Source organism: Tenrec ecaudatus, chromosome 1 (genome assembly GCF_050624435.1).
Source record: "Tenrec ecaudatus isolate mTenEca1 chromosome 1, mTenEca1.hap1, whole genome shotgun sequence".
Taxonomy (NCBI): Eukaryota; Metazoa; Chordata; class Mammalia; order Afrosoricida; family Tenrecidae; genus Tenrec; species Tenrec ecaudatus.
Window position 1 is genome coordinate 50,124,474 of NC_134530.1, and position 70,403 is coordinate 50,194,876.

A 70,403-nucleotide genomic window follows, 5' to 3' on the forward strand; every position below is an offset into this window, starting at 1 on the left:
GGCAAAGAATGTACAGATGTGCTTTACACAATTGATGTATGTCTGGAATGTGATAAGAGTTGTATGAATCCCTAATAAAATGTTTTTTAAAAAGTGAAGGGGTGGAGTTTAGCCTGTCAATCAGGTTGCAGCATGATGACCTCATTTGGGGATGCTTTGGAGATAAATAGCTCACTGGAGGCCGGATACACTGACTCCCTGCAATACATTCCTGCTGACACATGGCATTACGCTAGGGTCCTGGAGCTGGAGGAGCCACGTGGAGATCCCTGCCAATGTTGAGATGCTTCCACTGCCACTGGATCAACAAGACTTTCCTCCCACTAGCCTGTGATCTTCCTGCATCTGGCACCATTACATGTGTTGCATGAGTCTCAAGAAGAATTCATGGGTACTGAAACCCATATGAAGGCTGACCATGATAGTGGGACAAAGGGAAAGTAAAAGGAAATAGAGGAAAGAGCTAGGAGGCAATGGGCATTTATAGAAGTCTAAATACAGGCATGTACATATGTAAGTATATTTACATATGACGATGAAGAAATAGATCTTTGTGCATATATTTATAGGTTTAGTATTAAGGTAGCAGATGGACATTGGGCCTCTACTCAAATACTGCTGAAGACAAAGTGGGTGCATAAGCAAATGTGGTGAATGTGGTGAAGAAAGCTGATGGTGTCCAGCTATCAAAAGATACAGCATCTGGGGTCTTAAAGGCTTGAAGGTAATAAGCAGCCATCTAGCTCAGAAGCAACAAAGCCCACATGGAAGAAGCACACCAGCCTGTGTGATCACAAGGTGTCTATAGGATCAATTATCATGCATCAAAGAACAAAAAAAATCATATTTGTGAAAGAAGGGGAGTGTGGAGTGGAGATCCAAAGCCCATCTGTAGGGAACTGGACATCCCCTTACAGAAGGGTCTCGGGGAGGAGAGAGCCAGTCAGGGTGCAGTATAGCATCAATGAAACATACAACTTTCCTCTAGTTCTTTAATGCCTCCCCTCCCCAACTATCATGACCCCAGTTCTACCTTACAAACCCAGCTAGACCAGAGCATGTACACAAGTACAGACAAGAACTGGAAACACAGGAAATCCAGGACAGATGAACTCCTCAGGACCAATAATGAGAATAGCAATACCAGGAGGGTAAGGGGAAGGTGGGGGGAGAACCAATCACAATGATCTACATATAACCCCCTCCCTGGGGATGGACAACAGAAAAGTGGGTGAACAGAGACATCAGTCAGTGTAAGACATGAAAAAGAAAATCTATAAACTATCAAGGGTTCATGAGGGAGAAGGGGAGAGGGGGGAGGGGAAAATGAGCTGATACCAAGGGTTCAAGTGGAAAGAAAATGTTTTGAAAATGATGATGGCAACAAATGTACAAATGTACTTGACACAATGGATGGATGGATGTATTGTGATAAGAGCTTTATGAGCCCCCAATAAAATGATTTATTTTTAAAAAGAGGAATTAATGGGCAAATATCGCACTTACAGGCTAATATTGAACTCATGGACTTGATCTGGATTGGGCGGAGATGTTTTATTGATGCATAATTGCTTCTTGATAGAAGGCACTCTCTTATACACATACGAGTGTCTATGAATTTGTTTCTCTAGTCAACCCAGACTAACACACCATGAGAGCGTTAAAGAAGAAATCATTGTGAAATTTGGATCAGGTTCCCACTTCCCTGATTGGGTAGCTGAACACAACATAGCTAAGTGACATTATCAACATTTTGGGGGGTGGGGTGGGAGAATGTGATTAAAGCAGTTAATGTAGCAAATCGTTAACCAAACAACAAAGAACCCAGATCATCAAAAAAGTGGAAAAGTGACTCTTAATTTGGATAAATCAGAAAAACTTGACGACGCTAGCTTATGTGAGACCGTGGGCGGCGAGGAGGCCGCAAGCCTCCCCAGTGACTTAATGAAAAGGTTGCAAGCACGTGCCAGAAGTGTTCCAGGCCACCGTGGCTGGTCTGAAAAATCCCGAGACCAGGCATCCACCATACAGAGAGGCACAGGGGAAGGACGAGTGTAAAGAAAGACGAAGCCAATACATTCATTGCTGAATTTGTGAAATTTGTGCACACTGAGGGATTCACTCCCCACCCAAAGTGTTCCGCTGTAACCAAACCAGACATTTCTGGGGGGAAATGCTCTGCAAAGCCTTCATTGCTAAAGAGGCAAAGACATTGCCTGGCCACAAGCCTATGGAACATACACACCCTGTTGGTGTGTGGGCATGCTAGTGGGGCCTTTCAGGGGAAGCCCAGGTGGATGGGATGTGGGAGACCCAGGCTCTATGTCTCTAAGCCCCCTTGACGCTGTGCCCCCAAACCAGACGCGTGATGCCTTAGCATCTTGCTGCCAATCCTGATGAGTACAAACCCTTCTCAGGGTGAATGCAGGGGGTCCTGCTGATGCTACATTCATGGGTCTTGGAAGCATCTCAGGGCCTGACTACCGGTGAAACGTCTCCAGTGTGGAGAGGCTCTGTTCGCCACCAGCTGCTCAAGGCTATAAGGTGCAGCAATGATCTGGAGCCCCAGCCATGAGACAGGAAGCTTCTGGAAACTGCTCTGCCCCAGTCTTGAGGTCAGAGGTCAGGGAGGAAGGCAAGTTCTGACTCCAAACCTCTTTGAGAGAATAGAGAAAGAACAAGCTACCTTTAACCAGGCGGCTATTATCTCAGTCTGTCTAAATAAAGCTCCTTTATTCCCTGAAAAATAAAATAAAACAATAAAAGAAAAGAAAGTGAAGCCATGTGAAGCACAGGTTTTTAAACAACAAAACATAATGAAAAACAAGCTAATTTGATTTCCTGCATTGTGTTCTGGTATGAACATACTGTTCAGATGTTCTAGGAAGTATTTCCACAACCAAGGGTTGTTAACTTTGTGTTGCACTCCTGAGAAAAATCAATTTAGAAGTCTAGTTCTGGGCCCTCAGTACCACTTATTTGGTTTTCCACGATCTCTTGTGGGAAAAATAGGTTCTGTTCACGAACTTTTCGGTGCTGGAACCCAAGTGTGGAATGAAGGGAGTTCGGCAGCTGAGGTACCGCTGCAGGTGGTTAGGCGCTGTTGAGTCGGTTCACCCTCCGCCACCCTACGTACAAGAGCACGCAACCCTGCCAGGCTCATGCCATCATCACAAGTGGTCTAAGTTTGAGCCCAGTGTTGAACCTGCTGTGTCAACTCATCTCCTCCAGGGTCTTCTTTTTTGTTGACCTTCGACTTTACCAAACATGATGTCTTTTTCCAAGGACCCATCTATCCTGATAACATGTCCAAAGTAAGTGAGAGAAAGTCTCACCATACTCGCTTTAAAAAATTTTTTTTTACTTTAATTTTTCTTCTTCTTCTTTTAAACATTTTATTAAGGATTCATACAACTCTTATCACAAGCCATACACACATCAATTGTGTAAAGCACGTCTGTACATTCTTCGCCCTCATCATTTTCAAAGCATTTGCTCTCCACTTAAGCCCTTTGCATCAGGTCCTCTTTTTTTCCCCTCCCTCCCCACTCCTCCCTCCCTCATGAGCCCTTGATAATTTATAAATTATTATTTTGTCATATCTTGCCCTGTCTGATGTCTCCCTTCACCCCCTTTTCTGTTGTCCTTCCCCCAGGGAGGAGGTCACATGTAGATCCTTGTAATCGGGTCCCTCTTTCCAACTCACTCACCCTCCACTCTCCCAGCACCGCCCCTCACACCCCTGGTCCTGAGGGCATCTTCTACCCTGGATTCCCTGTGCCTCCAGCTCCCATCTGCACCAGTGTTCACCCTCTGCTCTATCCAGACTTGCAAGGTAGAATTCGGATCATGATAGTGGGGGGAGGAAGCATTTAGGAACTGGAGGAAAGCTGTATTCTTCATCGGTGCTACATCGCACCCTGACTGACTCATCTCCTCCCCACCATACTTGCTTCTAAGGAGCATTCTGGCTGTACTTCTTCTGAGGCAGATTTGCCTCTTGTTCTGGCAGTCACAATATGTTCCATATCCTTCGCCAACAGCGTACTTCACATGCCTCAATTCTTTCTTACTCTTTGCCCAACTTTCATATGCCGATGAAGACTCCCACAGCTTGGGTCAGGTGCGCCTGGGTCTTCATGACATCCTCGCTCTTCACCTGCCTGGTTTAGATGTCCTGTGCAATGCGTCGTTTGCGTTCTTACCTGCAGCTTCCATGAGAGCTCACTGTAGAGTCAAGCGACATTAACTTCTCGACAACTTCACTCTTTTCTACGTTTACTGTAATGTTGTCTGTCAGGTCAGCTGCGAGGAGCTTGGTTTTCTTTACACTGGGTTGTAATCCGTACTGGAGGCTGCACTCCTTCATCTTCATCAGCAAGAACTTCAAGTCCTTGGCGCTGTCTGCAAGCAAGGTGTGTCATCTGCACGTTGAAGGCTGCTAATAAGCCTTCTTCCAAGTCTGATGCTACGTTCTTCTTCACGCAGTCCAATTTCTTGAATTACTTGTTCAGCACACAAGTTGACTAAGTATAGCAGAAGGATACAGCCCTGACACACATGACCGATTTTAAGCCATTCTCTGGTCTATTTGTAGAGCAGAGGTCGCCTCTTGGGGTATGTACAGGTTCCGAGTAAGACAAGGAAGTGTTCTGGAATTCCCGTTCTCCTCAAGCCTGTCCACAGTTGGTTACGATCCACACCGTCAAACACCTTTGCACGGTCCATGAAACCCAAGCCAACATCTTCCTGGCGTTCTGTGCCTTCAGGCCTGGCACCTCCAAGTGAAGTCCTCTTCCGAGGACAGCGTGGCTCTGTGGCAGCTCGGGGTCAACGTGCTGCTGCGACCATTCTTGAATTAGCTCCATCAGAAAATTTCTTGGATAAACTAGTGAGCGCTTGAGCTTGTTGAAACCTTCCACGGTCCATGCTCTGTTCATTCCCGGAGCCTTGTTTGTTACCAGTGCCCTCAGTGCAGCTTGGACCTCTTCCTTCAGTGCCATTGTCCTTGATCATCTGCTGTGTGGAAATGACTGGATGTTGACCAGTTCTGTTGGTACAGTGCTCTGTGTGTGCTTCCTTTTTTTGTCCATGCTTCCTGCATCGTAAAGTATTTTGCCATAGATTCCTTCAATACGGGAGGCTTTCTTTTTTCTATAGGTTGAGCATATGTTTCCTTTTTGGCTTTCTAATTATACATTTTTGCACACTCCATGATACATTGTCTTCTTTTTTTTGATACATTGTCTTCTTAAGCTACCTTTTGAAAATTTCTGTTCAACTCCTTTATTGTTTCTTCCGTTTGCTTCAGTTACTTTATGTTCAAAAGCAAGTTTCAGGGTCTCTTCTGACATCCATTTTGATCTTTTTATCCCTTGTCTTTTGGTAACTGTTTACTTTTTTTTTGCATTCCTCTTGGCATTGCTATCTTCTATTTTTTAAAAAAACAACACAGTTTTATTGACCTTCTGCCACATATCGTACAATTCAATGATTCGACCATATCAGGAAGTGTTCTACAATGACCACCACAATCCAGAGACTGCCTCCCTGCTGGAGTTGCTGGCTGAGGCTCCAAACTCAACAGCACCTACCAATGACTTCTATCTTTGCTGCCCCCACCCCACCCGCATGGCACAGATTTGGGGAAGCTGGACGGCCAGATGACACCAAGTGCCCCTGGCTTGAGGCATCCCATCAGGTGTCTGTTCTACTTGAGGGCTGCGACACGCCCCGGCTGCGACCTTGGCTCCAGGGTGTTCATTCTCGCTCTGGTCTCCAAAGCAGCACCAGCCTGGAAGGAAGGATTGACAAATGGCCCTAGACATGGTTAGTTTGCCCAGCGATCTACAATATGCACCTGAGACAACATTGAATTCTTCAAATTTTTTCATCACTAGCTTGGTTGGTGCATAAATTGAATGATAATATTAATTGGACTTTCTAATAGGTATATAGATATTATCCTGTCACAGACAGCATTGCACTTCAAGGTCGACCTTGAAATGTTTTTGACAATGGATGTGATACCCTTCCTCTTGGATTGTCATTCCCGACACAGGACACAGTAAATCATGACTGACTGATTCAAAATGGCCAATACCAGTCTACTTCAGCTCACTCATGTCTAGAATATTGAGCTTTATGTATTTCATTTCATTTCTAACATTTTCCAATTTTCCTAGATTCATAGTTTATACATTCTAGCTGGCCGTTTGTTTATCTTCAAGCCTTTAAGACCCTAGGTGCTTTTGATAGCTGAGCACCATCAGCTTTCCTCACCATATTTGCTTATGCACCCATTTTGTCTTCAGCAATCCTGCTGGGAAGGTGAGCATCACAGAGTGCCAGGTTGTTAGAACAAAGTGTTCTTGCATTGAGGGAGGGCCCAAAGTCCATCGTCCACTGCCTCAATGTGTTGCCATATAAATATGTGCACATAGGCCAATACTTCTAGTTTTATGAATTAATATATGTACATATGTACACACCTATGTTTATACCTCTATCCATAGCTTTGCTTCCTAGATCTTTCCTCTGTTTCCTTCTATCTTCCTCCTGCCCCACCATCACGCTCGCTTTTCTTCTGCCTCTTAGTAATTCCTCTCAGCTAGATTGCTGTTGCTTCAGAACCCCCAGGATCTCTACATCCTCCTTGTTGTTGATTTTAATTCCCCAGTTGTTCCCGTCTATGGCATTGTTTGCTCACTGCTCCCTTCTTCCGTCTTCACCTCCCCGCAAGTCCCTCCAGAACTGTAGTTCCCGTTGCTTCCCGTGCCTATCTTATTTAGGTAGGCAAACCAACAACAACAAAGACAAAACAAAAATAAAACAAAAGATTGAATAAAATGGGGGGGGGAGTAATTACTAGCAAAACAATGAAAACACATACATAATTCCAGGTCTGTTCACTGACCTTTACAACTATCTCCCCACTGGTCCTGGGGGATTCTGGGAACTGTCCTTCCTAGCCTGAAGTCTATTTTAGTGGCTCCTCAGGACTTTGTGGCTTGGCATTGCTCCTGTTGCTGATCAGTTATGTTCCCTTCTTGGTTTGCCCCACTCTGGGGGATTCAGACCAGAATCCCTCCTCACCATGTGTTCCCAGTATTGTCCTGTGTGTCCTTTGTCCGTGTATCCACAGTATTGTCCCCTCGCTGTCATGGTATGCTCCAGCGAGGGGATATCATGTCTCGAGCTGCTGTCGGCCCTACAGTCCTCTCTGTGCCTTAGCAGCTCTGTGCAGGGATGTTGTCCTCAGGGCTTGGTGTGCCAATATGGGGTCTAGTCCCTCACTCTCTCTTCTTCCTTCTTGGTTTGCTTCAGTGTGGGCATGGCAGGCTGGTCCCTCCCCCCAACCTGTAAGTTTAGTGTGTCCTGTGTCGCACATACTTCTAGGGAGGGGGTCAGTTTGGGTTGTGTGAGGGGAATCAGCCCCTAACCCATGATTATTTAATCACGGTTTTGGTAGGTGCAATTGTACAGTCATAATATATAAAGATTATATATAGCAAAGTCATGGAAGATAGGAGCGAGAGTAAAATAAAGGAGTCAGACACATTTTATGGTAGCATGCTCACCTCCAGGACGGCCATGATCTCAGCAGCCAGGTCCATGCACAGAGATCGGGACGACAGAGAGGGAGGAGCGAGTGTCTTTATTATTTGGGGGCTTTTATAGGTAGCTATTAGTCATGCATATTCAGGAGTTACATACGTCACAAGGTGGGTGCTAATCACAGTCAAGTCCCTGAGCGCACAGGTGAGGAAAACCAATACCTGCATTGGGAGAAGGCCTGGGGGTGGGGATGGGTTACTAGGTGGGAGGAGATAATCAAAGACTGTCTGCTTCTGCAGGGAGACAGAATCAACCATGTGCTCTGTGGGAATACCTTTAAAGCAGGATAATGTGCTTGGACTTTATCTCTAATTTACCTTTTCAGATTCCCTGTTATGTTAGGGAATATAGTCCTGGCCCTATTTCCCTCAGTGTGAGTTTCCCACAGGGTCTGACTGGGCCGCCCTGTGGTCCTCTCTGTTCAGGAGTTGCCCCATGTGGTTACGTTGCATTCAAGGTTTGGCGCGGTGGTAGGGTCAGCGCTCCCACTCCCATTTCTGTGGAGACATAACCAATCCCCTCCCCCTGGGTGGGATAATACCCTGCTCCCCCAGTGCCATTGGCTCCCTTTCTACCCCACTCCTCTTTCTCTCCCTGCACCGTCTTTCCCTTCATTGTGTTGGAATGGCATACACACCCTTAGGTTTGGCCTGTCCCCCACCCGGCTGCCTGTACCTCAACCAATATAGTGTGAGATAAATGGCTTTTCTTCCATTACCTGTGCTGATTATACTTACCTCAGTGGATTCATGTTGTACTTGCCTTTTGTGCTTGGCTAACTTCTCTTATGAGATGATGGTGCTTCATATGATCTTCAGTTCTTTTTAGGGATGTGTAGGACTCCATTGTGTGTGTGTACCAGAATTTACCAACCCACTCATCTCTCGATGGAAATTTAGGTTGTTTCCAATTCTTTGCGATTGTGAATTGTGCCTCCATAAACATTGGAGCGCAGACAACTGGTCATGGTCTATTTCTTACCTCTTCTGGATATATGGTCAGTAGAGAGATAGCTGGGTCATAAAGTAACTCAATTTCTATTTGCTTTAAATATCCCCAGATCGCTTTCTACAGAGGCTGTGGTATCTACATGACCACCAGCAGTGGAGGAGAGTTCCTGTCTCACCACATCACTTCCAGCATTTGTTGCTATCTGATTTTCTGGTTTGGGCTAGCCTCAGAGGTGTTAGATGGTATCTCATGGCTTTATTTATTTATTTATTTATCTATTTATTCTCATGGTTGTTTTAATTTGCATTTCTCTGATGGCTAACGACCAGTAGCTTTTTCTCATGTTTATTGGTCATTCAGGTCTCCTCCCTAGTGAAACTTTTCAGGTCTTTTGACCCCTTCCTCAGGAGGTTCTGTTTTCCTCTTTTTGCAGGCTAGGAGGGTATTGTGGATTTTAGGAATAAGCCCTTTGTCTGTTGTGTCATTGCTAAAAATCCTCTCCCAGTCTGTGGGTTCCCTGGTTACTCTCTTGAAGTCTTTTGACAAACACCGGTGTTATATCCTCAGTACAGCCCTCTTGTTGAGTTCAGGTTCACCCGTGTGTGCCCTTTCCTATTGCAGTTAGCCTCTGTATTCCCTGCACCCAGGTTCTTAGATTTGTCCTAATTCCTTCATTGATGGTTCCGATAGTTTGGGGTTTACTTCTAGGTCTGTGATCCACCTTGAGTTTGTTCTTGTGCATAGGGTTAAGTAAGGATCTTGTTTCATTTTTCTACAGGTAGAGATCCATTATTCCCAGCACCACTTGTTAAAGAGGGCATCCACCTCCCACTTGGTGCTTTTTGGGCCCTTGTTGAAGATCAGTGGTCTATTTGTTGACGGTTTTATTTCTGGGGTTTCTGTTCTTTTGTACTGGTCTCACTTTGTATCCAATGCCTTAAGAACAACTTGATTAGAGTCGCTAAATTGAGATGGAAGATAGGGAGGTGAAGAAGCAAGCACAGCAAACTTTTCAAAGTTGCAATTAATTAGAGCTAAAATGTAGGGTGGTAACCTTGCTCGCTAAAAGTGAGGAGGATTTGAGGCCTTGGCTGATAAAGAATTATAGATATCAGTATGCAATGCAACTCAATGTAAACAAGACCAAAATCCTCATAACTGGACCAAAGACAAGATAATAACAATCGGAGAGCAAATTGATGTTGTCAAGAATCTCAGCATGCTTAGATCCACAACCAGTGCTCATGGAGATAGCAATCTAGAAATCAAATGGTGTATTACATTGGGGAAATCTGTTGCACAATTTAAAATTACGGATGAGCAAAGATGTCGCTCTGAGGACTAAGGTGTGCCATGGTATTTTCAACTACCTCTTATGCATGTGAAAGTTGGACGTTGAATGAGGAGGACTGAAGAATTGATACACTTGGATTACTGTGTTGGTGAAGGATATTGAAAGGACCTGGGCACCAGAAGAACAAACATATCTGCCTAGGAAGAAGTACAGCCAGGATGCTTCTTAGAAGTGAGGATGGTGAGAATTTGGACAGGTTATCAGGAAAAAGATATCATGCTTGGTCAAGTAGAGGGTAAGCCCCCCCACCCCCCACCCCCGGCAGATCCTCGAGGAGATAGACACATTTGCTGGAACAATGAGCTCAAACATAATCACAATTGTGGATGGTCCAAGCCCAGGGAGTATTTCATTTGGTTGTATAAAGGGTTAGACCTAGCTTGTCAGTACTTAGTAACATGATCAGAAAGTAAGGTCTTGTAAACATTCTAAAGTGTTTAGAAACTTGATGGAAATCATCCAGACGGAAGATTTGAGATGCAGGAGGTGAGGAGGGGATGGTTGCTGGGTTAGGATCCCTACGAAGATTCTGGTTCTTTGGTGCCATCGCATGGGTTCTGGCCCATGGGGACCCGATGCACAACAGAAGGAAACCCCGCACGGCTTTGCTCCATCCTCACGTCCCTGTGCTCGCGTCCTCCGTGGCAGTCACTGTGTCCAGCCATCTCGTTGGGGGCCTTCCTCTTTTTTGCCTTCCCGCCACTTTACCAAGCATGGTGATGCCCTTCTCCAGTGACTGGTCTTTCCTGTCATGGCCAAAGTATGTAAGATAAAGTCTCACTATCCTGGTCTTTAAGGAGCACTCTGCCCAGACTTCTTTGAAGATGGATTTGTTTGTGCTTTTGGCAGTCTGTAGTACTTTCAATACTCAGTACTCACAAGTCAATGTATAGACTCCTTGTTGGTCCTCCTTATTAATGCCCAGCTTTCACATACATTAGAAGGCAACTGAAAAGACCATGGCTTGGGTCAAGTGAACTTCTCAAAGTAACATCTCTGCTTTTCAATATCCTACAGAAGTCTTCGGCTGCAGCTTTACCCAATGCAAGGCATCTTTTGATCTTTCGATTGCTGTTTCCATGAGCATGGGTTGTGGATCCAAGCAAGACGAAATCCTTGAAACCGTCAACCTTGTCTCCATTTATCTCGATGCTACTTATTAGCCTGGTTGTGAGGATTTTTGGTCTTGCTTACATTGGGTTGTAATCCACATGAAGGCTGCAATCTTTGAGCTCCATGAGCAATTATTTCAATGTCTCCTCACTTTCAGCAAGCAAACTTGTGCCATTAGCACACTGCAGATTTTTAGCAAGTCTTCCTCCAAACCTGATGCCATAAATTTCTTTATAGAATCCAGCAGCTTCTCTGAGTCAAAGATTAAGATGGTGAAAGTCATCAAACTAGTGAAAGAAAACCCAGTGTACCATGGCATGGTATTTTTGATCAGCTCATATGCGGGTGAACATTGGACAATGAACAAAGAAGATCGATGCATTTGATATATGGTATTGAATACTGTTGAAAATACCACGGACTGTCAGAGAAACAAACAAATCTGTCTTGGGGGAAATACAGCCAGAATGCTGCTTAGAAGCGAGGAAGGCAAGATTTTGTCTCACCACGTCTTGTTTGGACATGCGTCAGGAGACCCTAGAAAAGGACCTCATGCTCAGTAAAGTATAAGGTCAGTAAGGAAAAAAGGAAGGCCCTCAAGGAGGTGGATTGACACAGTGGCTGCAACAATGAGCTCAAACACAGTAAGGATTGTGAGGATGGGCAGGGCCATATCGTGTTTCTTTCCCTTGTACACTGCGGGGCTAGGAGTGGGGAGATTGAGTCCTGTCCCTCATGTTAGCAGGAGTTAAGATAAACTACAGATAGACTACATAACTTTCGAGATCCAGTAACAAATGAAAATAAAGAACCGCTAACACAAAAATTATCAAGAATGTCAGGTCTGTCTAAATAAGATAGGCTGGATGAACAATTTGGAGGAGAAAACAATGGGACCGACAGTTCTGGGGTGGACATGGGAGAGGGGGAGGTGGGGGAAATGGAAGTGGTGTTAACAAACCCAGGGACAAGGGAATAACAAGTGAGGAGGGTGTAGGAGGCTTGGTAGGGTGTGATTAAGGGTAATGTAACTGAGAGGAATTACTGAAACCCAAATGAAGGCTGAGCATTGGTAGTGGGAGAAGAGGAAAGGATATAAAGGAAATAAGTAGGAGGCAAAAGGGATTTATAGAGGTCTACATAAAGGCCTGTACATATGTAAATATATTTATATATGAGGATGGGGAAATAGATCTATGTGCATATAGTTATGGGTTAATATTAAGGTAGCAGGTGGACATTGGGCCTCCACTCAAGTACTCCCTCAATGCAAGAATACTTTGTTCTATTAACCTGGCATTCCATGATGCTCACCTTCCTGACAAAATTGCTGAAGACAAAGCAGGTGCATAAGCAAATGTGGTGAAGAAAGCTGATGGAGCCCGGCTATCAAAAGATATAGTGTCCAGGGTCTTAAAGACTTGGAAGTAAACAAGCAGTCATCTAGCTCAGAAGCAACAAAGCCCACATGGAAGAAGCACACCAGCCTGTGTGATCAGGAGGTGTCGATGGGATCAGGTATCAGACATCAAAGAACAAAAAAAATCAAAACATTGTGAATGAGGGGGAGTGCAGATTGGGGACCCAAGACCCATCTGTAAGCAACTAGACATCCCCTTACAGAAAGGTCGCAGGGAGGAGATGAGCCAGTCAGGGTGAAGTGTAGCAAAGATGAAACATACAAGTTCCCTCTAGTTCCTAAATGCTTCCTTCCCCCCGCCCCCACCCCCCACCCCACTATCATGATCCCAATTCTACCTTACAAATCTGCTAGACCAGAGGATGCACACTGGTACAGATAGGAACTGGAAACAGAGGAAATCCAGGACAGATGATTCCTTCAGGACCAGTGCTGAGAGTGCTAATACCGGGAAGGTGGGGTGGAAAGAGGGAACCAATTACAAGGATCTACATATAACCCTCTCCCTGGGGGACAGACAACAGAAGAGTGGGTGAAAGAAGACGTGGGACAGTGTAAGACATGAAAAAATAATAATTTATAAATTATCAAGGGTTCATGAGGGACGGGAGAGCAGGGAGGGAGGTGAAAAATGAGATGCTGATCCCAAGGGCTCAAGTAGAAACCAAATGTTTTGAGAATGATGATGCCAACAAATGTGCTTGACCCAATGGATGTATTGTGATAAAACTTGTGAGCCCCCAATAAAGTGATTTAAAAAAAAACAAACCCTTAAAATTATCGAGAATTTCAAGACTATCCCGACGAAGGCTTTTAGGCTTCGTACCCTGTGTGACCGCAGTTTGGATGCTCACGCAGCCGGCCCTGGTTCAGTGCGATCGCGGCTATCCTGGGCAAGTTCTTTCTTTCTGGGTCCCAGCTGCCTTATGGAAGGGTAAAAAAAAACCGATAAGGGATTTCTGTTGCATCGTTCTACAGACTGGGAACGAGGCAGAGGAACGCGTCTGTCCTTTTTGAATTTCCAACCCCCACCATCTTTGAGCCCTGGGCTTTCTGGAAAGCTCCAAAGCATCGGGTGACCATGGCAACTCACGCCAAGCTCGGGCGCCTTCGTCTGCGCCCGCCCCCTTCCTAGAAGCACTTGTTGATTGGTTCGCAAAGCAGACCAATGGCCGGGGAAGCGGGCCGTTTGCCGCGCGGTGAGTGGCCGCGGGCCCGCAGGAGGGCGGGAGCGGAAGGGGAGGAGGCGGGCCCGGCCGGCGCGGCGCGGGCGTATTTCCTGCTCCGCTGCGGAAGCCGGAGCACGGGAGCCGTTGGGCCTGACGCGGCCTGAAGCAGCCGGCGGCGCCGGGCGCGAGTGCGGTCCGCGGGTTCCCGAGCGTGGCGAGCGGCCGGCGCGATGGGCGGGGAGCAGGAGGAGGAGCGGTTCGACGGCATGCTGCTGGCCATGGCGCAGCAGCACGAGGGGGGCGTGCAGGAGGTAAGCGCCCGCGCGGCGTCGGCCCGGCCCGGCCCCCCTGGACCCGCGCGCAGCCCTGCTTGCCCTGGGAGGCCCGAGAGCCCCTCGCGGGCTGCCGGGATGCCCCCACCTTCCCACGCCTGCTCGGCTTCCGGCCGGCCCGCCCGCCCCTCTCGAGTCTCTCCTTGCCCGTGGGTGACTTCGAACTCGACCGCCGGGGCATCCCAGAACAACACCCTGGAGGTCCATCCCTGGAGTCCCCGGGTCCCCGTCGGCCTCACACACGCTTCCAGCTACCCCCCCCCCCCCACCACCACCACCAGGTGGTCGTTCCTGGAGAGGTCTCTTCTGCAAACCATGCCGGACGTGGCGATTTTCCTCCTCCCAGGCTGGAGCGAGCCGACGAGCGAGCTTGCGCGTGGAGGATGATGTTAGCACGTGGTCTTTGTGGGCTGGCCACGGGGGAGCCAGAGGCCGGTGCTCAACCCCCTGGGGAGCTTGGGACCTTCCCACCTCTCTCTCCAAGCCTGTTTGCTCGGCATTTGCAACAGAACGAATTACATATGCTCATTTTCCCGAATTACAGGAGAGTGAAAACTTGCGTGTTCATTCGCTCAGTATTTGTTGCGTGCCAGACTTTCCCTGGGGTGGGGCCCAGGGATGCAGAGGTGAGCAGAAAGCTGCCCCTGCCCTGACGGAGCATCTGTTTACAGGAGGGCAGTCCATGTTGATGACCACACCTTTTTTTGGTGAATGGTGAGGACCATTCTGGCTTTAAAAAAAATTATTTCACGTAGAAAAATGGAAAGTAAGATTAGGGTTATATACAACAGACATTTTTAATTGCCAAAGGGTGCTGAGTGATTTTTTTTCTTTTCCGGAAAAGGACATGTTAGGCTAGAAAACCTAGGTTCTAGATAATACATGCATATCACAGCCCATCATCCAGGGTATAATGTGGGTATCTGCTTTTGCAGCATCTCTTGAATCATTCCTGTGCCCCCCCTCCCTCCTAGGGGGGCCAGCCTTGCCCACTTTGAGCAGCTCTAGTCTAGAACAAGTTGTTTCCTCCTGGTGGGAGTGGCCAAGGGTACTAGGAGGAGGGAGATGGCTCCTTTGAGAGGCTTCAGGGGGAGAATGCCAAGTTACCTCTTAGACTACAAAAGGTGGCTTCTAGGGAGGAAGGGGAAGCTCAGCAATGATGAGTGTATGACCCCAGGTGAATGGATACATTAGATGGTGTAATATATGGCAAAATAATATTTAATAATGGTTCAAGAAGAAAGCGTTTTGAAATTGGTGGCAGCAATTGGACAATTATACTAATTTAATTGAATTATGGGTTGTAATAGCAATAAGAGCTCCCAATAAAATTAATTTAAAAAACTAAATTGAAAACAAGTTGGCTTCTAGGCGCATGAGGGCCTCCCTGCATGGCGTCTCCATAGCGCCATCTTGTCTTGTCTTTCAGCTTGTGAACACCTTCTTTAGCTTTCTTCGCCGCAAAACTGACTTTTTCATTGGAGGAGAAGAGGGGATGGCAGAGAAGGTAAGTGTTGGGGTCTCTGGGCTGAACAACACACCCAGTCCTCCTTTGGTGTAGCAGTGACCTTCAGCAGAAGTAAAATGCCAAGGACCAGGATTGGGGAGAGATGTAAACTGCCGTTTACGGGAGTACCGCTATAGGTTAGTGCTTTTTCTGCCCTGTTCCGCATGACCCTTTAGTACAGCGGTTCTCAACCCGTGGGTCGCCTGGTTCATCACAGTAGCAAAGTTACAGTTATGAGTAGCAAGGAAAATAATTTTATAGTTGGGGGTCACCACCACATAAGGAACCGTGTGAAAGGTTTCACGGCCCTGCTTTAGTAGTTATGCAGGAGTGGGGGCTGGTGGTCTTGGTGCATTTTTGTATGTGAGGAAAGTGGTTCAGGAGCTCGCACCACAGAAAAATGGGCATCAGTTCAAGATGAAGAGGAACGTGACAGGGCCGTGGGAGGGAGGACACTTTCAGACATGGCTGCTAAAGGTGAGTTTTTCAAAGGTTTTTATTACCGAATATTTCAAAGTTAACCAGAGCTTTCAGAAGGGATGGTGAGGGAAGAAGGGGTTGGAGATCAGCCGAGTCCACCCTGGCCATCAGTGGGTTGGCAGAATTCGCAGCCCAGTCACTCTCACTTCCAAGAGTATTGCCATCTCAATGCTAATTTTCTAGCCTTTGAACTTAACATTTATTTGTCTTCATTTCCTTCCACAATGTTTTATTAGTTCTTATCATAAAAGTTTGATGTTTTTTGTTAAATTTACCCCACAATATTTTTTCCTCTTGATGCTCTTGTTACTGAACTTCATTTTCAGCCTCACTGCTGCCGCAGCGCTTGCTTACCGTGTGTCTTAGGCAGGTTCCAAACAAGGGCTGCACATCGGCTGGTTGGTAGGGGTGACCTGTGGATTAAGAGACCTGTTGTCTTGCAGCTTATTTGTTGAGAAACCTGGTCTCTGTCGTGGTAAATTTCTCATGATCTGGATTTTGTTTATTGCATCTCCATGATGGCCTGCAATTGGCTTATCTGATGTTTTTATTTCCTTTTTTTATGTTTTTATTTCTTGTATGTTTGCTTCTTAGAGCTGGTTCAGCTGTGGGGTTTTTTGTTCCCCAGACTCCCTCCTTGAAGGTCTTGTGTGCCTCCAGCAGGAAGCACTCACTGTCGGGTTGCCTGAGTCCAAAGTCCTGTCTTTCTGCCTTGGAGCTGCTGGTGGTTTGCTGCCCTTAAGGATGGCGACACAACTCACAGCTGGTGGCCGCTGCGCCACCGGGGCTCCTCCCCTCTCATTAGTATGCATTTTTAAAATGCCGGTATTCTGTCAGTTCCCTCTTTCATTAGCTGCCATGCTTCTACAGAAACTGCTCTTGTTAACATTTTGGTTGCCTGAGCACATACTGTGTAGTGGGTGCTGGTTCCTGGAGTGTCCCACAGGTGACGGTGAGGTGGCGGTTTCCTGGTGTCATCGTAAATGTCTGGGTACTTACATAGACTTAGCACCTTATTCCATCACAGTTATTCTTCCTGGTGCAGTGGTGTGCCACCGTGGTCCCTCATGAGGCAGTGAGGTGGCTACTCATACTGGCATGGGGTGCCGCACCAGTATCCGCGCCACCAGTGCAAAGCCCTTGTGCAAGTCAACTTTCACAAAGCCCTCTGCACCGGGAGTGAGGTGTTTGGCCGTATATCACTGCACTTGCCAGATCCCTTCTCCCTGCCTTTAGGTCGATCTGCATTTGCGTTTTTTTCTTCTTCTTTCTGTCTCATGGCCCTCAGTAGCAGATGCTTGTGGCCACTTTGCTCATGTGACATGGGAATGCAGAAGCAGATATTGATGTGTTGAGATTTCTTACTTTGTACAGGTAGAGTTCCCTAGCGGATTCTCATTTTCATAAATGTTGTCCCCCAGCCCTTTGCCTCCAAGAATGTTTGAGATACTTAGTTGTGTAGAAAGATAAATCAAGGAAGTATCAGTCTTCAAGGCCCCAGAGAATGATAACTTCAGGAAGTACTCGTAAGATTGATCAGCATAAGATCTGTGGGAATTCACAGGAAGGAGAGCTTTGGGAGAGGATGTAGCATTGGACCTGGCCTTGAGACATGAGGCTTTAGACAGGTGAAGATGAACAGGAGGTGTTTTTATGTGTAAGGAACCTCTTGGGGTGGGGTGGCGTGGCATGTAGTGCATGGTAGCAATAGGGTACAGGTGAAGAGCCTAAGCCTACCTGGGCGAGGATGGCTGTGACCTGCACAGAACTGGAGGGCAGCTTGAGAGCCACAGGAGCACTCCCAGGAGACGAGGGCAGTCTGGGCAGATGGAACCTGCAGGGAGGCTGAGGGAGCACTGGCCCTGTAGTGCAGGCCAGAGGGAGCTGTGCTCAGTTTCCAGAGCTGCTCACTGCTAGGTCAGTGGCTTGACTACACCAGCGGTCGGTTCATAGGAGATAGAGACCCAAAAGGGCGCGATGACTTGGAATCATCACTGGCTGTTGGGGAGGTTTACTGATGGTTTGACTGGAGGCCCAGAGCCTTGGGGAGATAGATAGGCTTGGCCTGAGCAAGTGACAAGAGTGGAGTGACATCTCTGGTGGGATTGGTACCAGGTGGGTATTCCCTGTGCAGGAATGGCATGGGCCGTGGGCATATTTGACCACCTCTGGCTTTCCCTTCGCCATGAGGCAGAGGGCAGATGTACCGCCACGCTCTGTCCGTTACTTCTGCTGGTGCCACTGTTCCATGCGCTCTGCCTCTGTGCCAGGCTCAGTCACGCACTGCAGTGAATTACTGCAGAGAGCTCACAGACAGGTCTCACAATGAAGAGGGTTTATTGGGGGAGTTGGGAGCCCTGGTGGTGTAGTGGGTTACAAGCTGGGCGGCGAACTGCAAGATTAGCAGTTGGAAACCAACCATTCTCTGGAGAAAGATGAGGCTTTCGACTTCTGTAAAGAGTTAGGGTCTTAGAAACCCAGAGGGGGGCAGCTCTACCTTGTCCTACAGGGGTGCTGTGAGTCAGAATGGATTTGATAGCAGTGAGTTTGGTTTTTTAATTGGGGAAATTGATAGCTTACCACAAATCCCTCGAGGCCTCAGCTTCTCCACCCTATGGCTCCTTGGCCTCTGCCACACAGTCCCACAGTGTGGCCGTTGCCCTCTGTTCTGCCTCACCGCTCCCTCAGCTAGGCCTCTGGTCTCAACTTCTTTGTTCTGTCCCCAAGTTCCTGTGCCACAGTCTCGGCCTCCACCACTTTGGACAGAGATGGACCTGAGGTTTCCTCTCAGTTTCTGCTTCTGAGATACCACATCTGCACCGAGTACGAGCTACAGTGTAGCTTTTGTTTTTGGGAAGACCGTACCCCCAAGCAAACAAAGGGTGGTGACTGAACTCCCACTCTCTAGTAGGGTCACCTCTAAGAAGGGCACATCCCACCTTCATCTTAGAGAATGCCCTCCCAAGTGGGATGACAGGCCAGAATTCAAATCATCACATGAGATGTGGTGGAGCGAGGGCTGGGGTTGCTGGCAGAAAGACAAGAGTAGCCTCTTCAAGCATGGCCTCTGGCCTCAGCTCATGCGGTGGCGGGTCTGGGTGTGGTGCTGTGGGTCCTGTGGAGGCGGGGAGGGCCTCGGGGGGGTTTTGAGAGCTCGGGTGGATTCTCATACTGCTTGAAACATCTTCACTGAAGATCCATCCCTCAGAGCACTCCCCACTGGGAGGTAAGGCTTCCTTCTCACAGGTGAGGAATCTGAAGCTGTGAGAAAGTAGCTGGCTGCTCCAAAGGCTGGATAAGCACCCAGCCCACCTGCCCTCTCGGCGCACTTGGTTACCAGGCTGCACCTGCAAAAGGAACCGCCACTGTGACTGAGCCAGCTCAAGGATGCCCCACTCCATTAGCCAGGCCCCCGTGGTACTCTCTGCAGGTGTGCTCATGACCCCTCTGAGGGAGTGAGTGGCCCCATTTGAGAGATGAGACAGGTGCTGCGTGAGGTGGCTGGGCCCGGCACCCAGGTGGCAGAGGTGGCTGTGCTCCAGGCTTGCCCTAATGATGTTTTTTTCCCCTCCCCAGCTCATCACTCAGACCTTCAGTCACCACAACCAGCTGGCACAGACGGCCCGGCGGGAGAAACGAGCCCGGCAAGACACCGAGCGGCGGGAGAAGGCTGAGCGTGCTGCCCGCCTCGCCAAGGAAGCCAAGTCCGAAGTCTCCGGGCCCCAGATCAAGGAGCTGACTGAGGAGGAGGCCGAGAGGCTGCAGCTGGAGATTGACCAGGTGGGCGGCTCCCACTTCCCACTCCCTGATTCCCCATTGGTGAGGAAGTGAGGTACCCTCCTGCCAACTGCTCTGCCCTGTACCCAGAAAAAGGACATGGAGAGTCGTGAGAAGCAGCCCAAGAACGGCATCCTGGACCCACCTGGGAAGCAGGTGAGATGGGCTGGCGGCCCTGGGAGCTATCCCAGGAGTCTGGAGCTCCCCGTGGCTCTCCGTCTTCCTCCTCTGACTTGCCCTCTTCCTCCCTGGTCCCAGAGTCATCCCCATATCCCATACTGGCTTAAAAACGTACAGAATCCCATTGCCTTTGAAGCTTGAGCAAGAGGGCCCACGGTGCCCTAGGTCTGGGCACTTCAGACTGGCTCTTGGGGGCATGCCCCTTGGGGCTCCTCTCCTGACTCCTGCTTCCCAGCTATCCTCAGACTGTTCGTTCGACTTTTCAGACGTCCTGGCCCGAGAGTAGGGGTCTCCAACATAGAGAAGGAAATGGAATGGGTAATTTGGCAGCCTGGCCCCCTGCTGAGGCCCCTCAGTGCTGTCCAGTCTGCTAGAGTTCTCCCATGAACTCCATCCTGGAGATGCTGGGCCCCTGCCTCCATCTCTGATCCACTTTCCTCTAGTCACAGCCATTGTCATTGGTCTAACAGTCTTGAGATCAGACCCTGGAGTGGGCAGGGACCAGGCTCATCCTTGTTGGGGCGGTTGGCCCTGTTGGTGCTCAGTCTGTGTCTGTGAAGTTACTGAGCACCCCTGACTGAGCAGGAGGCCGAGGAAGAGGAGGAGGACGGGGAGGAAGATGAGAAAGACAAAGGCAAACTGAAGCCCAACGTGGGCAACGGGGCGGACCTGCCCAATTACCGCTGGACCCAGACCCTGTCAGAGCTGGACGTGAGTGCTGGGACTAGGGGTGGAGGTTAGGGAAGTCCGTCTGGGGTCCTGGCAGCCCCTGACTGCCCCTGCCCGCCCCTGCCCCTTGCAGCTGGTGGTGCCCTTCCGCATGAACTTCCGGCTGAAGGGGAAGGATGTGGTGGTGGATGTGCAGCGGCGGCACCTCCGGGTGGGGCTGAAGGGGCAGCCCCCGGTCATTGACGGGGAGCTCTGCAATGAGGTGAAGGTGGAGGAGAGCTCCTGGCTCATCGAGGACGGCCAGGTGGTGACGGTGCATCTGGAGAAGGTACGAGGGCTCTCCCCTGGGACCCAGCACTCCTGCCCAGGTGGTGATGGCAGAAGAGGGGAGGGTCTCCTATCCCTGAGGGACCACGCTAGGTGCCACACTGAGCTCATGGAGTCCCTACAGAATTGGAGGCCCAAGAAAAAGGGCTTTCAGGGTCAAAACACAGTCTTTAGTCGCAAAGCCTCTCCCTTTCCATTGTGTGTGTTCAGTCATTGCACAGACACTCGACCAACTTGTGAGATCGAGCCCTGGTGGGCTAGTGATTACGAGTTGGGCTGCTAACCTCAAGGTCAGCGGTTTGAAACCACCAGCCTCTACTCCCATGAAGCGTTACAGTTGGGGAAACCCACAGGGCAGTTCTACCCTGCCCTGTAAGGTCACTGTGAGTCAGCATAGGCTCAATGGCAGAGTTTGAAGGGGGTTGGTTTGTTTTTTTGGGTCAGGCACTGTTCTAAGATGGGTGAGAGATCAGTGAGTAAAACAGAAATCTGTTCTCTCGGGAGCCTAACATTCTTTTAAAAATTTTTATTGGGGGCTCATACAACTCTTATCACAATCCATACATACATCAATTGTGTAAAGCACATTTGTACATTCATTTCCCTCATCCTCAAAACATTTGCTCTCCACCTAAGCCCCTGGCATCAGCTCCTCCTTTTTCCCCGTGCCTCCATCCTTTCTTCCCTCCCTCCCTCCCTCCCTCATGAACCCTTGGTAATTTATAAATCATTATTTTGTCATATCTTGCCCTATCCAACGTCTCCACCTACTTTTCTGTTGTCCATCCCCCAGGGAGGAGGTCACATGTAGATCCTTGTAATCGGTTCCCCCTTTTTAACCCACCCTCGTTCCACCCTCCTGGTATCGCCACTCACACCACTGGTCCTAAAGGGATCATCCGCCCTGGATTCCCTGTGTTTCCAGTTCCTATCTGTACCAGTGTACATCCTCTGGTCCAGCCAGATTTGTAAGGTAGAATTGGGATCATGATAGTGGGGGGTAGGGGAAGGAAACATTTAGGAACTAGAGGAAAGTTGTATGCTTCCTTGTTGCTACATTGTACCCTGACTGGCTCATCTCCTCCCAGAACCTAATGTTCTTAACCACACTCCTTAGGGAAAGGGCTCAGTGTCTCTGTACAGTCAAGGGCCCGAGGCTAGTGTCCTGTGCACATAGGTCCCTGCTGTTCTGGATGGTCCTTGTCTGCCTTGTCTTCGGGAGCTGCTTGTTCCTAGGACCGTTCCCTCCCTTCCCGCAAACATACTTCATGCTTCCCCTTAACGTGCTGCTCTGTCTGCATGTCTGCCTGCTCCAACTTCTGGGGGTGGGAGGGCAGGGACTTGTTCCTCTTACCCAGAGTCTGCACGGGCCTTGTTTCTGCACGGGCCTGCATGGGTCCCAGATGCAGGGTGGTACGGGTTGGGGAGTTCGGTTCTGGAAGGTTGGGGTTGGTTGTTGGGGCAGAGGGAGCCCCCCACTCAATGGTTCTGTTCCTCTTCACAGATCAACAAAATGGAGTGGTGGAGCCGCTTGGTGTCCAGTGACCCTGAGATCAACACCAAAAAGATCAATCCTGAGAACTCCAAGGTGAGCCTAGCCGGCTGAAAGAGCTTTAGTGGGAGGTGAAGGGCCCCGGGTGACCACAGAGCTTCACCCCCTCTGTCACTGCCTGCTTCCAGCTGTCAGATCTGGACAGTGAGACCCGCAGCATGGTGGAGAAGATGATGTACGACCAGAGGCAGAAGTCCATGGGGCTACCCACCTCTGAGGAGCAGAAGAAACAGGAGATCCTGAAGAAGTGAGCATTTCAGTGGGGCTGGGAGGCCTGGGTGAATCACTCAGCAGGAGGCTCGGGCCGCCCTCCCCTTGCAGGCAAGCGTGCCTAGTTTATGGATTTGTAGCTTTGGCCTGCCTATCTTCATCACCCGCTGAAGTCCACCTCAGGGCCGGAAGGAATAACAGATGGTCATTGCCACCCAGGAGAAACAGGGCCAGTCCTGGCATCTCCTCCAGCTAGGGAGCTCCTGGAGCCCCACCCATGCCCTCCAAGTGCCTAAAGGGTTAAAGAGATTAGACTTGATTTGAGGGCCTGGGGAGAGGAAGGTGTCTTGTTTACCCTTTGTTGTCTTCTCCTTGCCAGGTTCATGGATCAGCATCCAGAGATGGATTTTTCCAAAGCCAAATTCAACTAGCCTCGTTTTCCTCCCTGAACTCTCAGGGCTCAGCTCTCAGCTTTCCAGCTGCATTTCTCACCTACCGGGCTGGGTCCCTGTTCTCCCCAATTAACCTACTATTACACATTAAAGCTATTTCCCCAGCTCCGTCTGTGTTCTTACCTCTGCCGGGCACTGCCTTTTGGGTTGTTTGTAAACTGAGGGCCTGACTTCCAGCCTGATTCTGCCATGTAACTTGCCCCTTTCATTAAACTGAAAAAACCTACTGCTCTCCCATCACTTGTAGCTCCTGGCCTAAGAGTCTGAGGCTGCGAACACCTTTTCTATGGGAGCAGAGGGCCTCTTCTTCCTCCTGGCTGGCGGGTTTGATCTGCCCGCCTTGTGGTTAGCAGCCCAGTGCATACAGTTCCTCCAGGACTCCTTAAAATACCAGTAAACGAAGACTTAGTCTATGTATAATTCTAAGCAAAAGTTGAGGGTTTTCCTAGCTAGAAAACGAACATACCGAATAGGTTCTCAAAGGTCTCTGTGACCCATCAAAGCAGATGAGCTGAACTTGTCCATCTCTAAGGGACCACCCCTACAGTCAGGGTCATGTGTTGTCCAGCCCTGGGGCCACTTCACACCCTTGTTTCTCTAAAGGGAGGAGCAGCAGAGGCTGGGAGCTCTGCCCAGGTCTTGGATAGACACCTGGCCAGGAGGGCAGTACCGAGTCCATGGGCCCACTGTTATCCCACTGGACCTCTAGGTGTTAGGCCTTCTCAGAGCTGGCCACTAGCACAGGCCTAGGCAGGCTGAGATGACATTCACCCTGCGTTGGCTAGAGGGGTGGTGGTGGTTGAGGTCATTGGGGAACCAGACAGCAAAAATGCCAACTTTTCCAAAATGGCCCTACTCCGTGGGCAGTGTGATCCGTGACTTTCTGGAAATTAGCCTCTGCTCTGTGGGTGTGGGCAGTGCAACCCTACTTGGAAGAGCCTAAGGAAAAGGGCCTGACTGCCCGAGCTGGTGGCGTTAGAACTGTGGTCGGGACCAGCCTGTGACAGCAAACTGGAGAGTGGTTTTACAAAGGGTGCCCTCGGGGGTGACTCAGAAAAGTGTAGGTGGAGCAAGGCTGAGGAATCCTGACTTCCCTGCTGAAAGAGGATCTTGTAGTATGCGGTGCATGAAATAGCCAAGTCGGATGCTCCTGAGGCCAGCTTGCCAACCTCTGCGCCAAATTGCCAAGTACCAGGTTCCCGCCTTCCAGGCCCAGAGCCAGTTACTGGCTGTGTAATCTGACTTCTTTGGCCTCTGAATCTTCTCTGGAAGGACAAGGAGCCTGTCATCCCATGGTGGTTGGGAACCCCAAGAAAACTAGAGGGGCTATAGGACTGGAGCGTGGGGTAGAGATGAGGGTATGGAAAAGTAGGATTTAGGAGAGTTGGGGGATGGTCAGAGGCAGCCCAGTTTATAGGGGGGTGGGCTTGGTGGAGTGGCACCACTTGCTAACCCCATCTCAGTTGCATCTCCTGGAACTCGGCCACCCTGAGAGGTGGGCATTATCACTGGTGTCATACACACGAAATGGCAGTGGAGCCTAATTGGGTTCTGTGTGCTGTGGCGGGCAGCAGTCAGCAAAAGGACAGACGCAGTGTCACAGCAGGGAGGACCAGGGTACATCTATTACTTTCTTTGTACTTGCAACTCGGGTCACTAGCCGTAGAACGTCAGCCAAGAACCGGAGAAACTGTTTAAGTAGGTCATCTCAGAACATGAGTGGGCACTGCCCACAATTCCACAGAGGCCCTCTGCCCCCAACCCAATCCATTGAAGGCACACTTAGTTGCTGCTGCCTGCCCCCGCCCCCCGAGGGAGACAGAAGTTTGCAGGATTGGTTAGGATGGCATGTATGGGGGTAGTCGGGATTCAATCCCAATAAGTCATTGATTTCCATGACCCAGGGCCCCTGAAGGCCATGGGCAGGAAGAAGCAGGCCAGGGCTAGGGTCAGACCAGCTGGAGGTGCTGTGGAGATGTGGACACCATGCCCAGTGAAATGCACATGGTCCAGGAGCCAGTCAGCCAAGGCAGGAGGAGCCAGAGTTGGGCAGTGCTTGGAGGGGCGCATGGCCCAAACGGGCCCAGAGTGGGTCCTGGGCTCCCTCTCATCCTGTGGGCTGTGCTTCTTGCAGAGGGGGTTGTGGCCGCTGGGCCCGGCAGGGGTTAGCAGTACACCTGGAGCAGGGGCGCCCCTGATGAGTCTGTGTCGGTGCCCTGGAAGGATGAATCGTGGCTGCCTGGGTACCCTGCGGGGAGGGGAGAGGAGGAACCAGGCTCAGAGGGCTAGCACACAGCCTGGGAAAGGCCTGCTGAGGCAGAAAGCAGGCTGGAGACTGGGCCAGTGTGACTCTGGCTGACGACTCACTTGGCATCTTGGCCAGTGTAACCCTGCGCCCCTTTGTAAAAGGGAAACGACCCCCACCCCAGGGGTTTGTTGTGAAGGCCATGGCAGAAGTACACATCACACAAGTTGGCTGCTCAGCCCTGGACCCTTTCTACACCCAGTAAGCTGGGTTCCTGGGCAGGGCCAGAGCTTTTCTGGTACCTGTCACTGCAGGCTCAAGTCTGGCCCGACCCCTGAATGACTCCCAGGGGACCTGCTTTAAGCCATCCTGCTGGCCCCCTCACCCCTTCCTGTTCCAATCCTCACCCACCCCAGGAGGAAGCTGGGAGAGGGGCACAGAGGGGCCCAGGACACTCCCCCCTCCTCTCTGCACTCCTCATCAGGCCAGGACCAGACCTGGGGCTCCGTAAGGCCTCAGCTTCCTGGCGATGGCGTCTGCAGTCGTCTCCTGGGAGATCTGCACGGTTAGCTCTGGAGAAGGAACGTGGGAGGCAGGTCATTATCACCCCCTTTTCACATACCCCGACTCTGCCCCAATCCAATGCGAAGGGACCCCTGGGACCCCCCACACCCTGGGAAGGGTTGAGGAGAGAGTGTTTAACACAAAGAGGCACAGACAGAGGGTGTGCGTTGGGGTAGTTTGGGGAGGGGTGCCTGTGCATCAGTGTACTCGGGCGTTTTGGTTGTGCCTTGGCCAGCCAGAGATCCAAAGTCATTGGCTTTCTGGGCCTTGGTAAGCAGCTGAGGCCTGTAAGGTACTCAGCCTGTAGGCCAGGAGGAGAGGGGGGCTGAGGGTCTTCTAGGGACAGCAGAAGCCCCAAATTTTGGATGCCCCACTGGCTCTTCCCAAAACGGCCCAAGTGGGCAGGGCCAGGGTGGAGATGGGTGATGCGGAGGAGCTGAGAGGAAAGAGGTAGAAGAGGCAGAGCGCCCTGCCCTGGCCAGGACCACCTCCTCTCGGGCCCTGGGCCCCACGTACCGTCCTGGCTGATGCCTGAGCCCACCATGGTCTCGTGGCCACTGTCGGGGGCAGCCGCAGCGGAGGCAGCAGCCCGCTGGGAGCGCCCCTCTGCGGGCTGGGGCCGGGCCCGGCTCTTGCGGGTACTGATGCGAATGATGCCGCGGACCAGGCGGCCCTCGGCGTCCTGCTCGTCCAGGTGGTAGTCCTGCGTGATGCTGCTGATGAGGTCCGAGATCTTGCTGGTCTTCTCCAGGAACACGGTGTCTGACGTGCACTTGGCCAGCTCGTCGATCTGGTGCACGCTGAACAGCTCGGTCAGCTTCTTGAAAATGAGCACGTCGATCTCCCGGCTCGACATGGAGCCGCTGCCCATCTCGGGCAGGTCCAGGTCTGACTCATGGAAGGAGTAGTACTCCTCGGAGCCCCGCGGGCTGCTGGCCAGGGTGCTGGGCAGGCTGTGCCTCGTGGGCGGGGGCTCCGGCAGCAGCTCCTTGCAGCAGGAGTCCGCATCCGTGGCTGAGGAGGTGGCGCTGCGGTGGGGATACACCGGGATGCCTTTGAGCTTGACGTCTGGGTAGCTGAAGCTACTGCCCATGGTCGACTTGAGCCGCTGGCCATCGCGATGGCTGGGGGGTGCGTGGTTGGGGCTGGGGGGCACCCCATTGTGCTCCTTGGGCCAGGTGGCTTCTGCAGCCTCCTCGGTGGAGTCCCGAGCAGACAGGCAGGGGCTGCACCCCTGCACGCAGGCGCCGAAGCGCTGGAGACAATCCCGGCAGCGGCGGAAGCAGAAGGCAGCCCGGCACCAGTCCCACACCCAGGGCCGCCAGAGCAGGCAGCAGGCGGGAGGCTCAGCAGCGGGCTCGGCACAGCCAGAGATGAAGGTGAAGCTCTCGGGCCCATGGCGACCAGGGTCCTTGGGGTCTGGCCTGCGGGCACGGCGGCTTGGTGGGGGTTGAGGGGGCGCTTCATACACCTCCAGGCATTGTTCTGTTGGCCGCTCCCAGCGTCCCAAGTGGGGCGGCCCAGATAATGGGCGAGAATGACCAGGGCGGGGCATTGCTCACTGCATGGTTTGCGGCAACCAGGCACCTGTGGGGAGTGGGGGGAGGCCAGGAAGGGGTCAGAGGTCAAAGGCAAACTCCTGTGCTGACCTAAGAAGCTTCAGACTTTTGGTTTCTGAGGTCAGGGATGAGGGTGGGCCCAAGGGTGCCCATAAACCCCAAACGATTGGGTTTCTCCTTCCCAGCGCAAAAGTCCTCTCTGTGGTCTGACCCAGATTTCAAGATCTCCTGGGAGCTTGCGTTCTGGGGAACGGTCTCTGTGTCCTTTCTCACCATGGGGAGCCCTCTACAGAGCCTCGGCGGCTCAACTGGTACTTCTCCACGTGACTTGTGGCAGACACTGATCATTGCTCCCTCCCCACCTCCTTCAAATCAGCCCGTCAGTGTTTCAGTCTGGCTCGGGTTTGCCCTCCTAGCACAGTGAACATGAAGAAGACTAGTTTGCTTCCCAGGCAAGAAATCTGAGTCACAAGCTATACCTCTTTTCCTTTTTTGCCTTGGTTGCTAGGAAACTCAGGGTTAAAACCTCACTCACTCCATAGACACTAGCCTTGGTTTTGTAGGGGAAAGATTATTCAATGGAATAGGTAGGATATGTGAGAGGCGCCTTGGTAGCATAGTGGGTTATGAGTTGGGCTGCTAACTGCAAAGTCAGCAGTTCAGAACTACCTGTCTCTTCTGAAGAATGATGAGGTTTTCTACTCCTACAAAGAGTGACAGCCTTGGAAAGCCAAAAGGGAAGTTTCACTCAGTCCTATAGCCTAGGCATGGGTCAAAAGAGACTCGATGGAAGTAAAGTTTGGGTTTTACTTTAAGGAGATGTGAGACACTATAGGAGTCAATAAATGTACTGAGGGAGTCTGGGGAGATGATGCAGCTGCATCTTTGGGTGAGGCCTGGAACACAGGTAAAAGTTTGCTGGGCAATAGCTATTCTTTCTTAACCTGAATTTCCTGAAACATCAATCTTTTACTCTTTAATGGCTTGGGTTCCTGGGGCTGAGGATGTGTGAGGAAGCTGAGTCCGGGGCTCTCAGGATAGCTGAATTCTAGTTCCAGTTCTGGCACTGATAGGCTATGTGCCTGGACAAATCAATTCTATGTCTCTTAACAAGGTCACCAAAATACCATCCAGGCCCCCATTCAGGCCACTTCCAGTCCATTCTACTTGCCTCAGGAAGCAAAATCTGACACACACCAATCTGGAAAACCTGGTAGGCACCACCTTAATCAAATGATCCAAGTTAACAGCACCAACAGTGGTACCAACAGACATCCCGGAACTCCTACGCATTGAACCAGGAAAGAGAGGTGCACGCAGTACCCCTGCCCCAAATCTCCTACCTGAGTACAGCCATGACAAACACTCACGGAGCACCAGACAAGGTGAAGAACCTGACAACCAGGGGCATGTGGGATCCTGATCAGGGACGAAATCTCCACGCCTCATTAAGCACTCCTCTCTTAGGGGCTGAAGAACCCCTTGTTAGATGGGAACCTCCTTACTCCACCCAGTTTTCTGCTGGGCTATTAGCTATACCCATTGTCTGAGCATAAGCCCCTCTCTCCAAGGACCGTAACCTCAAGGAGCGGGGCCTGTGTCTGATTTCTTTTGGCCTCAATGCCTGGAACAGGGTTGGGTCCAGCAGGTGCCCCATGGGCCGGCATGGGCTGTGTGGTAATAGCGAGGCATAGTGGCAAGCAAAAAGACTTAGACTCCTGGCCGGTCAGGCTTGATGAGTCCACCCCTCAAAGGTGTGCAGACTGAAGCCATAGTCACTCACTCTCTGCCACTGAGTCGGTGCCAACTCATAGTGACACCCATGGAGTGGGTGGTGGATTTGAACTGCTGACCTTCCAGATCACAGTCCAACACATAACCACTATGTCACAGGGGCCCCTAAAGCTACAATAGGTGACCCCCTAAAGCTGATTTTCACAAATCAGAAGGGCAGTGGTTAAACACCTTTGCTATGGTTTGAACAATGTGAGGGTAGGTAGGGATTCATTCATTCACTCAACAAAAGTTGACTGTGGGGCTGCTGCGTGTTGGACGCTGTTCTGAATTCTGTGGATGCGGCTGCTGTTGCTATTGGTCGGTGCCATTGAGTCAGCACAGCAGAAGGAACCCTGCACGGCCCTGCGCCGTCCTCACACTTGTTTCTAGGTCTGAGCCCAACGAAGCAGCCTGTGCCAATCCACCCTGCTGAGGGCCTTCCTCTGTTTTGCTCCACCCCCCACTTGACCAAACAAGATGTCCTTCTCCAGGGAATGGTCTCTCCTGACAATGTGCCCAAAGTATTTAAGACGAAGGGATGTAGCACTAAGAACTTCCTACTCAAGAGCTGCCATTCCAGTGAAATCACCGAGTGAAGGCTTACACTGTTCTGAGTGCTTCCGATGCTGTGACAATCCTTTCTGTAGGTATTATCACGACTACATGGAGGCACAGAAAAGCGAAATCGTTTTCCTAAAGCCACACATCCGTTTATACCTATATAGCCTGGCTCCAGGATTCTTATCCAGTCCTTCATCCCATTTCTCAAAGGGGCACAAAAGGATGAGGCAGAAGGGAAGGAGTCGGCTGCCGGCCCCATGGAGAAATCCACGTTCACAATGGCCCTTTTGGGGAGCCCTGGCCAAAGTGGTTACACGGTGGGCTGCTAACTGCAAAGTTAGCAGTTCAAAACCACTAGCAGTTCCGGGGAGAAAGAAGTGACTTTTTATTCCAGGGTTGAGTTGCCGTTTCAGAAACCCACAGGGGCAGTTCTACTCTGTCCTGCAGGGTTGCTGTCAGTCACAGTGGACTTGCTGGCAGTGAGTTGGTGGTGTTGTTTTTTTTAATCTTGTGGGCACAGGTCTGGATGAGGAGGGTGGGTGTATTAACACTGCTTCCATCACATTGAGCTCTGGGGATCCTGGGGTACGAGCAAAGGGTTCCTGATGGTGGGCTGGGCCATGGGCTCTGCCCCCACTCCCAAGGCTAGAAGACTCACTATCCTTCATTAATCTGATAAACAGCTACTGAGTACCTACAAGTGTGTGCCCAGAGCTGTGCGAAGGTAAGGGAAACAGCAGCTAGTGGGCCACAAACAGGGTTCAACTCAAGAGAATGTGTGTCTTATTTATGTCACAGCTGCCCTGAAAGTACTTATCCCACTTCACAGAGCAGGAGTCTGAAGCCCAGAGAGGTGGACAACTGGCTGGAAAGGAGCAGGATTTGTACTGCTCTATACCACACATCAGGAGCCCTAGTGGTGCTGACCGGCAAACAGTGGGCTACGAACCACCAGGTCAGCAGTTCAAACCTATCAGTCACTTCTCAGGAGAAAGATGAGGCTGTCTCCTCCCATAGATCCACAGCCTTGGAAACCCAGCATAGGAGTTAGAATTGCGTCTGTGGCAGGATGTGTGGTTACTTTTGTTTTTGGTACCACACATCAGTAATAGGGTGGCATTGGATGGCGGGGGGTAGAGGGGTGCGTGAGGGGGCCTCAACCTGGGGGGAAGGGACAGGACCTAACAGTTTCCCTCTTTCCTCTGGCCAGTGGTTCTCAATCTTCCTAATGCCGCGACCCTTTAATACAGTTCCTCACGTTGTGGTGACACCCCCCAACCATAAAATTGTTTCCGTTGCTACTTCATAACTTTGCTACTGTTTTGAATCTAGCGACCCCTGTGAAAAGGCTGTCCGAACCCCAAAGGGGTCAAGACCTACAGGTTGAGAACCGCTGCTCTAGGCTTTGAACTCTCCTGAAGCCAAATCCAGCCCCTCCTACTTCCAGGTTACACCTCCCTGCTGCTGTCACCCTCCCACCCCCAAACCCTAAGAACACTGTCATTTAGTGTGATATTGGGGAGAGCCCCTGCTATAGGGTCTCGGGCAAGACTCTTAGCCTCAGTTTCCTCATCTGTAAAAGGTAGGGAGCGAGCTCTTCAGAGACTAAAATGAGATCTTGCGCGCAGGGCCCTCGTGCAGTGCTTAGCACCTGGGAGAGGCTGTCACTGGCACCAGCTCCCCCACCGCTCCCTGTCTTCTCCCCGATGCAATGCACCCCCAACCCCTCCCTTTGTACCTGCGAGCGAGCACACGCTTGGGGGTCGGTCTTCCCACGTCCTGTCTTTTGAGGGCCCCCAGCCCAGGTCCTGCTGCAGCTGTCGTGTGCGGAGCCGGGCACACGTACTCTGTCTCCGGCCCCAAAGGTGCAGCCAGACACTCCCTCATCCGCGGGCGCCTGGAACCGGACCCCGGCAATGCCTCCGGGTAAGCGCAGCCCCTACAGCGGCACTGCCCTCCGATGAGCACCGCCCCTTCGGCTGCAGGGCCTGTGCCCGCGGGCGGCCCCAGCCCCGACGCGGCTCCTCGGGGTGCGCCCCTCCCCCCACCCCACCCTGTCCCCCGGCGGGTCTGGCTCCCGTCCCAAGCCAGCGCCCCCTCCGGAAGAACCCGGCCGCCTCACTACACTCCGCCCGTCCAGCCCCGGCGCCCGCTCAGGCCGCTGCCCGGCCCGGCCCGCGCACCCCGGAAGTGGGAAGGTGGCCCGCGAGGAACGGGTCTCGAGACACACTCCCCGACCCCAGCACCACCTCGGGGGTCTCCCCACACTTACCCCGTCCTGGTGCGCACCCCCACCCCCCTCCCCAAGGCCCGTGCAGGCCTTACCTGTCCCACCAGGTGAGCCGCTGCCGGCTCGGCCCCTCCCCCGGCCCCCTAACCGCTCACCTGGGGCCCAGGTGAGCGTCTCGCGGGAGCGCTGCACGGGCCGCCGCTGGGGACACACTTCCTACCTCCGCGAAGGGCCGCCGCGCACCTGGGCCGAAGCCCCGCCCCCGAGTTGGGTGAGCCCGCCCCGGACTCGAGCCGACTGGGCCCCGAGCGAGTGAGGCCTGCCTCCGAGCCTCAGTCTTCCCTTTGGTTCAATGGGCAGGTGGTCCCAGCAGTCTGGGGCTGTAACTCTGGCGACGCCTTAGGGTCCCACCCCAAAGATCCTGTCTTCAGGGAAGCCTTCCCTGACCGTGGCTGGTGTTCGGTTAACACTCCGAGAATGGGTCTGTGTCCGTCTGTTGTTTCGTTTTCTGTCGCTTCCTTTAGCCTGTGACCTTGAGAACAGAATTTGGCCTTGTTCCGCTGTGCTCCTGGTGTCCAGGACAGGGCCTAGCACATGGTGGGTTCGCAGCAAATATTGAATGAATGACTATGCAGGACTAGACTCCTGTTTCATGCCTGTGTGTGTGTGTGTGTGTGTGTGTGTGTGTGTAGGCGGATCCTTTAGTGGGGGGTTCAATCTCAGACACGTTCCTCTGCTCAGAGCTGTGAATTAGATGGAGGAGGGGCAGGGTTTGCAGCCTTGAAGCATCCAGCCCAGGTCTCTAAAACCTTAGATCAGTGCTCTAAGAGGCAACACTGTTGAGAGGTTAGAAGTGGGGACTGAGACTATCCTAGGTCCTGCTCCCCAATTTAACAATAGTGCCAATTAAAAAGTGAGTTTTAGGGAGAATTTCCAGAATCCAAGGTAAACCTGGTATCAGCAAGCTATTATTTAATCTTTCCCTAATCTGCTAAGTGGGGAATGTATTGTCGCTCCTGTTTTACAGATGAGGAAATTGGAGTTAAGGGAGAGGAAATTATTTGCTCAAGTAGTGGACTCTGGCAAAGCTTCTTTAGCTGTGGATTTAATAGCCCTTCTCCAGTTGGGAAGATTAACCACATAATGGATGTAAAGAGGGTGTAGGAAGATGCCAGGGAGGTAAGGCTTGGCTAAGCACTTCCGGTCGAGTGGATTCTGAACTCAGATGCTCCACAGAGCTTTCCGTGGCTGTTTTCCCCAGGAGATGGCCCCGCACTTGAACCTCCAGGCACATTGACTGTTGGGCTACCCAAGGAGCGGGTTGCTGTTAGGTGCCATCAAGCTGCTTTCAAGAATTGGTAGTTTTGGGGGGGTGGCCGGGGAGGTGGAGAGGGTGATGTGAAGTTAATAATGGTGAGAGCAAGCATGAAGAAAATGTTCTGAAACGGAATGTTATGATGAGTGTGCAACCCTTCTCGATATGATTAAATGATTGAGTTGTATACTATGTGAATTACCTGTCAATTAAACTGTTGGGGGGGGGATGGAATTAGGAGCAAACACTTGGCCTTCCACCCTGAGCCCCCCTCCTAGTTCCCTCAAGATGAAGATACTGCTGATTGGAACAAGACCCTTGTGGTGTTTAGGATGCCAACCCCACCCTTGCCTGGCCAGGTGTGAGAGACTCTGGATGATGATTGTCGGAGCTGCCTTCTTTGTCTCCGCTCTCAGAGCACCTTCATGTCATCCCCCAGTTGCTCCACCGTGTGCACACAGTAGGTGTTTCATTTCCACCAGAGACTTTCCATGGCAGCTTCTTCATCATGTCTGCTTCATGTTCCCACTCAAGGCTCCTGGGACTTTGTATTCTTTCAAGCTCAGAAAGTGGTCTCTTACCAGGTACAGTGGGATTCAAGTACCTACCCTAAGATCCAGTAAGTAACCTTTAGGCCCCTGATTATTATTCCCTTTCAGAATGAGTTGTCTTTGTTATGGTAAGGAGGGACAATTAGTGGAGAATGCATGTTAAACCAATCTTTTTGTTTGTGTCCATCTCATATAAGATGTAAAAGATCAAACAAATGCTCTAAGGAGAAGGGTACAGTGGAGGTGGTTATCCACCAGGCTGCTAACTGCAAATTCAGCAGTTCAAAACCCACCAACCGCTCCGTGGAAGAAAGATGAGGTTTTCTATTTCCATAAAGAGTTACTGTCTTGGAAACCCATCAAGGCTTGTGACTTTAGTTTGGGTTTGGAAGACCAAGGAAGGACTCAGGAAGCGGAAACTAAAAAGACAAGGACTTGCCTTCAGAGCTGACAGAAAGAAAGCCCTCTCCTGGAGCCAGCATCCCAAATTCAGTCTTCCAGTCTCCTCAACTTATATGGCAAAACCCCAAAACACTCTCTGCCAGTAGAGTCCAATCTGACTCATAGGGAGAATGTTCGTAAAAGCATTGCTCATCACAGTCCCAGCTGAAAAACCCAAATGGATAAAGAGAGGCGTAGCCGGGCAAAGAAATACTAGCAGCAGCGTGTTGCCCTGTGGGACTTGAGTGCTGTATGGTTGTGGGAGCTTGGTCCCCAGCATTTCAAATACCAGTGGGCCCCCCACAGTGAACAGGATTCAGCAGAGCTTCCAGACTAAGATGGATTAGGAAGAAAGGATGAATGATCCACTAATGATCTGCTTCTGAAACCCAGCCAGCAAATGCCCTGTCGTAGGTCACAAGAGTGTCGGCCATACCAATACTGAGGTTGGCATAGGACCTGGCAGTGTTTCATTCTGTTCTGCTTGGTAGCGCCATGAGTAGGAACCAACAAGACAACAGCCAACGATAGCAACAGCAAAAATGAGCGAATCAGCAATACAAGTGGCTCTTAATCAAGTGGGTAATAAAAGCAAGTACCAGAAGATGACATGCAGGATAATATTCTTTTTACGAAGTCCCAAACCAAATGGAATCGCTATTAGGTGTAATGTTGAGTTGAGCCACAGAAAATTGCTGTTATTCAACCTGGCTTGATCCACAAAACGGCAAGTTCATAGTCCCCAATACAATGGTCTTTTAATAATAATAATAAGAATTTTTAAAAGGCAGCTTCATATAGTTCAGCATAATTGATATATAAAAAACAAAACCACCAATGGGGATGGAGAAAGAGTTAGGGAGTATGGAACAAAGCATTCAGAATAATGGTTACCTTGTAGGGGTGACAGGGAGAAGGGAACAGCCCACAGATAGATTTAATTTTTAGTAACATTCTGGTTCTTAGTTTAGGTGATAGATCCACAGGCTTTCATGGGATCATGATTGAGAATGTAGAAATTGATGTTTTGACTCTCAGTAATTAAAGGTATCATGACTTGCAAAGTTTCCAAGGTAAACAAATGCATGATTGAGAATAGTTTTATCTGTTCTCATTTCAATCATTAAAAAAATTCAGGTATCATTTACATATAATAAAATTTACCCTATTCACCTAATCCATAATTAAAAAAAATTCATCCTTTGGTGTTGAATTTTGTGGGTTTTGAAAAATGCAGACAGCTGTATAACCACCCCCATGATGAAGACATGGAACTGTTTAATCACCCCAAAATTCTCCCATACCCTTCTGTCAATCCCGCCTCCACCTCATCCCGTGGCAGTGACTGATCTTGTTTCTGATTACATCGTTTTGCTTGTTTCAGACATTGTTTAGTTTTTTTAATTAAAAAGATATTTATTTGTTTTCCTTGTTTTGTTTTAGGAGTGCAATTGTATTCAAACATTCTAATTCTATGGTATCTAAAATATTGTAGATTAATGATAAAAAATACTTATACATACAGTACATTTTATAGCAGGAATTATAAAATAAAATCAATATGATGAAGTAAAGCAATTACTTTCTTTACCTAGGAAGAAAAAAAGAAAAAGAATGGCGGGACGGAGGTAATGAAAAAGGAGGGAGGGAAGAAAACAAAGAAAGAGAGAGAAAAAGAAAAATCGATGGTACCTGAGCTTCTTCTGGTACCTTCTGGGGTGTGAAGGGAGCATCCTCTGACATCTCGACTGCCTTCCCCCAGCTGTGGCTGTGTAGCCTGGGCAAGCCACTTGTCTTTTATGTAAAATGTTGAGTTTGACGTTTGTGAGATAGCCAAGAACTAGCAGGATGATATTTATGATTATATTTAGGAGCTTCAGGACCTGAAAAAATTATGATGCCTCCTTTAATATATGTAACTCAAAATAAAACATGCTGTAAGACACAAAACTGAGATGCATAATGCAAGGAAAACTGGCTTCTCTGTTTCTTTACTGCAAAAACCTGGGCAAATTCACTACAAATTATAGCTCATTGTCCCTCATTTTGGGGGGGGGGCAGGTGGCAGAGATGCTTACTGTCTTGTTAGCTGCTGTCCAGTTCACTCTGATGCGTGGCGACTGCAGGAATGGGGGGTCAGTGTCTGACTCCCCCTGGCTTTCCAAGGAGGAAGGAGGAAGCCCAAGGTCCAGTCGTTTGAGGCAGGGCGCAAACAGGTCTCCACCGCTTTCCTTCTTACCAATTCTGACCCTAACCTTGCTTTCCATAGCAGCCTACATATCTAATGGGTTCTGTAATCCACTGCTACGATCACAGGATTCGCCGATAATGCTCGTCATTATGGAGTTTATTAAGGAAGTTAGCAGGTTACAATTGAGCGTCAGAAAGGCTCTGGATCCAGTGAGTCAGGACAGCCTCTTCCGGGCCAGGCATCTCTGACAATGTGACAAAGCTCTCTTAGTGCTGCTGATAAATGCCCAAAGGCTCCATCACTCTGCCTTAAGCTTCAACCCGAAGGGATTCTGCTCTAACGCTGTGAACCAGCAAAAATAGCTCCCCCAATTAAGTGCCTGGAGGTATCCTATTCTGTAATCGAGCCTCTTGCTGAAAGTACTCAGCTTTACTCTTTCTGTGGGTGAGGAAGCCCAATGTCCTATTTTATGCTCTGGTTCTTGATTCGGCTGGTGCTGCTCCTCTGGTATCATAGCTCTCTGGCTCCCGGATTGGAGAGGTTCCATGCACAGAGCTCTTGGAGTCTAAAGGATGTGCTCCATTTCTTGCTCTTTTCTCTTAATGGTAATGAACTTTCTCCTCACTTCTTGCCTCTGAGGTGATTCATTATACATTGAGCCCCCACTACCCAGTGCCATTGAGTCAATGCTGACTTAGAGCAAATCTACCTTGGATTTCCAAGACTGTGAATCTTTGCGGAAGCAGACAGTCTCATCGTTCTCCCACGGAGTGGCTCTTTTTGTTGTTGTTAGATGCCATCGAGTCGATTCTGACTCATATCCACCTTCCGTACAAAAGAATGAAACACTCCCCCGGCCTGTACCATTCTTACCGTTGCTCTTATGTTTGAGTTTCATACTTTACCACGATTCAAATGCATTTATTCTTTGGTTTTCCTTATTCCTGGTCCAACTTTCACATGCACAAGAGGCCACTGAAACTACCATGGCTTGGGCAGGCACACCTTAGTCCTCAAAGTAAAATCCTTGCTTTTCAACATTGTAAAGAAGCTTGTTGTAACATTTCATTTGGTAGTCCATCATTTCCTGGAGCCTTGTTTTTGGCTAGTGCCTTCAGTGCAGCTTGGACTTCAGCATCATTGGTTCTTGATCATATGCTACCTCTTGAAATGCTTGAATGTCAACTGGTTCTTTTTGGTACAGTGACTCTGTATTCTTTCCATCTTCTTAAAAAAATTTTTTTTACGTTATCAGTTATTTAATTAGGTTCTTTGCAAGAAGTCCAGAACACCAGTTTGTGAGGATTCACCATTTGTGAGTGCTAATGTAGAAAGCAAGTAGCCTTAGAACTGGGAGCCTGGCTTTGATTTTTGCCAAGATTTGCGAGTTCATGGCTTTCTGATTAACTTTGCACTGATCTGTGATCTTGTATTTCTCTTTCTTGGTGTCAAAGATCTGGCCTTCTCCTTCTTGAAGTAGGCATCTGTGAGGTGTTTGGGGATTTGCAGACCACTTGTGTTAGGCAGGGTTCTCTAGAGAAACAAAACCAGGACACTTAGGAATATAGATACAGCGTGACGGAATATAACAGCTAATTAGTCCACACAGCAGTACAGAGGGCTCAGTTCAACTCACTTCTGTGGAACAGTTAATATACTGTTGAAGTCCAACTCACAAAGGCTGCTAGGTCCAAGGTCAAGGAAGCAGACAGCTGAGTCTTTCCCCGGGCAATAAAGGCAGTCCAGCCACAGGCAGCAAACAGCAGGATAGGTCACCAACAGTCAGCAGCTCAGGAGCTTAGCAAAGCAGACCCAGATGGGATATTGAACTCAAGCAATGCAAGACGACAGGGTCCACCAGCCTCAAGCTCAAGCAATGTATACACCAGCAGTGTGGCAAAAGCAGGTTTCGAAGGACCCGCAATCTCTAGCAATATGATCCACGGGTTGGCTGTCCCACAGGTAGTGTAGCTCACAAGTTGAGGCAGAGAACTAGCTAAAGCAGCTGCTTGCTCTCATGCTGGTCTGATCACCAGAGAGTAAGAGAGAGAGGGGTGGGCTTGCTGAGCCATTTATCTCTTTGCCCTCCAGTCAAACTGCAACCTGATTAATCCCACATGTTCCTATTGGCCAGGTTGGCACAATAAACCTACCTATCACACCACTGGTGGAGTGATACATTTCGGTGGAGGCGGCGATGACAAATTTCTGTGCATTCTGTGCAGAGGAACTCGATTGAGGGAGAGATGTCAGTCACAGCAGCAAACCACTGTCCAGCTGCTTCAAGAAAACCAATTCTTGCCTTGGTGGTGTTCTGTCAGGATGATCGGAATGGTCCCCAGGTAATGCTGAAGGGCAGTCTCCTCACTGGCTGACTGAAGGGCTTTTTGCCCTGGCTCAATAACTTCTGAGACATGTCTTCCGCAGGGTCACACCTAGGCATTCTGTGCAGCGTAGCCACTCAGGTACCACCAAGCTTGTAAGCACCACCTGGCTTTGTCACAATACCAAGGACCTTCTCCTTCTCAACCCTAGATTTGGCTCCTGAAAACATACTCTTGTACATAGCCTTTCTGGAAAACCGTCCAATCCAGCTGCAGTGGGACTTCCCCTTCTTGAGTGTTTGGTCCTTGATCTCAGCCTTCTTAACTCCACCACTGCCATCTGCTTTCTTGACTTCAGGCTTCTCTCAGCAAGCTAGGAAAGAGAAGTAACTTCGCAACTTCTGGCTTTCCATCTTCTTTCAATGCTACCTGCACCATTCAATATTTGCCCATAGAGTCTTTCAATATTGAAACTGGAAGCGTGAATTAGTTCTTTCAGTTTAAGATGTGCCGAGTATTAATACTTGCTGATTTTCTAACTCTAGGTCTTTGCACATTCCATTATAATAGTTGACTCTATCTTCTTGAGCTGCCCTTTGAAATTCTGTTCACTGACATCATCATTTCTTTCATTTGTCTTAGCCACTCTACGACAAGAGCAACTTTCAGAGTCTCTTCTGACGTCCTCTTTGCTCTTTTCTTTCTTTCCTGTCTTTTTAATGACCTTTTTTGCTTTCTTCATGTATGATGGGTTTTTTCCTAGTGTTTAAAAAATCATTTTATTAGGGGCTCATACAACTCTTATCACAATCCATACATCATGTATGATGTTCTTGATGTCCTGCCAGAGCTCATCAGGTTTTCTGTCATTAGTGTTCAATGCTTCAAATCTGTCCTTGAAATTCAGTTAGAATAAACTCAAGTGATGTTCTGGCTCTCGTGAACTTGATTTAATTTTCTTCAGCTTCACCTTGAACTTACATATGAGTAATTGATGATCTGTTCCACAGTTATCCCCTGGCCTGGTTTTCCCTGTGGATGTTGAGCTTCTTTGTGGTCTCTCCACAGATGTAGTCAACTTGATGTATATGTATTTCATTTGGAGAAGTCCATGTATATATAGTTGTCTTTTGTGTTGTTGAAAAGAGATGTACGTGATGAAGTCATTGGTCTTGCAAAATTCTACCATGTGATTCCCAGCTTCATTCCTGTCCCAAGGCCATATTCCCACTACTGTTCCTTTCTCTTCGTTTCCAATTTTTGCATTCCCGTCAGCAATAATTATCAATGCATCTTGATTGGATATTTGATCAATTTCAGATGGAAGATGTTGGTAACATCCTTCAATATCTTTATCACTAGCATTAGTGGTTGGTGCACACATTTGAATAATAATTCTATTCACTGGATTTCTTTGTATTTAGATAGATATTATCTTATCACAGACACCATTGTACTTAAAATAGATCTTGAAATGTCCCCTTTTTGGATGATGAATGCAACACCATTCTTGACTCTAGCTGTGGCAGTTACCTAATCTGTCCACTTGTGAAGGGGTGGAGTCTAACCTGTCAATCAAGTCACAGCCAATGAGGCTTCTGAGTGGGCATGGATTTCTCCTGAGAATTCTGGTAACGCTGGTCTTCTTCCCTGGCGGTGGGACACACACTCCTTAAGAGACATTCCTGATGACAAGCCACATGGAGCTATGTTGATGGAGCCAGAGCCCTGGGGCTGGAGGGATCACATGGAGACCCACACTAGCACTAAGATGCTTCCAACACCACTGGATCCACAAGACTTTCCACCCACTGGCCTGTGATCTTCTTGCATTCAGTGTCATTGCATGTGTTGTGTGAGTCTGGGGAGGAATTTATAGATTGGTATCAGACATGTGGGCTAATATCGGACTGATGGGCTTGAGCTGGACTGGGCTGGGATGTTTTCTTAATATGCAATTACTCTTTAATATAGATTTCTCTATTTCACACATATAAGCGTTTCTGGATAACCCAGACTAACACACTGTCATTCCTGGCAGAGTAGAGGATATGATGGCCTGATTCAAAAGGGCCAACATCAGCCCGTTTCAGCTCACGAATGCCTAGGATATCAATCTTTATGCAGTTCATTTCAGCTTTGACAACTTCCAATTTTCTTAGATTCATACTTTGTACTTTCCAAGTTCCAATTATTAATTGATGTTTTCAGCTCAGTCTTCTCATTTTCAGTTGTCATCAGCAAACAAAGGTCCCAAAGTCTCTACTCCCCAAAGCTTTACCACATTCAAGCCATTATGATCGATTCTGGTTTGGGAAGACAGGTCTTCATCGGTCATATTGTGAGTGCCCTCAGACCCGAGGGGTTCAATTTCTGGTATGATGTCTGACAATGTTCCGTTGCTATCCATGAGGTTTTCTGTGGCTAATCCCTCTGAAATGGGCAGCCTATTCCTTCTTCTCAGTCTGGAAGCTCCGCTAAACCTGTTCACTCTGGGTGACCCTCCTGGTATTTGAAATACCAGTGACATAGCTTCCAGCCTCGCAGCAACACACAAAGCCAACCTTACCTTCCTTCCATTCCAGGGAGACCGGCTGCTCACCTCTGGTGTTCTTCTCCCACAGGGCACACTAGGGGGCAGCACACCACAGTGGGAATTGCCAGAAATTTACTGAGTTGAACTCCTAGACTTGTCCCTGCTTGGCTGCCGTGTAAAAGTCACTTCTTTGAACCCCAGCATTGTTCCATCTTTTCTTAAAGTCGGTTTAGTATGAAGCAGGGTCGTCACCGTGGTTTAGAGTATAAGCTCTGGAGCCAGAGATCCTGGATTTATGTCCCAACTTGACCGCTTACTGGACTGTGAGACCTTGACCAAGTGTTTGAATCTCTCCGCTCCCTGGACACCTCTGTAAAATGGTGGCATTTATAGTGTCTGCCTTACAGGGTGGTGGTGATTACAAGAGACACCACCGATGTTACCTGTTTTGTTTTCGCCCTCCCTCATCCCCAGCCATCCTAGGGCGAGGGCGGAGGCGAAAAGTCATGGAAGAAAGAGACTTCCATTCAGATAAATTATAGCGACACATTTGCTACCTCGAAACAAGCTACAGCCAAGCCAGCCTCCTAATAGGGAGAGCATGGGCACTAGGCCATCTGGGATTTACAGAAAACAGGCCGTTTAAATAGGGCACGGGAGTACAAGGCAGACTGTCACAACAGCACGATTGGTGGCAGGTCAGCACATCACAGCTGCAGGTGGCACTACAGAACCGGACACGTATACGATGCGAGATCAGAGGCCTTGCAAGATCGCTTCCAAGCTCTGTGACATGGTAAATGGTCAGGACGAATTCAAGGGAAGCAGAATCTATGCAGAATCAAAATGGATCTAGGAACTTCTGCAATGGATTTGAGCCTCCTGCAAACTGAGTGCTCAGAATTTAAATCCTGAACAAACACTTCCCACTCCTGTTGAGAACAATGTCTTTGACGCCTCACTGTGTGCATGATAGAACTTTGCAAGAGCAACGATGTGTTGGTCTTCCCATGGATGTAGTCAGTTTGATTTCTGTGCATTCCATCGGGAGAAGTCCACGTGTATAATCACCCTCTCTGTTGTTGAAAGAAGGTGTTTGCTAGGAACGAATTGTTTATAAAATTCATTCATGCCTATTGCAGGTCATCGATGATGTTACTCTTGAAGGCTGTGAGTGGTCTTTGTATGACAGTTTAAATTCTGTACATCATAAAGGGGATTGCAGAGTACTGCATGCCCAAGGTCATCCAACTGCTAATGCAGAGGCTAGGCCTTTTTGCTCCAGAGTCTGAGCTCTTTCTCATGTCCCAGACTTCTCATGTCCCGTCTGGGTTCTCTGGAGACTGGACCCTCGGGCCACTCCAGGCTGCAGTAGAATCAGAGTGTGGGTGGGGGCAGTGGTTCTTCAGTGCTGACATTCTTTCCCAAACAGAATCCTCGCCCAGACAGACTGTTCTGGAATTTGGAATGAAATAGTGGAATGGACTCAGTGGGAAGTGAGCCAGAGGGGTGAGGGAACAGAGCGATGTGGGGCAGCGCAGAATTGGAACATCGAGGATGAGACCGAATTAGAATGTGGCAATGGGCAGTTCAGGGCAGGGATTGGTCCGATGGCCACTGAGAGCTCTCTCTTTCATTGGCCACAGGATGAGCTGTCATGAGCCTGGGGGCGGGGGCAGGTGAGCCTGGAGGTTCAAGAAAACATAGGAAACAAACTTACAGGTGAGTGGGGGAACAAGAGGGTTGGCTACAGAAGGGGGTGAGGATGACCAGCATGGGAGCTCAGGGGGCTGCAGGCCATTGAAGACTGGTTTTGATCCTAGTGAGATGGGAGTAGACTGGAGCGTCTGCGTGGTAAATATATAGGTGACAAAAATACTTGCCATTTCAACAACCTCCTCCAAACTGAAGCTTTCTGCAACGTAGTGCTCAGAATTTAACTTCTAATATGCCTCCCTGCCTTCTATCTGCCTCTGGTAACCAACCTCTCATAAGCTTCGATCTCCATACCCTTCCATAGTCTAGGTGTACAAGTGGGCACATACAACATTTGTCCTTTTGAGATGGAATGATTTCAGTCAGTATAGTGTTTTTCTTAAAGACGACTAAAGACTCTTAGCAAGGTGCTCAAAAGCATCACCGTGGTTGCTATATGACGGCTTTGCCGTGGGGACAGACTGGAAATCAGAAGTGCAGTGAGGAAAGTTTTGTAATGATCCAGGTGAGAGACAATGCTGACCTGGGCGAGGGTGGATATTGGAACTTATATATTACTAGGTATTAGAGCACCCCGTTTGCAGAGGCGATCGTTAATAGTGAAAACCCCAAATCCTTTTGCAGAGTCTGAACTTGGATCAAGCCTCCATTGAAGTCCCTTTGACCATTAAGTGGGAATGTGAGCAGTCTCACCCTCAGGCAGAGTCCATCATAAAGGGGATCCCAGAGTCCTTTAACAGGGGAGCTGCCACTCCTCCAACTAGCCCAGGGAGGGCAACCCCTTTAGGGATCTGCCTGGGGGTGTCCTTCCTGGAGATTGGCTAGCAGGGTCCCGTAGCCCGGAGTCATGCCCTGGCTGCTTGGGTGGCAGCTCTTCTGTCTAGCATAATATACACGTCCCAATCATCGTCCCATTCCTGTTTCTGTAGTCCTGCCCGCAACTGTGATGTACTCACTTGCTGCTCATGGTGTCTTTATGACTGACAGCTTCCTTGGCCCTCTCATGTCCTATTTAAGCCATCAGCTGTCTGCAAACCCTTGGGTGCCACTGTGAAGTCATGCTAATGGTCTCCTTCATCCAAATCCATGTCTTCGTCCTGTGTAAGACTTAATAGATGTTCTCCGTGAATTATAGTTGAGCTCTGGGCTTTCTTTTGTGTACAGAACCAGGTGAATGCCGTGGAAGTGGTTGTGGTGGTTGTTAGGTACTGTTGAGTCCGTTCCAGCTCCTGGCGACTCTGCACAGCAGAAGGAGACGCTGCTCGGTCCTGGGCCACCCACGTAATTGTCATGCTGGAATCCACTGCTGCAGCCACGGTGTCAGCCCACCTTGTCAAGGGCCTTCCTCTTTTTCTCTGCCCCTCGACCTTACCAAGCATGATGTCCTCTTTCAAGGACCGGTCTCTCCTGATTTCTTTCAAGACAGATTTATTTGCTCTTTTGGCAGTCCGTGGCACTTCCAATATTCTTTGTAGGCATCATCACTCAGCTGCGATAATTCTTCTCAGGTTTCCTTATTCGTTGTCCAAATTTCACAGGCAGAGGAGGCGATTGCAAATGCCGGCACTTGCATCAGGCACGACTTAGTGCTTACCAGCTTATCTTTGCTTTTCCACACTTGAAAGAGCTCTTGTGCAGCGTGCATACCCAATGCGATGCTTCACTTGATCTCCTGACTGCGGCTTCTAGGAGTGTGATAGTAGAGTCAAGCAAGATGAAATCCGTGACAACTTTTTTTCATTTATCATGACGCTACCTACTGGTCCAGTTGTGTAGATTCTGGTTTTCTTTACATTGAGTTGCAAACCACACTGAAGGCTTCAGTCTTGATCTTCATCAGCATGTGCTCCCGTCCTCCTCATCTTCAGCAAGGCTGTGCATACCGAAGGTTTTTTTTTTCCCGAAGGTTGTTAATGAGCCTTCCTCACATCCTGACGCCATATCCAGATAGATTGAACAAGTATGGTAAAACGATACAACCCTGATGCACACCTTTCTGGATTTTCAACCCTGCAGCATTTCCCTGTTCTATTGACATACTGCCTCTTGCTCCACGGACAGGTTCCACAGGAGCACAATGAGGTGTTCTGGAATTCCTGTTCTTCTTGAGGCTATCCATAGTTTGCTATGATCCACGCTGTCGAATTCCTCAGCAGAGTCAATAAAGCACAAACATCTTTCTGGGATTCTCTGCTTTCAGCCAAGATGCATCTGACATCAGCAATGATATCCCTTGTTCCACGGCCTCTTCTGAATCCGGCCTGACATCTGGCAGCTCCCTGTCAATGTACTGCTACAACCGTTGTTGGATGATCTTCAGCAACATTTCACTTGAACGTGATATTAATGTTATTTTTTCTGTAATTTGAGCATTCTGCTCGGTCACCTTTCTTTGGAATGGGTATAAATAGGGACCTCTGCCAGTCAGTTGACCAAGGAACCGTTTTTCAAATTTCCTGGCATACAGAACTGGGTGCTTCCAGTGCATAATCAGCTTATCGAAACATTGCAATTGGTGTTCCCTCCATTCCTGTAGCTTTGCTTTTTAGCTAATTCTTTCGGTACATCTTGAGCTTCTTCCTTCAATACCACTTGGTCTTGTCATATGCTACCTCTTGAAATGGGGGATTGTCAGTTCTTTCTGGTACAGTGTACAGTGACTCTGTATTTTCCCCCATTTTCTTCCGATGCTTCCTGCATCATTCAATATTTTGCCAACAGAATCTTTCAACATTCCAACTCAAGGGTGGCTTGTTCCTTCAGTTCTCTCCATTTCAGAGACGCTGCACCCGTGCTTCCTTGTGGTTTTCTGACTCGAGCTCTTTGCACATCTCATTATAGCAGTTGACTTTGTCTTCTTGAGCTGCCCTTTCAAAATTTCTTTTCAGCTCGTTGACTTCATCATTTCTTCCATTGGCCTTAGCTACCTTTGATGAAGAGCACATTTCAGAATCTCTTCTGACGCCCACTTTGGTCGTTTTCTTCCTGCCCTGTCTTTTGACGTGATGAAATACATGGTATAGTCTGGCGGTGGAGCCCACGAGGCTGGATGTGGAGGATCAGAGGGAACTTGAGGATAATGCTCATTTCATTTACTTATTGCTGAGAAAAAACTGCCCCAATGTAGAGAGGCTGAAAATAGTCCTAATGTATTAGTTCTTTTTTTCCCCAAAACCATTTTATTGATAGCTAATACAGATATCACACCAATGCACAGTTCAATCACATCGAGCAGGGTTGTACAATTGCGACCACAATCCGTTTCCCAACATTCTCTTCCTTCTTGCACTCCTTGATATCAGCTCCCCTTTATCCTCTTCCCCCAATAATGGGTCATTTATAAAAATAATGATTGTTTTCTCTATAATCATTATGGATGCGCGGTGGTGGATCTTCTGCTGGATTTTCCCAGGCTCATCCATCGTGGCTGCTCTCAACTAGGAGCTCAGCTGCGACTAGGCTGTCAGGCAGCCTTTCGTGAGCCAGGAGCCCAGCTGATCGCATTAGGTTTGTTATGGCTGTTATATTAGATCGCCCCCACGCAACAGGCTTGCTGCGTCCGAAGTGTGATGCCGGCAAAACAGTACAGAAAGTCCCAAGGACTGCCCAAAGAACAAGCAGATGCATCTTGAAAGCAGCAACGCCAGAGCGTTCCCCAGCAGGAAGGATGGCAAGTCTCGTGTACTTTGGACATGCCGCTCCGAGAGCTCAGCCCCTGGACAAAGCCATCACCTTTGGTGACGTAGAAGGACAGTGAGAAGGAAGACCCTGCAAGAGCCGGGTTCACAGTGCGGCTGCCGTGATAGGGTGAAGCATGATCGTAAGGTGGGAAGGGAGAGGGACCAGGTGGTGTTTGGTTCCCTATGAGGTGGAACCGATGAGACAGTGCTCAGTAACCACCACCGCCACCACCAGGGCTGCTGAGTAAGAATCAACTGGGTCACAGTGAGTGAGTTTGGTGTGTTAAAACAATGTACGTTTTCTTACAGTTCAAGAAGCTTAGAGTCAGAAAGCTATCTTGCCTTAGGGCTTCCGTTACCCCAAGTTAGAGACTGAGTAGAACCCTAGTTTAAAAAAAATTTATTAATCATTTTATTGGGGGGGGCTCTTACAAATCTTATAAAAATCCATCCTTCAATGATATTAAACACACTTGTACATATGTTGTCATCAACATTTCCAAATCATTTTCTTTCTACTTGAGCCCTGGGTATCAGCTCTTCTTTTTTTGCCCCCCTCTCTTCCCCATCATCTGTCCCTCCCTCCCTCATGAATCCTTGATCAATTATATATTATTATTGTTATTTTGTGTCTGACACAGCACACTAGTTTTATAGAGCTCGAAGGAGCAGGGACACAGTCCGTGGCAGATAGAGAGGGGCTGAAATAGGGTGGGCTGGAATGGGGAAGGGACAATGATTGAAGCAAAGAATCTGAAAAGTTCCTGAAAGTGGGCGGGGTGGGGAGGTCCATGGGTATGATCTCGGAGGCTCTTAGTCTTGCATCAGAGCTCAGTTTCTGAGCACTAAGTTTGCAGATGCCTATGGCTTGCAGGGGGAGCTCTGAGCCCATTCGTAGTCTCGTTGTGTAGGGTACAAGAGACCCCAAACCTCACATATCATCAAAGGAAAACGTTTATTTAGTGGCCAACAGGAAAAGGAAAGACAAAACCACAGCATCTGGATAACAGAGATCATGAGCACAAGGACATATGGCGTCCAATGGCTTGTAGAAATGTGGAGACTTAAAGGGCATATCCTTGAACGTGGATTACTACTTCTTCCCCTGCCTGCCCTCAGGGACTTGCCTGGGTGTGCCCTGGGGGAGATGGAGCTACCAGGGCCCACGGTTTTGAGTCTGAGGAGCCCTGGTAGCCTGGTGGATTATGCATTGAGCTAGTTAACTGCAGGTCAACCTCTCAAACCTACCAGCTGCTCCGCAGGAGAAAGACGAAGCTGTCTACACCCATAAAAATGTACAGCCTTGGAAACTCAAAGGGGCAGTTCTCATGAGCTAGAATCCACTTGATGGCAGCAAGTTTGGTTTGCGTCATGTATAAGAAGGAAGCTTATTATGTCAAGAAGCAATTTTACAACAAGAACACGTCCCAACCCAGTCCAATCCAAGCCCCTAGGTCCAAAGCCCTCTTCAGACCCAGGCCTATGACGCTGAGAGGTGAAGCAGGAAGAAGGGGGCTGGCAGGCTTGCGGTGAGTGCAGTCACATGGATCCAAGGTTGATGGAAGTGTGGCAGGACTGCCTCAGCTCACAGGGTTAGGTGGCCCACCTGAGGCCACCCCTGGTGGCAGACACAGAGTGCCAGGGAAGTCCCAGCTAGGAGAAAGGTGAAGTGGCAGAGGGAAGCAGTTCCCAGAGTCCCTCACTCTCATGGAGAAGGTCACCCCCCAGGGAGGTGTCATCAAGCTACCACTTGATTGACAGGCTGACTCTACCCCTAACCAGGAGAGTCTAGTTGACTTGAAGCCATCCAAGGACCAGATACTATTATGGCTTCACATTGATGGTTGATGGATTTTTTTTTGTTCAATGATTGAATCATCCTCATCTTGTCTTTGTTCTGTTTAAGTCTTAAACTTTAACACTTAAAAAATATCTCTATACATTATATTTGAGTGGGAGGGTGGGGGAGGAAAGGGAAAAAATGAGGAGCTGATACCAAGGGCTCAAATAGCAAAAAGGAGTTTTGAAAAGGACGATGGCAACATATGTACAGATATGCTTGGTACAATTGATGTATGGATTGTTGTAAGAGCCCCCAATGAAATGATTTAAAAAAAATAATAGATTATATTTGGATTTGGGGTCTCTTGGTCAGCACTCAGAAACCACCAGCCACTCTCCTGAAGAAAGATGAGGCTTTCTCCTCCTGTGTTACTCCTCCACACATGGGATTCAGGATAGCTGAAACGCTCAGGAACAGTAGTGGGAGTAGCGGTATCATGGTGAGGTGGGGGGGGGAGAAGGGGGAAACCCGTCATATGGTTGGATATATAGGCCCTTCCCCAGTAGGGGATGAATAACAGAAAGGTGGGTGAAGGAAGATGATGGACAGTGTAAGACACGGATAGCAATAATAATATATACCTGATCAAGGTTTCATGAGGGTGGGAGGGAGGGGGAAAGAGGAGCTGATACCAAGGGTTCAGGTAGAAAGAAATTGTTTTGGAAATATTGATGGCAACATATGTACACATGTGCTTAATACTATCAAATGATGGATTGTTACAAGATTTGTAAGAGCCCCCCCAATAAAATGATTAATTAAGAAAACAAGGGAGGGGGGAGCGGGGAGGGAGGGGGAGGGAAAAAAGGAAAATGAGCTGATTCCAGGAACCCAAGCGGAAGGCGAATTTTGAGAATGACCAGGGCAACGAATGTATAAGGGTGCTTTACTCAATTGATGTATGTATGGATTGTGATAAGAGTTGTATGAGGCCCAATAAAATGATTTTTTAAAGTAAAAAACAAACAAACATCAGTCTCGGGTTGCTATGAGTCGGAATTGACTGTGGTAGTGAGCTTTTGAGTTCTTCTCCCAGTGGGGAGAAAGAGGAGCCATCTGCTCATGGAAAGCGTTGCAGGCTTGGAAACCCTCAGAAGCAATTATTCCCTGCCACACAGGGTCCCTATGGATCGACTGGTGGTGGATGCTTTTTCCCTAAGAGAAAAACAACGAGAAATGATGGGGGTCATGGGTCCCTCTGTCTAGCTGGTCGGCCCAGGGTTTTCTATCAAGTTAAGAAGGGTGGGTGGTTGTCCCGTTCAGTTCTGGGCTCCCGTGAGGAGATGGGAGGGTTCTGGGAAGCCTCCGCCTGAATGACCTTGACTTTGTCCTGCTGTTCCAGGCTGCTCCCCAGGATTTCCCAGCAATGGGCAAAATAGCGCGCTCCCCCAGGGTTCTTCCGCACCGCACCCGCCTGTCAGAGCCTGGGGTCCCTCCTCCGTACTGGACTGGGGTCCCTGAGGGTGAGATGCCAGGAGGAGGGGAGAGGACAGGGAAGGCAGGGCTGACTCAGCAAAAGCCTGCTTTTTGGGGGGTGGGGGGGGGAATCTGAGCTCCCTGTCGCAGACGAGGGGCGCCCCGGAGTTGGGAAGTGAGTAGGGGTGGAGCGAGGCTGGGGCCAGGGTAGAAGACCCCAGGGAGAAGGACCTGGGGGGAGGCTCCTGCAAGGGAGGGAGAAGGTGTAGCGGGTCTGAATAGGAACACCGAGGCGTGAACTCAGGTGGGAAAGATCCTGACCATTCTAAAACCCATGGAGAATCCTCCTGTTGGCTGCTGGGAAATCCACTCTTGGCCCCAGCAGCCCCTGCGGTTGGGTGAAGGGCCCCAAGTGTGACAGAACAAGACAGGGACAAAGCCCTTCCTGTCTGGCCATCAGGTCACCCTGGTCACCTGCTCGGAATCACCCCTTCAGGTCAGCCACTGTGCTGTTGAGTTTATGCCAGCCAGGCCTGGGGCACCGGATGCTTGGTGAACCTGGGAGCTGCTTATGTGGGGACATCTGAGCCTCCTTCAGCTCAGGGGCCAGATCCATCTAGTTCCTGGGATTGGGGAGCCTGGACTGGTACACACCCTGTTTAAAGGTCTCAGAAGCTCCAGGCAGGTGCTTATCCAAGGAACCAACCCCTGCATGACTCTGGCCCCTGGGAATGGCGCTCTATCCCTCTGCAGAGTTCTTGTCCCTCAGTGTCCTCTGCCCAGCGCAGCCTCTCTCCGAACCAGAGCAGTCAGGCCCAGGCAGAAATCCGAGGGGCGGGTTCCTGCAGTGAGGACTCGGGGTGGAGACTGGAGCAAGAGCCTCATCATGTCAGACCAGAGGGACCGGATCCTGGTCGGGAATCGGGTGGTCATTAAATTATTCAACACATCTTTGAGTGTGCCTGCAGTGGTCTGCAAAGCCCCACGTGACCTTGACCTTCTAACCAACTTCCTGCCAACAAATCCACTCTGAGTCACAGTGACCCCACAGGACAGGGCAGAACTGAGTGCTCCTGTGCGTTTCTGAGGCTGAAACACCACATGGGACTAGAAAGTCTCATCTTTCTCCGGTGGACTGGCTGGTGGCTTCAAACTGCTTACCTTTTGGCTAGCAGCCCAGTGCTAACCCACCCCGCCCCTGGGACTCTTCCACATGACCCAGTCCTTCAAAATTACTACTAAGGATTTTATACATATAGAAGAATGTGTATGTATGCATACACATACATATAAAATAATATGTTTCTTTACACAGGTGTAGGCAAATGTATCAATTAAAAACTGATTAAAAAACAAATGCCAGGACCTCTGAGGGTCCTCCCTCGTGGCCTCCCTGTTCTTGGCCCTCCCAGAGGAAAGTACCCTCTGAACATGGTGTGAGTCATGCCCGTGGCTTCCTGCTGACTTACTCACTGGGCACAGAGGACACAGTACTCAGAACTCTCACCATGTCTAAAGTCAGACGGTGATTGAATGAATAGATGGGGGAGATGAGACACAATTTCTTAAGAGGGGGATCCAAATAATGTATATAGATACTCCTCTTTCCAAGAAGGGTGCTTTACCAGGTTAAGAGGGCTTTATACCTCATTTGCGAAGAATATCTAACAAAAAATTGTCGAATCGTATCTGATGTGTCATCTGTACATATTGAACTGTTCAATTGGATTTTCTACTCTTAACATGCTACTACAGTGAATTACACTACAGATATCCTAACGTTGAATCAGCCTTCCTGGGTAAACTCAATTTGGTCATGTGACATGAGGCAGCCTAGGACAGTGGCTCTGCAAACCAAGGACCAGGACTGCAGGCCATCACCCGAGGCACTAGAAATAGTGAGGAGGAACTCACCTCTGGGGCCGTCAGAGAGGGCAGGGCCCTGCCACCAGCTCAGTTTCAGTTGGTGGCCGTCAGAACTGAGGGAATCCCTTCCAGGTGTTTCAAACAGCAAGTCCATGTCTGTGGTTCTTTGTTCCCGCAGCTCCCTCTCCCTGCATTCCGTCTCATGGAGACCATGTAGGACAGAGGAGAGCTGCCCCATGAGTTTTCGAGACCTTGAGTCTTTTTAAAAAAAAAACAGTTTAATTGGCACTTCATTCACATATCAGGCGATTCAGTAATTCAATCATTGTGCCAAGAAGACATCACCACAATCAATTCTAGAACATTTTCTTCTTCTTTGGACTCAATGTTATTCGTGTAATTATTATTTTTTAATTGTGGCAAAGACATACACAACCCCCACCCACTTCCAGGTGGATGAACAACAGAATCCATGGGGAAAGGGGGACAGTGGTTGATGTAAGATATGAAAATAATATTAATTTATAATTTATCAAGTCACAAGGGTCGGGGGAGAGGGAGTGAAAAAGAGGAGCTGATACCAAGGACTCAATAGAAAGTCAGTGTCTAGAAAAGAATGATGGCTTAACAAACCCAGGGACAAGGGAACAACAAGTGATCCAAATTGGTGGTGAGGAGGGTGTGGGAGGCCTGGTAGGGCGTGATCAAGGGTAATGTAACCAAGCGGAATAACTGAAACCCAAATGAAGGCTGAGCATGATAGTGAGACAAGAGGGAAGTCAAAGGAAATAGAGGAAAGAGCTAGGAGGCAAAGGGCATTTATAGAGGTCTAAATAAAGACATGTACATATGCAAATATAGTTCTATATGAGGATGGGGAAATAGATCTATGTGCATATAGTTATAGGTTTAGTATTAAGGTAGCAGAAGGACATTGGGCCTCCACTCAAGTACTCCCTCAATGCAAGAAGACTTTGTTCTATTAAATTGACATTCTATGATCCTCACCTTCCTGATGCAATGGCTGAAGATAAAGCGGGTGCATAAGCAAATGTGGTGAAGAAAGCTGATGGTGCCCGGCTATCAAAAGAGATAGCATCTGGGGTCTTAAAGGCTTGAAGGTAAACAAGTGGCCATCTAGCTCAGAAGCAACAAAGCCCACATGGAAGAAGCACACCAGCTGGTGCAATCACAAGGTGTCAAAGGGATCAGGTATCAGGCATCAAAGAACAAAGAATCATATCATAGTGAATGAGGGGGGGAGTGCGGAGTGTAGATGCAAAGCCCATTTGTAGGCCACTGGATGTCCACTTACAAAGGGTTTTGGGGAGGAGACGAGCAAGTCAAGGTACAATATAGCATCAATGAAACATACAACTTTCCTCTATCTCCTAAATGCTTCCTCCTTCCCCACTATCATGATCTCAATTCTGCCTTATAAATCTGGCTAGACCAGAGGATGTACACTGATACAGTTAGGAACTGGAAATGCAGGGAATTTAGGGCAGATGATCTCTTCAGGACCAGTGGTGTGAGTGGCGATACTGGAAGGGTGGAGGGAGGGTGGGTTGGAAAGGGGAAACCGATTACAAGGACCTACATGTGACCTCCTGGGGGATGGACAACAGAAAAGTGGGTGAAGGGAGACTTCGAACAGTGCAAGATATGACAAAATAATAATTTATAAATTATCAAGGGCTCATGAGGGAGGGGAAAGCGGGGAGGGAGGGGAAAAATGAGGCGCTGATGCCAGGTGCTTAGGTGGAGAGCAAATGTTTTGAGAATGATGAGGACAATGAATATACAAATGTGCTTTACACAGTTGATGTATGTATTGAGTTGTATGAGTCCCTAATAAAATGATTTTTTTAAAAAGAAAAGAATGGTGACAACATATGTACAAATATGCTTGATACAATTAATGTGTGGATTGTTATAAGAGTTGTAAGAGGCCCCAATAAAATGATCTTTTAATACTAATATTTGTGTGTGTGTGTATATATATATTTGATAGTGCCATTATCCCAAGGTTGTAGAACCAATGTCATAGATAGTGTGGGGGGTGGAGGTGGGGGGACATTGGACAGAGCTAGTAACTGATGACAAGTAGCAATGCCAATAAACAAACAAAACAATCCAAATATATAGTTAGTTAATTAGTCTGGCTAGACTAGAGAAACATTCGTAGACACTCATAAACGTGTACAAGAAAGAGCTTTATATACAAGAGCAATTGAATATTGAGGAAAACAGCCCAGTCTAGATCAAGTCCCTAAGTCCAATATAAGCCCATAAATCCTATGCCAATCCATAAATTCCTCTTCAGACTCATTCAACACATACAATGACACCGAATGCAGGAAGAACACAGGCCAGTGGGTAGAAAGTGGATCCAGTGGCGGTAGAGGCATCTCAGCGCTGGCAGGGGTTTCCACGTGGCTCCTTCAGCTCCAGAGCTCTAGCGTAGCTCCATGTGTCTTCTCAACAGGAATGTCTCACAGGGAGTGAGCATGCGTCCCACCTCCAGTGAGCTATTTATCCCCTTAGCGCCTCCAAATGAGGTCATCAAGCTGAGACCTGATTGGCAGGTTAAACTCCACCCCTTCACTCTTAAGTCTCAAATGGACAATAAATTATGTATCTAACGGTTAAACCATATATATAACCACATGCATACATATATACACCCCTTCTCCAATCTAACAGCTTCTACATGTATAATTCTGGGCCATTGAGTCTACTCTTCGTGTTATATGACCATTACTGACAGCCTTGTCCAAGACTGTGAATCTTCATGGGAGTAAAAAGGCTCATCTATTTCCTGGGAGTGGCTGGTGGCTTTGTGGGGGAAGGGACCCTTGTACTGAGTAGCCCGACTTATAACCACTGCCGTACCAGGGCTCTCAGGGGGCGTCGAGAAAGTGAGCGTCTCACAGCCAGTGCCGGGGTTCAGGTCTAATGTTGCTTGGGTGTGCCTCTGCCTTCTGTCGTCCTTCGCTCGATCTTGCCAGAGCCCTGTCAATTGCATTGCTCTAATATCAGTTAGCAATTGGGTCAGCTAGAAGTCCCGACAGCCTTGTGATTGAGGGGCTTGGTGGAGCCCCTCACGTCTGCGTTTCCATCAGCAGACTGGAGGAAAGGAGAAGGCCTCTTCTCCTGGGGGCTGTAGCGCAGCCTCCGGCTCCTGTCCCAGTAAACTGTTCTTCACAGGGGCTGAGGTTTTGAGGAGGCCTCTTTGCCTCTGGGTGGGTTTGAACTGCCAACTTTTGGCTAGCAGCCCCGCGTGTTCACCCATTAAGCATCTGCACCACCCAGGGAACCCCAGACCTCTTTTACCTGACCGCTTTCGCATCAGCGTGCCCAAGGCTCAGTCTGTGGGCTTTTTCTGGCCCCTCACTCACCCGGCCGCAGTCCCATCCAATCCCCATGCGGGCCACTCCAACATCCTAGCTGCAGCCATGTGTTCCCTTCCGTGCTCCAGACACACAGACTCTGTCTCTGCTTGAATGGTTAATAGGCATTTCAAAGGGAACACATTCAAAATTGAACTCCCTGGAACAGAAAAAGAAGCCAAGACAATGCTGAAGCCCTGCACGGTCCCTTTCTTCTGCACGTTGCCTGATTGCCGCTTGTGCTCGGCGTCTCCGCCCCAGCCAGCTACGCTGCAATTCCTGGCACTCCATCATTCCCGGCTCCCAACCGGCATTAAACAAGGAAACAAAGAAGGAGAAGATGAGGGTGTGGAGGTCAGCATGGGCCGCACAGAATTAGGGTGGGTGTGGGTGCTGACTCCTGTGGTAGGATCTCTTGATTGACCCAACCATGAAGTAGGAAAAGTAGGCTGAACAAGAGCTTGAGTGTCCAATAAGTGTCACATAAGGTTCATGTGCTAAGGAATTGATCCCCGCCCCAGTCATTTCTGACCCCTGTTCATTTCCCGTGCTTTGCAGTCAGCACCAGGTCCCTGCGTGTCGCACATGGTTTGCACTCAGCTGGACAGTAGCCACAAGGCTCCGGCTTCAAACCCTCCTGAGAGAACTGGAGTCCCTTGAGAGAACAGACTACTGTGTTGTCAAGATTCACGGCCTCTGGGGCAGGGAATGTATGGATGTGCTTTATACAATTGATGTATGTATATGTATGGATTGTGATAAGAGTTGTATGAGTCCCTAATAAAATGTAAAAAAAAAGAAAAGAAAAGAGGAGAAAAAAATGATTAGGGCAAAGACTGTACAGATGTGCTTTATACAATTGATGTATGTATATGTATGAACTGTGATAAGAATTGTATGAGCCCCAATAAATTGTTTAAAAAAAATTTGCCATATAAGTCAAAAAAAAAAAAAAGATTCACGGCCTCAGGAGCTCCAGACGGGGTCTTGAGACGAGTCAGAAGAACTCAACAGCAGTGGGTTTTTAATTTTGTTTTGTTTTCAGTACTAGCCGAAAGGCAGAACCCCAGGGCATAATGGGTACATGTTGGGCTGCTAACTTCAAGGTCAGTAGTTCAAATCCACCAGCTGCTCTGAGGGCTAAAGATGTGACTTTCTACTCCCGTAAAGAGTTACGGTCTTGGAGACCTATGGGGCCAATTCTACTGTGTGGTCCTAGAGGGTCACTCTGAGTTGGCATCGACTGGATGGCAGTGAGAGTTTGAGTCCCAAGGTTAGTGTTTCCATCCCACCTAGTGGTGCTGCAGAAGAGAGGCCTGGTGATGTGTGTCCATAAATATTATAGGCGAGGAAACCCCCTGGACTGTCTGTACTCTGCAGCAGGCAGAGTCACCAGGAGTCAGAATCAATCGGATGGCAACGAGTTTGGTTGGTTTTTTGGTCGTCTGTCAGCTCATCAGTGCTTTACAAAAGATTCGTTTCTAGGACTTTCTTGCTGGAAATGGGATTCTGTGCTGTGGTCTCCTCTGTGATAGTCCCTGCTCTGGGTCAGGCCATGGTTTGGCAGACACTGTGTCACCCCTTCCCATTTTGTGATGTGATGTGAGCGGGCAGACAGTAAGGAAAGGCGTTTCCTAGGGCTGTGGTCTGTACCTGGGATATAAACAGGTGTCTGGAATAGCGCTCCTGCTCTCTCCCGCTCTCATTTTCTTGTTCTGGCTCCTGCTGGCTGGCTCGCTTTGATCCTGCAGTGTCTTGTCAGCCTCGGGCCTCCTGTCCTTGGGGCGTGAGAAGCTTTAATCGGCTGCCTGACTCACCGATTTGAGACTTGCACGGCATCACAATTATAAAAGACCTTTCCACAGAATAAAGATTTCTCTCTATACTTAAGGAGCCCTGGTGGTGTCGTGGGTTGCACATTGTGGTCCCCAACTCCAAGGCGGGGAATTTCTCTGTCCCCAAAGTCCCTGCAAACCCGCCAGCACTGAGTGTCCTTGGCCAGGCGGGGTAAAGAGCCTGTTTACAGAGCTGAATGGGGGCTCCTATCACCTATTGCCTTCCAGCCTGTTCCAGCTCTTAGGACCCTGGAGGACGGAGCTGCTCCACAGGTGAACATCTTTATGAGAGCAGAAGGCTTCTTCTTTCTCCAGTGGGGCAGCTGGGCGTTTGAACCTTGAGGTCAGCGGCTCGATGCTGAGTCCACTGTGCTACCAGGGTTCCTGGACTCGGGCCAGCCCCACCAGGGACCTGCTTTGAGAGCGTAAGGGAGACAGTTCCTCCGAAACAGAAAGGCATTATCAAAAGTGGGACAGGTGGGTGGGTGCTGGGAAGACAAAGCCCCAGCTGTCCACTCCACCGTCCTGGCCTTTCCTATCGAAGGCAGGTCTCCCGGGCTGTTCCCTACCAGCCTGCAGAGCCCAGGACACATTTGGGAATGATCTTCTGCACGAAGACTGCAGGGGTCTCCCTCTCTCTTGGGCTGCAGGTGCTAAGAGGCAGGCCCTGGGACTGCCTAGACCACCGCCGCAGTCCCAGCACTTGGCATGGTGTCTGGCACACACTCATAAAGGCTCGTGGCAGGAAGGAACCTGTCGAAGAGCCCATCCGCTCTTGCTTTGGAGGTGACTCTTTTATGCCAGGCATCAATCAATCCCCTCCATCCCATCAGCATCCAAAGATGCTCCTGGTTTTAACCCCGCGTTCCTGTCAGCTGTCTCCCCCGCTCTCTGTTGCTTTCCCAACTAGAGCTGCATGGAAGGGTGGCCCGCCAGGCTCATGGATTTGGCCCTCACTTCCATTTCCTCCGTTCCCATCTCTGTCTTCGAGCACCCTGCTCAGGCTCCTCCTGCTGGTTCCTCCTGCCCACCCCCCACCTCTAAACGGGGCGTTGCCTTTGGTTTCTGTCGTCGGTCCACTTGTCTCGCCTAGAAACACTTTCTTTGCCAGGCAGTGCATCCTGTATGTCTCAGGGTCTGAAATGCTGTCGATGAGCAGACGTGTGGGTAGGGCGTGGGTGAGCACCTGGCTGCTAACCAAAAGGTCACCAGCCACTCTGCAGGAGGAAGATGAGTCCGTCTTCTTCTGTAAAAACTCGCCTCGGAACCCCTGTAAGTGGCTCTGCTCCATCCTCTAGGGTCACGGACTGGATGGGAGCAGGTTCCTTCCCCCCGCCCCCGATTTATACAAGCAGTTATGCACTTAGCTGCTAACAGAAAAGTTGGACATTTGAGTCCACTTCAGGGTGGCTCGGAAGAAAGGCCTGGCTAGCTACAAGCCAAGATCCACTATCGAGAACCCCATGGAAGCTGAAAGAAGAAGGGCTTTCGTATTTTATACCAAGTGTCGCATGAGCATTTAAGGAAGGGGTAAGTATGTCCACGCAAACATTAAGAAAAGGTAAGCAGCACCACGTGGAGTATATGACGAGCAATGCTGCAAACAGACCCGTCTCCGGGAAATGACACAGCCCGTGCAGCACAGTTCTCCCCTGACTCGCTCGCACGGGGTCACCGTGAGTCAACTTGACGGCAGCTGGTGTCCTTTGATGACTCCCCGAGTCTAACCCGTGAGCCCCGCGCCCCGCCTGCCTGATTATCAGAGTATCGCAAACGGCGTCCTTTCCCAAAGCCAAACTGTGTGCTGCGTGTGCAGGCCAGGAGCATGCTTTCCCTCGCTACTATTATCATTTTCTTCACATGAAAGACACGACTTTGCTGGTGGTTTACTTTAGCGGCAATCAAACTTGTAAGCGCGTTGTCTATTCCTTTCCTCCGCGGTGCAGCCAGCACTGGGATTGGTGGCTCTGCTGGCTGCTCTTCCCAGGATGGCTCTGTGATTCCTGGAGGAAGCGCCGAGTCCGCGAGCTGCGTTTCCTGTGGACCAGGCAGCTGCAGGATCCCTTGCACAGCCTGTGCTCCGTTTTCTCCTTGCCTCTGTTCCCAGTGTTGGGCATCAGCATCTGGCCCTTAATATTCTCCACACCTGTTGTCGGTGCCTCTGGGCTTGTGCTTCTGCTTAATTTTGACCCAACAGTCTGGCCGGACCTCTTTTGATAGGTTTGGGCTTCCTGGGAAGTCTGCAGGAGACTGTGATGCTGGAAACAGTGCCAAGGAAGAGTTTCCATATTTTAATTTCTCATATTGTTATAAATATTATTAGGGTTTTTAATCATTTTATTAGGGGCTCATACAACTCCTATCACAATCCATACATCAATTGTGTAAAGCACATTTGTGCATTCAGTGCCCTCATCATTCTCAAAACATTTGCTCTCCACTTAAGCCCCTGGCATCAGCTCCTCATTTTTCCCCCTCCTTCCCTCCTCGCTACCCCCTCCTTCATGAGCCCTTGATAATTTATAAATTATTATTTTGTTATATCTTGCGCTGTTTGATGTCTCCCTTCACCCATTTTTCTGTTGTCCGCCCCCCAGGGAGGAGGTTATATGTAGATCCTTGTAATCGGTTCCCCCTTTCCAACCCACCCTCCTTCCACCCTCCCGGTACCACCACTCTCACCACTGGTCCTGAAGGGATCATCCATCCTGAATTCCCTGTGTTTCCAGTTCCTATATGTACCAGTGTACATCCTCTGGTCCAGCCAGATTTGTAAGGTAGAATTGGGATCATGATGGGGGGGAGGAGGAAGCATTTAGGAACTAGAAGAAAGTTGTATGTTTCATCGTTTCTATGTCGCACCCTGACTGGCTCATCTCCCTGAGACCCTTCAGTAAAGGTATGTCCAGTGGCCTATAAATGGGCTTTGGGTCTCTACTCTGCACTCCCCCCTCATTCACTATGATATGATTTTCTGTTCTGGTGATGCCTGATACCTGATCCCTTTGATAACTCATGATCACACAGGCTGGTGCATTTCTTCCATGTGGGCTTTGCTGCTTCTGAGCTAGATGGCCACTTATTTACCTTCAAGCCTTTAAGACCCCAGATGCTATATCTTTTGATAGCCGGGCACCATCAGTTTTCTTCACCACATTTGCTTATGTACCCGCTTTATCTTCAGCCATTGTATCAGAAGGTGAGCATTGTGGAATGCCAGGTTAATAGAACAAAGTATTCTTGCATTGAGGGAGTACTTGAGTGGAGGCCCAATGTCCATCTGCTACCTTAATATTAACCCATAAATATATGCACATAGATCTATTTCCCGATCATCATATATAAATATATTTACATATGTACATGCCTCTATTTAGACCTCTATAAATGTCCTTTGCCTCCTGCTCTTTCCTCTATTTCCTTTGACTTTCCTCTTGTCTCACTATCATGCTTAATCTTCATTTGGGTTTCAGTAATTCCTCTTGGTTACATTACCCTTGATCACGCCCTACCAGGCCTCCTACACCTTTCTTACTACCGATTTGGATCACTTGTTGTTCCCTTGTCCCTGGGTTTGTTAACACTACCACTGTTCCCCCTACCTCCCACTCTCCCATGTCTCCCCGGAACTGTCGGTCCCATTGTTTTCTCCTCCAGATTGTTCATCCAGCCTATCTTATTTAGACAGACCTGCAGAGATAATAACATGCACCAAAAACAAGACACAGCAAAAGCAAGCAAAAACAACAACAACAAACCAATGACAAAAACAAAACAAAACACAACAACAAGAAAGAAAAGCTTGGAGTTAGTTCAAAGACTGTTTGTTGGCCTTTATGAGTGTTTTCCAGTTCAGTCTGTTGGAGGGCCAAGGCCTGACCCTAAATTCTATTTTTGGTATTCCATGGGGACTTTGTTGCTTTGTTCCCTTGCTGTTCTGTTGCACCTCCGTAGTGTTTTGCCTTGGTGTGGTGGGATCAGATCAAGCAAAGTTCCTACAGTGTCTCTAGTGTTGTCCCTTGTAGGGCTATGGATCAGTGAGGGATGTTGTGTCTCATAATGTGGCCATCCTAGATATTATTTTTATTGTGTTTCTCCATTCCATATTACATTGACATGTAATGAAGATGATTTTATAGGTCAGATGTTCATTTTACAGTATATAATTACTCAAGTCATCTTCTTTGGAAGGCATATTAATTCTAAATAATTTTTGCCTTTGAAACTGAACGTACACCTTTGTGAGCTGTACCATTTCTTTAGTGAGACTGGAAAATAGAAGCCACGAGGAGCTATTACTGTTGCTGTCTAGTGACATCGAGTCAGTTCTAACCCCTAAGGACCCTGTGTCCACAGAGCAAAACTCTGCCCTGCGCCAACCTCACAATTGTTCTTGTGCTTGTTTTTATTTTAATGAATCATTTTATTGGGTGCATTTACAGCTCGTTACAATCCATACGTCAGTTGTATCAAGCACATTCATACATATGTTGCCACCATCATTTCCAAAACATGTTCCTTCTACTTGAGCCCTTGGTATCAGCTCCTCTTTCCCCCCCTTCCCTCCCCCACCCTCCAATCATCGTAAATCCTTGATGATTTAGAAATTATTTTTATTTTCATATTTAACAGTCTGATGTCTCCCTTCACCCATGTGTCTGTTGTTCAGAAATGGGGTGGGAGGGTTGTATGCCGAGAGTTGTGATCGGTTCCCCCTTTCCCCCCTTTCTTCCCCCACCTCCACCCTACCCTCCTAGTATCGCTACTCTCATTATTGGTCCTGAGGGGGTTGTCTGTCCTGGATTTTGTGTGTTGAGAGCTCTTGTCTGTATCCATGTACATGCTCTGGGCTAGCCAGATTTATAAGATAGAACTGGGATAGTGATAGTAGGGGGGATGAAGCATTAAAGAACTAGAGTCGTGGTTCTCAACCTGTGGGTTGCAACCCCTTTGGGGGTCGAAGAAAAATAATGTTATTATTGGTGGGTCACCACAACATGAGCAACTATATGGAAGGGTGGCGGCATGAGGAAAGTTGAGAACCACTGAACTAGAGGAATGTTGTGTGTTTCCTTGGTGCTATACTGCACCCTGGCTGGCTCGTCCCTTCCTGGTGACCCTTCTGTGAGGGTACGTCCAACTGTCTACATGTTCTTATGTTTGTCATGGTGTCAGTCCATCTCCTTGAGGACTGTCCTCTTTTTCTGCCTCTCCACTTTACCAAGCATGATGCCTTTCTCTAGGGACTGGTCTCTCCTGACAACATGCCCGAAGTACACAAGACAACGTCTCACCATCCTTGCCGCTTAAGGAGCACTGTGGCTATCCTTCTTCTAAGACAGAGTTGCTTTTTGACAGTCCATGACACTTTCGATCTTCTTCCCCAGCACCATAATTCAACTGCATCGTTTCTTCTTGAGTCTTCCTTATTCAATGTCCAGCTTTCACATGCATGTGAAGTGATTGGAAATATCCCTTTTATTCTTATTTTTATAACAAAATAATTATCATTGAGAAAAAAACCCCCAAGACTTCTTGGTCCTGATTTTGTCACCACATCTGTTCCTCTCCACTGTCGTCCTGGCCCCACAGCCTTGCTGGCCCATCCACAAACCCAGAGCTCCATCTTGGTTCCTTCTCTTCCTCGCTGCCTACACGAATCCATCCCACATGTTCTCTTGGTTCACCTCTGTTGGGAAGAGGACTTCATTTTACCCTAAGTAAGATTCTTTTTGTCCCTTGTTCAGGAGAAATAATTCTTGAAGTAATTGGACTCACTTGATCTGGGACTTCCAGGTCAATCCTGAGAATCTGCGCTATCACCTGGGGGCTGACCAGACCGGAAAAGACTCACCCGACATTGGTTTTTGCCTATCACAGTCAAGAAGAGCCCAGAAACATGAAGACGCAGAGCTTCCTGACCATCCAAGGGAAGGTGACCTGCCCCTGCTGAGACAAAGAACGCTCCCAGACCTCCCTTGAGCATGTCTGATGAAGATCCTTATTTGTATCCTTCAATGTTACACTAACCTTATGAAAGTGCAGACCTTGGAGAAAGGCGTCATGCTTGGGAAAGTAAAGGGTCCGTGTATTGGACAGGGTTCTCTAGAGAGACAAACCAGATTGCTAGTAATTATATATAAATATATTTATAAAGATATATATATATAATTCAAGAAATAAACCATTAAATAATATACAGATAGATAATACAAGAAATTAACAGTTAAATTATAAAGCAGTGAGACACTAGCAGTCCTTCAAGTTTTGAAGCTGCCACGTGCCAGTCCCCTTCTGAAGAGAGAGCTGGGCTTTATATACCCAGGCAGCAAACAGCAAGGCAGGTCCCCAACTGTCATCAACTGTCAGTCCCCAGCTCCAGAGATGAACATTCCAATCGTGTGGGCTTAAAGGGACCTCAACTTACAGCGACACAGTCCACAGGCTAGGCATCCCACAGGTAGTGTACCCCTTTAAACTTAGGCACAGAACAAGCAAGGTGAGGCTCACCGAGCCATTTATCCCTCTGCCCTTCAGTTAATCCTACTTGTGTTTATCGGCCAGGCTGGCACAATAAACTATAGCAGTCCATAAAAAGAGGAAGACCCAGGAGGAGATGAGTTGACGCAGTGACTCCTGTCACAAGAGGCTCAAACACAGGAACAATGGCGAGGATGGCACAAGGTCAGGCGGTGCTTTGCGCTGTTGGACCAGGGTGGCTATGAGTTGGAATGGTGCATGGCACCGAACTCCAGTACAACGCTGTCTGTGCAGGTCACTGTCCCCGAGGAGGAAGAGCCAGCAGGTGGAAGTGGGGTGGTTGTGTGGACTTCAGCACGTGCAGTTGGCATCTGCCTGGCTGGCAGTCTAAAGGGTGGCATCATTTTAACCAGTGAGCTCTACCTCACCTGCAAAAGATGCAGGACCGATGCAGGAAACATCCAAAGGGGACAGAAGGAACAGGCAGAGTCACTGTACCAAAAAGCATTGGGCTGTGTTCAGCTACTTCAAGAGGCAGCATACGATCAAGACCTGATAATATTGAAGGAAGAAGCCCAAGCTGCTGTGAAGGCCTCAGCCAGAAACAAGCCTCCAGCAATGGGCAGAAGACCCACTGAAATGTCTCAAACTGATAAAGCCCTGGTTTGGAAGACAGCTATCGAGCCAATTGAATTATGCCCATTTCAAAGAAAGGCGACCCAACGGAATGTAGGCATTGTCAGCCCATACATCATTCTTATCACAGGCAAGTAAACTTTTGCTGAAGAGAATTCTAAAATATTTGCCACAGAATATCGACACGAAACTGCCAGACACTCCAGCAAGTCAAGGCAGATGCAGAAGAGGACGAGGGAGAGGGATGTCGCTGCTGCTGTCGGCTGGGTCTTGGCTGAAAGCAGAGACTGCTAGAAGGATGTTGACTTGTGCTCTCTGGATGATGCAAAGTCATTGAACCACGCGGAGCATAATGAACCATGAGTGGTATCAAGAACAGGAATGCCAGAACACTTCATTGTGCTCATGTGGAACCTGTGCGTGGACCGAGAGGCAGCCGTGGGAGTAGAAGAAGGGCTACTGCAGGATCTAAAACCAGGGAGGGTGTGCAGCAGAGTCGTCTCCAGTGGTGGATACAACCGAGAGCTACTTTTTGGTTGAGTTCGGCCAACGGTTCTTAAAAGCTCATCAGTCACCAGGGTTCTCGCTAAGGTGAGTGGCTGGGCAGCAGCCCAATGTGGAAATCCCAGATTTACATTTGTTACTCTTTTTTTCCCCCCAAAACTATTTATTGGGAGCTTTTACAGATATCATGCCATTCCATAGTTCAATCACATCAAACAGTCGTGTACAACGGCTGCCACAATCCGTTTCAGAACATTCTCTTCCTTCCTGACCTCCCATCATCACCCTTTTTTAATGTTCATCGGTGCGACATCTTATTGTAAGCACCCATAGTCACAGTCATTCCATTCATAGGTATAAAGAAATCTGACAGAACTGTGCTTGTCATATTTATCCATCCATTTAATAAAGCTAGTTACACTGTTGGTAAAATACTGCATTTTTAGTCCCTTGCATGTGTGAGTTCAGTAAGCAAACGTGCAACAAGGCGAGACAGGACCGCACCACCCGAGGGCGATCGCTTCATTTGTCTCAGCTTGCTGTGTGATGCCCCCGGTCCCCGTGAGATACTAGGAGTGAAGTATGCAATTCCTGAAGATGCTCAAGAGCTAAAAATGTCGTCACAACAGTTGCTGTAAGTTCAACAGAAGCAGAAAGGGGGTTTTCCAAGATGAAAACCGGATGTTCCGAGCAGTCACCTGTTTCCAATCTAGCAAACACAGTGACTGTTGTCTACTTGGCCCACCTCTAAAGGAGCATGATGCTCCTCCAACAGTGAAAAGGTGGAGAGGGATGAACCACAGCCGATGGGGCTGGGATAAAGGCAAGCGAGGCTGCCAATCAAGAAGCAATATGGAGAGATCGTAAATAAGTTTTATTGTTTTTAATCAGGTACTATTTAATATTTTTCATTAATATTTTAAACTCTTATAACACAATCTAGTTTAGTTGTCCTTATTTAAGTATTGACTTATAAAATAATTAACAACCTATTGGGACATCTTTTTTATACTTAAAATGATCGTTAGGGCAGCAAATCATTTATTGGCTTATTTGAACCCCACTACTGGCTGTATCCTTTCACCATACTTATTCAATCTGCATGGTGGGCAAATAATTGGGCCATAAGAACAGGACCACAGTATCAGAATCGGAGGAAGGCTTATTAACAACCTTCAATATTCAGACGAAACAACCTTGCTCGCTGAAAGCTAGGAGGACTTGAAGCCGTTGCTGGTGAAGCTCAGGGACTGCAGCCTGCGGCATGGATTATGACTCAGCGTAAAGAAGACCCGAATCCTCACAGTCCGGCCGTAGGCAGCATCATGATCAACAGAGAAAAGATGGACGCTGTCAGGGATTTAATTTTACTAGGATTCACGAGCAACGCTGATGGAAGCCACAGTCAAGAATTCAAATGACACATTGCACTCTGCTGCTGAAAACCCCTATAAAGTGTTGAGGATTGAGGAGGTCCCTCTGAGGCCTAGGGTGTGCCGGAACCAGACCATCGTATTTCCCATTGTGTTATATGCATGTGAAAGTTGGACCGTGGTGAAGGAAGACTAAAGAATGGGCGTATTTGAATTATGGGAAGGATATTGAAGGTCCACGGACCGCCAGAAGAGCAAAGAGATCTGTCTTGGGAGAGGCACAGCCAGAGTGCACCTTAGAGTCGAGGACGGCAAGACTTGGTCTCATGTACTTTGGCCATGTTATCAGGAGAGACCAGTCCCTGGAGAAGAGCATCATGCTCAGGACAGGAAGCGAGGCAGACCCTGAATGAGATGGATCGACGCAGTGACTGTAACAACGGGCGCAAGCATAATCATTGTGAGACTGGAGAACAGCTGGGCAGTGTTTTGTTCTGTGGTGCAGGGGGTCGAGATGAGTCCTTCTCCATGGCACTTAACAACAACGACAGGGGTTGATGTCCTTTAAACTGTGAAATCTGCCCTCATTGCAGGTGGCTGGGGTCAGAGAGAGAGAGTAGCACATGGGTAACTTGTGTCAGAGAGGGTTGAGAAGTGGAAGGTGGGGACTGGGCCAGTCACCAGTTTGGGTCTTGGAGTCTTGCTGATTCTCATTCACAAATTGATTTTTTTTCCTTTAAAAAAATCATTTTATTGGGGCCCCGTACAACTCTTATCACAATCCATCCATCCATCCATTGATTCACACATTAACTTACAAAGCTTCCAAATAATTATTTTATTGTTCCCCCATGTCCCCGTTGCATTACCCCTTGGCCTTGCCCCATCCCCTTTCAGCTGGGTTACTGCAGTAATCTCCTGACTGATCTAGCTCCCTCAGTGACCCCTTACGCCCTTTCAGTCCATTCTCTACAGAGCAAACAGTGGGGCTTAAAAACACAAATCTGATCATGCTGATCCCCAGTTTAAACCCTTTAAAGACTTCCCTGGCATTTAGAGGGCTGTCAGAAATCCTCACCCTGGTCTCCAGGTCCAGTCTATGCCTCTGACTGTGTCCTCCCCAACCTCCTACTGGCTCACCAGCCACTGAGCGCACTGACCTTCCTGTCATAGAGCCAGGAGGAGGGTCGGGGAGAGCTAGTCAAAGATTACTTGGTTCTCTATCATCCAGTGGATCCCTTTGACTTGATGTCGAGGAAGCACTGTGGCATTGTGGTTGAAACCAGGCTCTCGAAGCAGACTGGCTGGGTGTTGAATCCCAGCCTGGCGACTCGCCAGCCACGTAGACCTTATTCATTTGACTTCGTCCTTTTGCCCTCCCTTTGACTCATCTGTAAAATGGGTATGCTCATAGTAAACAGAACCTCAGAGACACTGACTTGACACTTGTACCTTCCTAGGGAAGCCATTCAGTCCCTTAAGTAGCTGCCTTCACCTTCCTTCAGTACTTTGTTCCTGCTACACTCAGCAATCTCATTTCACAAATGTAGCAGCCGAGGCTGGGAGAGGGCAGGCAGTTACTCAGGCCACACAGTGAATTAGACCCCAAACTTTTAGCTTCTAGGACAAGGCTCCTTTAAGCCCTCATTGATATAAAAGCTTTTAATATGGGAATGGAGAGAAAGAGGAGCTGAGAGAGGAGGAGAGGCAAGAAAGGGGAAGCTAAGGACCTGTAAAATTGGGTGCCTGTTGGTAGACAGGTGCTGACAGGTGTGTGGGCCACCCAGAGACCGGAGAGGGTGGAGGTGGGCAGAGGAGTCTGCTGGGGAGTGGGGAAATGAAGGCTGAGACCCAGCTGGGTTATTTTCAGAACTGCTATCTTTGTCTGCATCTGCTAAATTATTAAACTGAGATCACATCCTCCAGGGTGCCAGGCCAGGTTGCCAGGAAGAGAGCGAACGGGAGGGGCCTGGCTCTCTTAGCAGAGGCCTCGAAGCTTCCAGGCTGGGACGGAAAGGCCCTCCTCAGGTTTTGCACTCCTTTGTTTGCACTCCTCTGGCTTGGAGTCAGGCAGAGGTGGCTCAACCCTGTGTGCAGCCGGTGGAAGCTTGGCAAGACCCTGAGCACGCATGTCCTTGTCTGTGCCATGGGTACCAGCAGTTTGCATTCTCAGATGAGGACCCTGGCGTTCAAAGAGAAACTCTTCCAGGGGTGGGAGAATGAAATTCTGTCATAGGGCTCCTCTGTTCATGCTACTGCAACGCCCACCAAAGGGTAGGGTGGGACCGTGCAAATCGGCTGTGTGCGGCACAGGAAGAGATTGTCAACAATGGCTGTACAACATGAAGCGTCTAACCAACGGCACTCGATCATGCATGTAGAAGTTGTTGAATTGGAGAATGTTTTGTTGTGTATATTTCTGGCACAATGAAACAACAAGGATTGCATGAATAACAATGAGAACAAGAAGAAAGTGTTCTGGAATTGATTGTGGTGAGGATTGTACAGCTCTTCTGGACATGATCGAGTTATCGAATTGTATGACATGTGGATGAAGTGCCAAGAGAACTGTTAACAAACAAACAAACAAACACCGCTACTAGAGGGGATTGGTCAGTTTTCGTTGTATTCTCCTGTCTCAAAGAACGAGCTATCTCCGAAGCAGAAACAGAGAAACCCCGGCCCATCAAGGAAGAAGAGGCACCAGCGGAGCGCGTTGGAGATCTCTGTCTGAAGGAGCAGAGGCTGTGGCGCGGAGACCATGGGACTGTACGGACGAGTCAGTCACACCAAGACTAGGAGACGCGAAGGCAGAGCAGGGGGCTTCCGGGCCACAGCGGCAAAGGCCAAGGGGCTATGTGGCTGAGAGGCTGAGGTCTGGACAGCGACTTGACGATTGGCTGAGAAGTGTTGCTGGGACCATTGACTGCATCCTGGCTGCGGACTCGTCCCGGCTTGTGGGAAATGTGGACTTCTCTAGTGAACCCCCCTACTTGTGACTGTTGTCTGTGAAGTCTATGTGGCCGGGCAGCCATCGCAACAGATTATCGAACCTGACAGCGAAGCAGAGTGCTCTGGGACGAACGGTTGGTCTCAGAAGAGGATAAAAGGAGAGCAGAGGGAGGAGGTAGAGCTGAACTCTGCTTTGTGGCAATAGGCCTTGAGCTGATGTGGAGCTGGATTCTCCTCTCCTGTGTCCTCAGAGGAGGCCCCACCCCTCACCGTGCATACCCAGCGGGCGCATTGCCCAGGTAAAGGAGGGACTAGTGTCTCTGATTCCACACCTGCTCCTTCTCTCTACTCTAGTCTTCTTCCTCTTTTAATTTTAGTATGTCCTTTATTTCCCAGCTCTTCTACAAAGGGAATGCATGCCTTTTATAAGAATCAGAGAGAACAGAGCAGTCCCTATAGACTGTGTTTGCCCGGCTGGCTGGCACTAGGTGGCTGGCGGTGGCCTGTGACCACTCTGGGGAGTGTGGAGTTCAAGCCCATTAAGGAAACTGGGTCCTTTGCACATGCAGATCCTTTCCTAAGACCGCCCTCCCAGCGCCCACCATCGCTGCATCACTCATTTTTGATTCCTTGTTTAGGTTGCAGTTTTCCTCCAAGGTACCCACCCTCCTTGGTCCCTTCTCTCTCCCCTGGGCTCAGCATCTGTTCTGTGTTCCCACAGCGCCAGTGATTTCCCATCGTATAAAGGATCTCTCTGCACTGCCATATCAATGCGAGACTGGGTGCTCCCCAAGGACAGGTCCCCATCTGGTCATTGTGGTACCTCAGCCAGCCCAGCAGAAGATGGAATGGTCAAATTTGCTGAATGAATGAGAGGAAGAAAAGAGGAAGGAATGAATAACTGAATGGCGAGGGGCCACCTCCATCCTTACTGAGCTCTCCCCTCGTGCTAGTCTCCGCTCCCAACAGGCCTTTATTGGTGCCTCTGCGCGTGAGCACTTTGCTGAACTCCAGGGACTTCTAATGGTCAGCAAAACCCGTCTAAAGACCAACCCAAATGCCCACTGTCCTCAAGTCAATTCTGACTCCGAGTGCCCTTCTAGGATGGAGTAGCACTGCCCCATAGGATTCTCATGGATGTAACTGTGCCGAAGCAAACTGCTATCATGTCTTTCACCTCCCAAGTGATAGGTGGTTTAGAACCAACCTTTTGGTTAGCAGCCCTGTGATTTAACCACTGTGCCACCAAACACATAATATGCAACTTGTAGGAAATGTCATGGATGATAGGAACAGGGATGTTAGTA

At 48.9% G+C, this 70,403-nt stretch overlaps 2 protein-coding genes and 1 pseudogene across 2 annotated transcripts; 1 reads left to right on the forward strand and 2 right to left on the reverse strand.

The window, feature by feature from the left end:
- The first annotated feature begins 13,727 nt into the window (after window positions 1-13,727).
- On the forward strand, window positions 13,728-23,214 carry NUDC (nuclear distribution C, dynein complex regulator). Its single transcript, XM_075552895.1, has 9 exons — window positions 13,728-13,935; window positions 15,386-15,463; window positions 19,520-19,723; window positions 19,811-19,876; window positions 20,486-20,611; window positions 20,703-20,897; window positions 22,401-22,484; window positions 22,577-22,695; window positions 23,038-23,214. The coding sequence occupies exons 1-9, from the start codon at window positions 13,855-13,857 to the stop codon at window positions 23,087-23,089; spliced, it is 1,005 nt and encodes a 334-aa protein (XP_075409010.1). The 5' UTR covers window positions 13,728-13,854; the 3' UTR covers window positions 23,090-23,214.
- Window positions 23,215-25,275: 2,061 nt separating this feature from the next.
- Window positions 25,276-27,474, reverse strand: KDF1 (keratinocyte differentiation factor 1). The gene is made up of 3 exons (XM_075538622.1): window positions 26,436-27,474; window positions 25,853-25,927; window positions 25,276-25,358 (listed from the first exon to the last, which is right to left on the reverse strand). The coding sequence occupies exons 1-3, from the start codon at window positions 27,472-27,474 to the stop codon at window positions 25,276-25,278; spliced, it is 1,197 nt and encodes a 398-aa protein (XP_075394737.1).
- A 10,328-nt stretch (window positions 27,475-37,802) lies between these two features.
- Window positions 37,803-55,352, reverse strand: LOC142462558 (large ribosomal subunit protein eL6 pseudogene; annotated as a pseudogene).
- Window positions 55,353-70,403: the final 15,051 nt, after the last annotated feature.

Excerpts from the sequence above, each read along its gene's own strand:
- NUDC (XM_075552895.1), top strand. The coding sequence starts at position 13,855 with ATGGGCGGGGAGCAGGAGGAGGAGCGGTTCGACGGCATGCTGCTGGCC. Across the intron at positions 20,898-22,400 it reads TGACGGTGCATCTGGAGAAG|ATCAACAAAATGGAGTGGTG; the intron begins GTACGAGGGCTC and ends TCCTCTTCACAG. Across the intron at positions 22,485-22,576 it reads TCAATCCTGAGAACTCCAAG|CTGTCAGATCTGGACAGTGA; the intron begins GTGAGCCTAGCC and ends GCCTGCTTCCAG.
- KDF1 (XM_075538622.1), bottom strand. The coding sequence starts at position 27,474 with ATGCCCCGCCCTGGTCATTCTCGCCCATTATCTGGGCCGCCCCACTTG. Across the intron at positions 25,928-26,435 it reads CTCAGGCATCAGCCAGGACG|AGCTAACCGTGCAGATCTCC; the intron begins GTACGTGGGGCC and ends TTCCTTCTCCAG. Across the intron at positions 25,359-25,852 it reads GAGGCCTTACGGAGCCCCAG|GGTACCCAGGCAGCCACGAT; the intron begins GTCTGGTCCTGG and ends CCCTCCCCGCAG.